At 54.6% G+C, this 51,037-nt stretch overlaps 4 protein-coding genes across 4 annotated transcripts; 3 read left to right on the top strand and 1 right to left on the bottom strand.

Moving 5' to 3' along the window:
- Nucleotides 1-4,033: 4,033 nt before the first annotated feature.
- ZNF511 (zinc finger protein 511) lies at nucleotides 4,034-7,172 on the bottom strand (the record flags this gene model as incomplete). The annotated part of the gene is made up of 6 exons (XM_080695114.1): nucleotides 4,034-4,112; nucleotides 4,727-4,858; nucleotides 6,107-6,231; nucleotides 6,308-6,509; nucleotides 6,825-6,898; nucleotides 7,020-7,172. 6 exons carry the CDS (start codon nucleotides 7,170-7,172, stop codon nucleotides 4,034-4,036), a joined length of 765 nt encoding a protein of 254 aa, XP_080551240.1.
- A 1,654-nt stretch (nucleotides 7,173-8,826) lies between these two features.
- Nucleotides 8,827-29,056, top strand: TUBGCP2 (tubulin gamma complex component 2; the record flags this gene model as incomplete). Its single annotated transcript, XM_080694702.1, has 17 exons — nucleotides 8,827-8,976; nucleotides 10,752-10,880; nucleotides 12,198-12,374; nucleotides 14,497-14,656; nucleotides 15,035-15,242; nucleotides 16,721-16,920; nucleotides 17,220-17,409; nucleotides 18,580-18,725; nucleotides 20,275-20,455; nucleotides 20,819-20,999; nucleotides 24,488-24,660; nucleotides 24,837-24,965; nucleotides 25,836-25,956; nucleotides 26,388-26,531; nucleotides 27,260-27,388; nucleotides 28,116-28,279; nucleotides 28,921-29,056. The coding sequence occupies 17 exons, from the start codon at nucleotides 8,827-8,829 to the stop codon at nucleotides 29,054-29,056; spliced, it is 2,718 nt and encodes a 905-aa protein (XP_080550828.1).
- A 2,569-nt stretch (nucleotides 29,057-31,625) lies between these two features.
- ADAM8 (ADAM metallopeptidase domain 8) lies at nucleotides 31,626-42,245 on the top strand (the record flags this gene model as incomplete). Its single annotated transcript, XM_080694892.1, has 24 exons — nucleotides 31,626-31,695; nucleotides 32,678-32,781; nucleotides 33,803-33,879; nucleotides 34,016-34,094; nucleotides 34,172-34,248; nucleotides 34,576-34,765; nucleotides 34,968-35,030; nucleotides 35,117-35,185; nucleotides 35,428-35,594; nucleotides 35,736-35,817; nucleotides 36,064-36,212; nucleotides 36,294-36,471; nucleotides 36,619-36,708; nucleotides 37,026-37,215; nucleotides 37,295-37,376; nucleotides 37,599-37,764; nucleotides 38,179-38,256; nucleotides 38,587-38,674; nucleotides 39,189-39,303; nucleotides 39,756-39,924; nucleotides 40,423-40,485; nucleotides 40,740-40,790; nucleotides 41,476-41,648; nucleotides 42,218-42,245. 24 exons carry the CDS (start codon nucleotides 31,626-31,628, stop codon nucleotides 42,243-42,245), a joined length of 2,598 nt encoding a protein of 865 aa, XP_080551018.1.
- A 1,175-nt stretch (nucleotides 42,246-43,420) lies between these two features.
- On the top strand, nucleotides 43,421-49,099 carry LOC308262481 (sperm flagellar protein 1-like; the record flags this gene model as incomplete). The annotated part of the gene is made up of 7 exons (XM_080694891.1): nucleotides 43,421-43,535; nucleotides 43,893-44,004; nucleotides 44,873-45,023; nucleotides 45,354-45,420; nucleotides 45,670-45,757; nucleotides 45,860-45,959; nucleotides 48,962-49,099. 7 exons carry the CDS (start codon nucleotides 43,421-43,423, stop codon nucleotides 49,097-49,099), a joined length of 771 nt encoding a protein of 256 aa, XP_080551017.1.
- Between the last annotated feature and the right edge of the window lie 1,938 nt (nucleotides 49,100-51,037).

The following is a 51,037-nucleotide window of genomic DNA, read 5'->3' as shown; positions in this document are numbered from 1 at the left end:
CTTCCTTCACCAGGCCCTATTCCTTGTGGTCTCATCTGGGGTGCCAGATGTGCAAAGTTTCTCCTCTTGTTGGGTCCTTGGCCTGTAAAATTAAAGAATAAAGTCGACAGACTATAGGATTGGTACAGGAATATAAAGATTTTAAGTCTTGGAAGACAGAAGACAAAAAGCTCTCCTCATACAGAAGGGAGGGGCCCCAAAAAGAGTAACTATTGATGGTCTTGGGAGATAAGCTCTTAGCCCTCCTCAAGGCTCCCTATTTGCTCTTTTGTGATTGGTCAGAATTGGATTTTGGAGATCCAATGTCTTTGCCCAGTTTCAGTCCTTAAATAGTTATCCCAAAGCCCTGTGGGCTCCTGTAATCTACTGGCGCCACCTGTCTGCTCCCTCCTCCTTTCCCCTTTGATCACTCTTGGGCTGAAGCTTTTTTTTTTTTTGGTATTGGGGATGGAACCCAGGGGCCATCTACCTCCAAGCTATCCCTCTAGCCCTATTTTATATTTTATTTGGAAACAGGGTCTCACTAAGTTGCTAAGAGCCTCACTAAGCTGCTGAGGCTAGCTTTGAACCTGCGACCCTCCCATCTCAGCCTCCCAAGTACTGGGATTACAAGTGTGCACCACCATGCCTGGCTGGAGCCGAAGTTTTGTATTAACTTGCACTGTCATTCCTGTATCTATCAACTCTCCTATCTCCATTCTTTATATAGATAACCTCTTCTAGCCCTTCTGTTCCTACATCTTCTGCTCTGCCTCAGTAGGAAGGTTTACAAAAGGGTCTCATTTTCTTTCCTCCCTCCTTCCCTTGCTCTCTTCCTGTACTGGGGATTGAACCCAGGGGTGTGCTACCTCTGAGCTACACACTCTCAGCTCCCTTTTATATTTCTATCTTGAAATACAGGTCTTATTTTAAAGTAATTAAAATCTCCACTGCCTTCATGGAAAAGAGCAAAATTAAACTCACACCCAGTATTTCACTGAAAAGCGTGGTGGCGCATGCTCATATCCCACTACTTGGGAGGCTGAGACAGGAGGACTGTGCAGAATTGAAACCAGCCTCAGGTACTTAGTGAGGCTCTCTGCAACTCAGTGAGATCCTCTTTATTCAAAATAAAGAATACAAATAGGGCAGGGGCTGTAGTTCGGAGGTTGAATGCCCCTGGGTTCCATCTCCAGAGCCCCCCCCCCAAAAAAAATAAAGAATGGCTACTGGTAGGCGCCCACAGGAGAGTTGCAATAGCTCACAAAAATTATCCTGCAATCCTACTTCCTACTGATGAACAAAATTACAAAAATCCAGCAATTTAGGTAGAAAACATGGAACTACATAACTGAGCCAGACATGGAAGCACATGCTTATAATCCCAATACTTGGGAGGTTGAGACAGGAAGATCACAGGTTCAAGACCAGCCTCAGCAACTAAGTTACACCCTCAACGACTGAGACCCTGTCTCAAAATAAAAAATAAAAAGGGCTTGGAGTTTACTTGGGGGTACAATTCCCCTGGATTCAATTCTCAGTACCAAACAAACAAATGAAGAAACTAAGGGCCTGAGAAGTAGGAAGAAATGTTCAACAAGGACAGACAACTCTGGGCTAGTCACAGAGCACAGCAGACAGGAGTCGGAAGAAGATCTGGAGCTGAGCACACCGCCATCATGGTATCCGAGATGTGACAGGCAAGGTTGAGTAGTCTACAGCCCCTGCCTTGTTGGGAGAAAGGATATGGGGATTGTTCTTAGATCTGAAAAAGTACTTATGTTAAGGTTTTAGAACAACTACCAGAATAATAGCCAGAAGGTGCCTAGCTCCCCCAAATAACAGGGTGAGGAAGGCCCACTCCATCCAAAGAAAGGCACAAAATGGGAGAAGAGAAAGGAGACTTGAGACACCCAGGGAGATGGCTGCGCAACAGATCCGAGAGGAGCCCTGGGGAGTGTTTCCCTGTAAGCAATGCTGCCACTGTGCCCTGTTAGCAGTTAGTGTGTCTGAGGACTGCATACACCAACCAGAAGGTCATCCAGTACAAAGGGGCTCCCAGACAAAAAAACAGGAGTATCAGCCAGGCGTGGTAATCCCAGTACTTGGGAAGGTGAAACAGGAGGATTGCAGGTTTGAGACCAACCCAAACAATTTAGCAAGACACTACTTTTTGTTTGTGGTACAAGGGATTGAGCCCAGGGGCATTCTATCTTTGAGCTACACCTCCAGGCCTTTTATTTTGTTTTGAAACAATCTTGCTAGGTTACTAAGAGTCTCCTTACATTGCTGAGGCTGTCCTTGAACCTGTGATCCTCCTGCCTCAGACTCAGTACTGGGATTACAGGCATGCACCACCATAACTGGCACAGACCCAGTTTTAAAGCAAAAAATGAAATAGGGCTGGGGGTATAGCTCAGAGTAGAATGCCCCTCCCTGGGTTCAATCCCTAGTACCAAAGCCAAAAATCACACAAATAGCTCATGTAAACGGAAGCATGGTGACCCTACTTTCCACCACAATGTAGGAATGCAATCTCTCCTGAAGTCTGGCATGCTTGCATCTGCATATGACCTGCAGCCCACACCAGATCCTGCCAGAGACGTGAGCATCTCCCGAGAGACTGAAGCAGCCCATCTAGAATTACTTACGCTGCTGGATTCCTTCTACTTCAGTAGCATGTGCAATATCAATTTTGCATTCCATCTGTCAGGAGAAAAATAGAGACAGAAAAAGTAAAGAGCTTTTTAGGGAGCAGTCTAGGACTGGATCCTAGGACAGACAGTTTGAGGACAGCCTCAGCTACTTAGTGAGTCCTTTTGAACTCAGTGAGACCTTGTTTCAAAATAAATAATAATAAAAAAAAATAGGGCTGAAAGTATAGCTCGTGGTAGAATGCCCCTTGGTTCCACCCCCAGTACTGCAAAAAAAGAAAAAAAAAGAAAAAAGAAAAGGGCTCGTCCAGCCACACTGAGAGCTTGCTGGGGCTGCACTATCTTGTGCAAGGAGGACAAGCAGGAATCAGAGGCAGGAGCTGCTAGGCCGAGGCCTGCGGGACAGAGGTGCCCTGTGCATCTCCTGGCGGTGCAGTTCTCGAGGCCACACCCATCCCCACCCCCAATCTTCGCCTACCCCAGGACTGTACTTGCGGCTATTTTCTCTTGATCGCTGGACATCCTGCTTTAGTTTTCAGCACAGCCAGGGGATGTTTCCTCTGAATCTGAGGTCATCTTGGAGGCCCCTCAGCAGGCTTCGAGGGTGGCCTCACCTGTGTCTGGAGTCACCAGCGATGCCACCTGTTTGGACCCAAAGTCCAGGAACACAACAAGTGGTGAGGTAATGCAGGAAGGGGTACACTGGAAACACCCAGACACCCGATGGTGGGGACAGGCCTCTGCCCAGCTAACCCAGAGCCCCGGTTTTACCAAAACAAAGCTGCACACACCTACCCCGACATCCTAACTTGCTTCTTGTGTGCTCTCCTAACAGGAGGCCTCAGACCTGCTGGCCAGGCCTGTGCCCTTCTGCCAGCCTGTCTTCCTGCAGCACCCCTTCCCCAGCACTGTACCCCAGTGGAAGTTGTAGGCTGGGGGCTTAAGGTCCATCCAAGGATGTTCTCAAAACCATGCAGGTCAAGGACTCAGCCTGGGCTATACCTGACCCATACTCTGCCTCTACGGCACTCTGAGACCTTTTACGTCTCCCTGAAAACTCATGGTTGGTCATTTCTCATCCACATTCAACAACACAGAAGCAAGACTAGAGACCTTTGGTGAAAAATGTTTATTTCAACTGTTTAAAAAGAGTGGGCCCTGCAAAAGAGGTGGGTATCTCCCCCCACGCCTCGCTGTGTGTCTGGGGTCCGCAGGTCACTAGCTGCTTCTGGTAACAGCTGCTGAGTTGCTCACAGAAGGACGGAGACACTGAGGGTAGCAAAGGCCTAGTGCAGGTAACGGCAACAGAAGCAGAAGGCCATGGACAGCGCCCCGTGGAGGCCCCGGCCCTCGCCGGGCTGCTCAGGTGACCGGCCCCTTCTCTCTCCCTGTCAGATCTGTCAGTGGTGTTTGTTCCTTTTCTTGGTGCTTTTAAAGCCTCGGGATGCACCCTGGCCAAAACAGATGGTAGCAGGTATTCTGGAATGGAAAGGTTCATATTAATGACAGGATTTTCTTTGCCAGCAAGAAACTCAACACATAATAGCAGCTTTGTGTGTTCCCTTCTTGTTCTGGAATGGTCTTTCTCTTTCACCCTGTGGAACATTCAGGAAGTACAGTCTGCCCTCCGGGGCCAGGGGCAGCACCCTGTGAGCGAGCCTACCAGGACCAGCACTTGCTCAGCCACAGGAGTGAGGTCAGCTCTGCCTGGCCTCCCGGGTGCTGATCCCGTTACCTCCTGGGTACCCAGCACAGTTCAGGCAGCCACCAAGAAGCAGCAGGGAACAGAGCTTCCTGGCAGTTCAGTTTCTTGGTGACTTTTTCTCATTATTCAACATTTTCCCCAAAACTAGATTTCAAGTCAACTTTACCTCAATACTAGAAAGTCTGCTGGGTAATGACCAAAGCAATCGCAAACAAAGGTGTCCCTGCTGGGTCTGGGCGCTCCTGGGCTTCAGGGTCCCAAACGCACTACCACAGCCAGGCCTCGGCTCCGTGAAGCCGATCTTCTCACCCAGTGTGGCCTTCTCAGAAGGATCACAGGCCCAGGTCAGCACATGCAGAAGTCGTCTCAGGACAATTCCCACACTCACCTGTGACTGTAGGTCCGCCTTTCACCCACAGGTTCTGCACGTGGCGTCATGGATTCTGAGCAGACTTCCATATCTCCCTCATCCCCCAGGGCTCCAGTCGACAGGTCTGCACCAGTCACACCAGCGCCTGGGCTGTGAAGGACAGAGCATGAGCAGCGACTGCAAGCCCCTGTGCCCGGGCTTCCTCTGGAAGTGAACTTTCGAGGACTCTCTTTTTTTCTTGCAAAGACATTTTCTTTTTGTTTTGTTTAGTTATTTTACATGGTACTGGAGGTGGAACCCAAGGGCATTCTACCTCCAAGCTATACCCCAGCCCTATTTTTTATTCTTTATTTGGAAAAAGAATCTCATTGAGTTGGAAAGGGCCTCACTAAATAGTTGAGGCTGGCTTCGAACCTGTGCGATCCTCCTGTCTCAGCCTAGGATTACAAGCATGTGCCACACGCCCAGCTTAGCATAGTCTAAATTTAGAACATAATTTTCAAGAAACCAGAGAAAGCTTTGGCAAGATCATTTTTTATGTAACAAACCTAGTATTTTGTAAACTCAAATATAATGATAACATGTGTTTTGGAAATCGTTGGCTTGGCGTGGGAGGCTGAGACAGGAAGATTGAGGCCAGCAAAGACCTTTTCAGCAACTTAGTGAGACCCTTTTAGCTGGGCTTGGTGGTGCACGCTTGCAATCCCCACGTAGGGAGGGGAGACAGGAGGATCGCGCAGATTCGAAGCCAGCCTCTCTGGCTTAAGAGACCCTGTTTCCAAATAAAAATATAAAAATGGGTCTGGGAGTGTAGCCCGGAGGTAGAAGGGTTTCCAGGAACCCCATTACCACCAATAAATAAATAAGAAAGAAAGAAAGAAAGAAAGAAAGAAAGAAAGACTCCAATAGAAATGAAACACACTTCAAGCATTACTGTTGGAGGTATTCCCCGCAGTACACCCTCAGCAGCCACATGTCAACATACAGCTTTGTAATCAAGTTCTTGAACATGGGCGATCAGAAAAGACAAAAAGCCAGAGGGCCCCCAGGATGGGAGAGGGAGGGGCTCAAGCCTGGGCTACACCTCAAAGGCCCTGCCAGCAGCTTCTGCTTCTGAAGACTTGATGAGCTGGGAAAGGTGGGGTGCGGCCAGGCCTGAGGCCGGGAAAGCGGTGCCTACTACTTCCACATGCTCCTCTGCTGTCCACCTGAAAGCCCTCACCTGTGTCTCTTCTGTGGGGAAGCCACCCCATACGCAAAGCCCCTGGGTACTGACCCCCATGGTCAGGGTCCAGCTACCTGCAAGTAAACATCACTTCAGGCTGATTATGGACCCTATGCATTCAGCTGCTCCAAGGCTTTTCCAAGATCAAGGGCACCAACAGCCACCTTACATACCCTCTGCTTGCCTTGGGCTTATCAAACCGGAAATCCGCAGGGTACAGGTGCAGCCTCACCATGTGATCCTTCCGGTCTTGGCTGGTCCTGAACTTCTCCGGGCAGCCTTCAACCAAGCACTGGTACTGAAAAGGATGAGGTGTCACCTCCCCGACCCCGTGCCCACAGCACATGTGCCGGGGCAGGCCAGCAGTCACCCACCATGTCCTGCCTCTCTGCCAGGACCTGAAAGAGCGAGTCATGCCACTCCAGGATGTGGGCATCCAGCAGGTGTCCAGAAGGGAAGGAGCGGCTGCAGAAGGAGCAGGCATTCCCGTGGAGCATGTGGTAGTGGTGCTGGTAGTCTTCCAGGGTAGCGAACTCCTGGCGGCAGCCAGCCACCTGACAGGTGAACTCGGGCACCCTGGGAACCAACGCCAGTCACACGGGGGACACTTCCACTGACGGCAGGAACCCAAGCGCCCAGAGTCCCATTAGGAAGCCTGATAAGGCTCCAAAAGCTTCCTTTGTAATCACAATTTAATCACAATTAAGTTCCCACAAACACGCTGGGTGGGCGCCAGCCAAATCATGCACGTGCGGGGCGTGGGCAGCAGGCTGGGCGGTGCCGAGCTTGCACCTGGGGGCCTCCACCCGTGGCCGAAGCCCTCGGCTGCACGCGGCAGGCGGGAGGGCAGAGGGGCAGCGCCAGGGACGAAGCGCGAGTGACGCCGCTCACCTGGACCTCTCTGGAGCTTCGGCCACTTGCGTGAGCACGTCCTGCAGGTAGAGGTGCCGCAGCACGTCCCCGTCCTGCGGGGACCAAGCGCCGCGGCCGGGGTGGAGCCTGGCCCCGCAGCTCCTTCCCCAGCAAGCCCCGCCCCCGGCTCGGCCCCGCCCCCGGCCACCACCCAGCTTGCCCACACGTACTCACCTCGAAGAATTCGTGCTCCCGCGGGAAGCGCACCGGGCGCGCCGCGAAGCGAAAGGGCGCCGCCCCGGCCGCGGGGTCCCGCTCCACGGGCAGCGCCTCGGCCGCCCGAGGCTCCCCGGCCAGGCGGGCGCGCAGCGCGGCGGGCAGCAACATCGCCCTAGACGTCGGCGCCGCAGCCTGCCGGCCACCGTCCGCGGAGGCAGGGCCGGACGTGACGTAGCAACTTCCGGTGGCGGGCGGCGTCCGAGGCCGGACGTGGCGTCGTGCACTTCCGGCGGCGGGCGCGGGGTAGCGGCGGCACGGTGAGCCCCGGCGCCTTCCTCGGTGGGGGACCCGGTGGGCCGGCGCAGGCGGGGCGGCGGGGTCGCTGCGCCCGCACCGCTGGATGCGGCCGCCTTCGGCCTGTCCTGTCCTGTCCCGACCGTAGTGCAGCAGGATCCAGCGGCTTGGGGAAGTTCGCGGGTCACAAGACTATTTCGGAAAGTCCGCATACACAGACGGCTGTGCTTGACCTCCGAGGGTTCTTCTGTTTCTTGTGGGCTCGATTAAGAACCCTCATGTAGAACTGGGCGTCGTGGCACACTCCTGTAATCCCAGCACTTAAGAGGCGGAAACAGGAAAAATCATAGATTTGAAGCCATTCTCAGCAATTTTGTGAAACCTTGTTTCACAATAAAAAATAGGATAGAACTGAGGATGTAGCTTGGAGGTAGAATGCCCCCGGGCTCGATCTCCAGTACCAAGAAATAATAGGAGGCCTGTATAGGGACAGTAAAATGTTTATGAGAGGCTCATATAGTTTGCTAGGGGATTTTAATCTACAGTTAGTATGTTTGTCTTAATGCTTCTTAAGCCCAATCATCCCTGGGAGAGTGGGAGACCCTGTGTGGTCAGCTACTGCCGATCAGGAATTTGGAATAGAAGTCCTCATGTCGTCAGCTGCTGTCCACTGGACAAAAGTATTCTAGTGCCTGTGCTATCTGCTGCTTTTCCCCAAGCACACTCTATGATTTTGATCTCAGGCTTTGTGTTCAGTGACAAGACCCCACTGCAGATGGCACACTGAGCTGTCGTGGAGCCTCCAGCTCAGTGCCTGGGAAATGCATAGAAGTCTTCCCCAAGTAGCTTTGTACATTGCCAGGCCTGGTCCAGAAAAGGAAATATGCAGGTTACCGAGTGCAGAAGGAATGCAAAGCCGGAGGTGTGGATGGAGCTGCTTCCAAACAGTTCAGGGATTAAGAACTGCATATAGTCTCATGAAAGGGCCTGGGTTTTAATATCTTTGCAGGACAGGGCAATGGCTTAGGCCTCTACAAGCTCCCTGCATACGTCCTGGACCTTCTAAAGGCAGGGGCATTGGGTCTGCCCAGCTGGGGAAAAGCTCCATCTCCTAGCAGGGAAGAGCAGCATGACTACTTCTGATTTGCCCAGGGCTGTATATGCAGTCACCTGGAAAGGAGAGCCAGGCTGGGGGACCCATTCTTATAGCCCAGGTGTGCCCCCTGGGTGGGGTGAGTCAGAAGCTGGAGGAGAAGCCAGCAGTTGTGAACCTGTAGAGGGATGTGGCACTGGTGCATGCAGTGAGGAGAGCTGGCTCTTTGCAGCAGCCCTGGAGGGCGGAGGTGGGCAGAGCAGACAGTACAGGACAGTGGGAAGGAAGATAAAGTATGGGTTAGGGGAGTAGTGTGGTTTGTCAAAGGCCTGAAACTGGCCCAGGTTGTCTTTTCTAGGGTTTTAAGTTCATAATCAGCTTTTCTCTTATTTTTAGGAGACTATCTTGAGACATTGATGTCTCAGAGCTGAAACCATGAGTGAATTTCGGATTCACCATGATGTCAACGAGCTGCTCAGCTTGCTGCGTGTCCACAGTGGGGATGGAGCTGAGATCTATATTGATCTGCTACAGAAAAACCGGACCCCATACGTCACAACCACTGTCTCTGCTCACAGTGCCAAGGTAGGCACCTGTCCCTGGAGGATGGTCTGCAGGGTGGGCACCTGGTCCTGGTGCAGGGACTCTGGGTGCAAGGGTACAGGGTGAGTGCCACAGCAGGGCACAGACGGCCGCTGGCACTTGCTGCACATTTCCTGTGGTGAGGTACAGACTCCGCTTGGTGATTTTCCTGACTACTAGTAGCCGCTCCTTTCACTCACCCCATTGTACAAATAAGTCATAGGTCAAGAGAGCTGGTTGGCCTGATTTATGCACTGCCTGCTGTGTCAGCAAGGAGGGGCACAAAGACACTCAGATATCCTCAGGGGTAGAAAGCTACTGGTGTTAAACACACTGAAGTCCTTTGAAGTGGTTTTTTTTCCACATAATTTAAAATGATAAGTCTTAATCCCAGTGCTTGGGAGGCTGAGACAGGAGGAGGATCGCAGATTTGAGGCCAGCCTCAGCTACTTAGTGAGGCTCTCAGCAACTTAGACCCTGTTTCCAAATAAAGTATAAAAATAGGTTTGGGAGTATACCCGGAAGGTAGAAAAGTCCCTGGGTTCTACCCCCCAGTACCACAAAAAAAAAAAAAAAAATTCTAGGTCTTCAATAAAAGGTTCAAATTTGGAATTATTTCTTTTTCTTTTTTCTTTTCGGTGGTACTGGGGTTTCTGGAAACCCTTCTACCTCCAGGCTACACTCCCAGACCTATTTTTATACTTTTTTTTTTTTTTTTTTGGAAACAGGGTCTCTTAAGCCAGTGCAGCTGGCTTCGAACCTGAGCGATCCTCCTGTCTCCGCCTCCCAAGCGCCGGGATTACAAGCGTGCGCCGCCACGCCCGGCTAAATTTGGAATTATTTCTGAAACACATCGTGAAGCTTCACTTATCTAATAGCAGATGATCGCACCAGGTCAGTTAGCCAAGTGAAATGAGTGGAGTAGAGTCCAGGACACACACACTTAGCCATTGTCGAGCTGCCGGAGAGACATTTCCCCAAGTTGGCGCACGCGATAGGCCCTGGAGCAGAGTTGAAGGTGTGAAGCGAGAACGCGAACCCCTAGAAGAGGTGACTGCGGACCCACTCCGGCCGGATCATAAAGAGAAGGGAAGCCTGGAAGTGTGGGTAGTCTATTTTAGAGCTGACATTACTTAGCCCCCTTAATTCAGCTTTTTTTTTTTTTTTTTATGGTACTGGGGTTCCTGGAAGCCCTTCTACCTCCGGGCTACACTCCCAGACCGATTTTATATTTTATTTGGAAACAGGGTTTCTTAAGCCAGCGCGACTGGCTTCGAACCTGCGCGATGCTCCTGTCTCCGCCTCCCAAGCATGGGGATTACAAGTGTGCACCACCATGCCCAGGTTATTTTTTATTTTGAAATAAGGTCTCATAGATTGATGAGACTCTCACTACTTTTTATTTTATTTTACTTTTTTCGCGGTACTTGGGGTGGAACCCAGGGGCATTCTACTTCCGAACTCTACCCCCAGCCCTATTTTTATTCTTTATTTTGAAACAGGGTCTTACTGAGTTGCAAAGGGCCTTAACTAAGTAGCTGAAGCTGTCCTCGAACCAGGATCCTCCTGTCTCAGCCTCCTGATTGCTGGGATTATAAGCGTGCGTCGCCACACTCTGCAGAGAGTCTCACTACTTTCTGAGGCTGTGCTGAACCTGCGATCCTCCTGGCTCAGCCTCCCAAGTACTGGGATTACAGGCACGTGCCACTGTGCCAGTGCAAGATCTGTTAAGTGCTGCTTAGTTATTGTTATTAAATCACTCATATTTGTGTTTTGAGGTAAAAATTGCAGAATTTTCTCGTACTCCCGAAGACTTTCTAAAGAAATACGATGAACTGAAGTCTAAGAATGCGAGGAACCTTGACCCACTGGTCTACCTGCTGTCAAAGCTCACAGAGGACAAGGAGGTAAGCGTCCTGGTCACACTGCACTGCACCCGCCGGCATGTCTGGAGCATCTCCCAGAGCCTTGGAAGAGTGGAATGTGCCGGGCCCTTGCACAGAGGGCTGGCTGCGGGTGTGGCTTCATACGTGTTCATGCCTCCTATGTACCCTGGTCCGGCTCATAGCTCCTCCCATCTTGTGCCAGTAGCACTCCAAGGGCATGTGGGTTTTATGTGGTGAGTCGGTGAGTAAGGACTCACGATGGGCGTAGGCCTGAGAGCCGCTGGCCCTAGAGGCCGTGGTGCTGTGCTCCTGTCATGGGCGCTCTTGCTTCCCACTGTGTCCATGCTGGGCCCTCCCGTCACCTGTCTCACTTTGGGTGTGAAGGAGCAGTGAGTGCCACGGTAGGTCCCTACTCCCCTCACAGGTGGTGTTGTGTCTAGGAATGGAGAGTGCCAGTGCCACAGTGGACAGAAGTGCCAGAGCCAGCCGGCAAGAGTACAGGTTCTGAAGAGAGGCTTGAGGATGAAAGAGTTCAATTCTAAGAATTTGATTCAAAGACTATTTAATTCTAGCATGGAAGGATCGCCAGTCCACTCCCGGGTCGATATCTCTACTGGCCGATCCCGGGTTTATCTCTCTCATCCTAGTTACACAGTTCCAGGTCAATCAATCCCTCGTGCCATCACCACCTGTGCACACAACGGTCAGGTCAATCAGTCCCTAGTGCCATCACCACCTGTGACACAACGGTCAGGTCAATCAATCCCTCGTGCCATCACCACCTGTGACACACGGTCAGGTCAATCAATCCCTCGTGCCATCACCACCTGTGCACACAACGGTCAGGTCAATCAATCCCTCGTGCCGTCACCACCTGTGACACACGGTCAGGTCAATCAATCCCTCGTGCCGTCACCACCTGAGCTTCTCTCAGACCTTTTACTTTGAACACTCCATGATCCCAAACCTTACTGACTCTGGGCAAAGGACAGTCAGAAGTATTCTTTTAGGGGAAAACCTTAATGGCTTCCCACACAAGTAGTCCCTGCAGCCCTGGAACCATAGGTGGAGTGTAGAGGGAACCTTGTCCTTGGTGATGAAGTGAGGGATCGACTTTAAAAGAGGCTGTAGGATTTTCTTTCCCTGGTGTGTTGGAGACATAGAAAGTTGTACCAAGCAGCAGGAGCCTCTGGAGACAAGACTAGCTGAATGTCCCGGGGGACCCTCACTTCCCATGAGTGAGTGTTTAAGTTAGAAAGGTGGAAGAAGGGTTTGCTTTGCCAGGGAAGGTATGCAGATGCTGGCCCAGTGTGAATGCATAGTTTTGTATGTTTTCAGACTCTGCAGTTTTTGCAACAGAATGCGAAAGAAAGAGCTGAGCTTGCAGCCACTGCTGCCACCAGCAGCAGCACCAGCTTTGGCGTCTCTGCCACAGCATCCAAGATGTCCATGCAGGAGCTCGAGGAGCTGAGGAAGCAGCTTGGCAGTGTGACCACGGGCTCCACGCTGCAGCAGGTACTGTGTCCACCCCAGTCTACAGGTGCTGTGATCTCAGCACTGCTGGGTTCTAGCTGGGCAGGTGTGTGTTGTCTATTAGAAATGAGTCTGCCTTTACAGAGGCTGAGGCTGGTCATGTCCTTTCGTCGGGAATTCTGGACCACAAAGTAAACAACAGTTGTGCGGTTTTGGTGAGGGCCACTTCTGGCAGGTGGTTCTGTGAGCCTGAGTCATGACTCTCCATTGCCCTGCTGCAGTTGCAGTTGGTGATGATTTCTGACACTATAGCACTCTAGAGTTCATCAGTGTGTCCTCCCCCCCCTTTGTGTGTGTGTGTGTGTGTGTGTGTGTGTGTGTGTGCGCGCGCTACTGGGGATTGAACCCAGGACATTCTACCTCTGAGCTACACCCCCAACCCAATTTTATTTTCTATTTGTTTTTGAGGATTGAACCCACAGGCATTCTACCTCCAAGCTATACCCCCAGAACTATTTTTTATTCTTATTCTTTATTTTTGAAACAGGGTCTCATGAAGTTGTGGAGGGCCTCACTAAGTAGTTGAGGCTGGCTGCAAACCTGCAATCTCCTCTCTCAGCCTCCCAAGTACTGGGATTACAAATATGTGCCACCACACCTGACCTATTTATTTATTTATTTTATTTTTATTTTTATTTTTTTGGTGGTACTGGGGGTGGAACCCAGAGGCTTTCTACCTCTGGGTTATACTCCCAGACCCATTTTATATTTTATTTGGAAACGGTCTCACTGAGTTGCTGAGAGCCTCAGTAAGTAGCTGAGGCTGGCTTCGAACCTGTGCGATCTTCCTGTCTCAGCCTCCCAAGCACAGGGATTACAAGCGTGCGCCACCACGCCCGGCTCATATTTTTTACTTTGAAACAGAGTTTCACTAGGTTGCAGGCTTGGTGGCACATGCTCTAATCCCAGTACTTGGGAGAATGAGACAGGAGGATTGCAGGTTTGAGGACACCCTCAGCAAGTACTGAGACTCCCAGCAACCTAGTGAAATTCTATTTTCAAATAAAACTAAAATAGGGTGAGGGTGTAGCCTGGAGGTAGAATGCCCCTGGGTTCAATCCCCAGGGACGCACACACGTACACACACACGCGCGCGTGTACACACACAATCTCATCACTAGGTTGATGAAAATCTCACTCCTTGCTGGGGTCATCCTCGAACCTGGGATTTTCCTGTTTCCGCCTCCCAGGTGCGGGGATTACAGCATGTGCCACTGCACCAGCTCTCCCTGGTTTTCGGTGTGAGTCTTCAGTGTCTTCCTGCTGCAGGCCTGCCACAGGGGCCCTCAGATGCTGCATCAGAGCCATTCTCTGCCACGTACCGTTGCCTAGCACACGTACCGAGGCAGCAAATCTCGCAGGGTACAGCTGAGCTGGGCTCTGCCAGCTGAGTGCTGAGGCTGTCCACCTCTCATGTGATCCTTACCCCGCTGAGCCTGTGTGGCATGTGAGGACTCAGGCCTCCTGTCATGAAGAGAGTCTGCACCTGCCCCTTGAACACTTGAGTCGGTGCTTCTGAAAGCTGGCTGGCCCAACCAGACCTGGTCAGGCTCTGGCAGCCCATTCCCAAGGAGGGCCAGTGCTCACACGTGCCAGAGGCCAGCCTTCTTGGCATGCCTTCTTGATCCATCCCAAGGCCTCGGTACATGGGGTGTAGTGCACGTACGCTCTAGAACTCTTACAGAGTGTAGGTGTGCGTCAGTTGTTGAGGACTCCCTGTCCAGCAAGTAATGTTGGACTCACTCACTCACCACCAGGAAAAGGCAGTTGAGGTTCTTCCTGTGAAGAGCCTGGTCTGAAACCTGAGCTCTGCTGAGGCGCACTCTGTCCTCTGTGCCTCCATTGCTGGTGCTCCTGACTTCCTGCGGGCCCTGCTGGGCAGACCCTGAGAAGAGGGACTGAGCTCTCCACCTCTCTTGCTCTCCAGTCCCTTGCATTGTGACGGGCAGGTGGAAATATGTCTCCTTGTGATGCAGTTGAGACTCAGGTTGTTAAGTGATGAACTTTTTCTTGTCGGAGATGTGTTAATTTCTGTAGATATCTTTGTTTTAATTGCACTAATGTATGTCTTTTCTGTTTTTGTCTTCACAAATGTGCTGGCTAGTCTTTGGAACTTACAAGAAAGATGCTTCGAGACAAGCAGAACAAAAAGAATTCAGGCCAGCACCTCCCTGTCTTCCCAGCATGGGTATACGAGAGACCTACGCTGGTCGGGGATTTTCTGATTGGCTCAGGTTTAGGCTCAGATGTGGCTTTACCTATAGGTATGTGATGGGTTTATTTCTAATACCTGGAAATTTCGTGACGTTTGCTCGCATGATGACGTGGGCAGGCAGGGCAGGAGACTTGGGTGAGGCCTGCTCAGTGCCAAGTATTTCTCTGTGCATAGGAGGTTTTCCTTTGCATGGCTCCAGAAGGTTGTGGTGTGCAGAACCGCCTGCTGGAGTCCAGCCGCATGTCCTGCCACCTCTGACCTTAGATTTTCTGCCTGTGGTTCTGCAGTTTGACCCATCAGAGCTGAGGATGTCGGTTTCCTTCTTCTGTCCATCAGTATTTGAGAAGTTAGAGCAAGAGTATGACTGTGGTGAGAGGGGAGGCCCGGATGTGGGGAGCCTGAGCCCATCCTCGTCTGTTCCCTGTAGGCACACTGCCGCTGGCCTCCCAGGAGCTGGCGATGGTAGAGGACCTGCTCTATGTGCTGGTAGGTGTGGATGGCAGGTATATCACTGCCCAGCCCCTGGCCGGGAGACAGAGCCGCACCTTCCTTGTGGACCCTAACCTGGACTTGTCCATCCGAGAGCTGGTGAACAGAATTCTTCCTGTGGCAGCCAGCTACTCCACTGTGACCAGGTGGGCCCAGGCTCAACTGACTTCCTGATACCCAATGCCAGAGCTCACACTGGAGGGAGCTCAGGCCTCATCCCTTTCTGAAGCCAGCCCTTCCTTGGCTTGCCACTCTGCCTTTGCTCCTGATGTGTTTTGAAAGGCATGTGAAGCCGGGCATTGTGCTGCGTGCCTGTAATCCCAGTACTGGGGAGGCTGAAACATGAGGATCTTAATTCAGGGACAGCCTCAGCAACCTAGCAAAACTATGTTTCAAAAGAAAAATGGAAAGGGCCAAAGGTATAGAGAACTAGTGAACTTGAAGATAATGAAAGCTTTCTAAAATAAAATACAGAATAAAAAGAAAAAAAATTGTAATGAGAAGAAACCAGATGTAGTGACACATTCCTATAATCCTAGTACTTGGGAGACTGAGACAGGAGCTCACAGATTTGAGACCAGCCTCAGAAGCTAAGTGAGCAACCTAGCAAGACCTTGTTTCAAAAAAAAGGTTGGGAGGGAAACTGGACGTAGTTGGAGGTAGAACGCCCTGGGCTCCATTCCCAGTACCACACACAAAAGAATGAGGTATAGTGGCACATCTGTAATTCCAGTACTTGGGAGGCTGAGACAGGAGCATCATAGGTTAGAGACCAGTCTCAGCAACTTAGACCCTGCTTTAAAATAAAAGGGTTTTGGGGGGGCATGTGGCTTGGAGGTAGAAAGCCTAGGGATCAATCCTCAGTACCACACACAAAAGGAAGGCTTGTGAGCCACTAACCCTTTCCTGACACCACCCTCCTGGCAGCACCTCTCCCTCAAGGGCTCAAGTGAATCACGTGTTCCCCGAGTGAGGAGGGATCAGGAGTGCCTGAGCTTTTATCTGAAAATGTAGTTATTGCCTCTTTAAAGTTTTTTTTTTCCTTGCAGTTCTGATGATGGACTCTAGGGGCATTCTACCTCCGAGCTACACCACCCTCAGCCCTATTTTTCATTCTGTGTGTGTGTGTGTGTGTGTGTGTGTGTGTGTGTGTGTGTGTGTGTGTTTTACTGGGGATGGAACCCTTCTACCTCTGGGCTATACTCCCAAGCCCATTTTTTTTTATATTTTATTTAGAAACAGGGTATCTTTTTTTTTTTTTTTTTTTTTTTTGGTACTGGGAATGGAACCCATGGGCCTTCTACCTCCGGGCTATACTCCCAGACCTATTTTATATTTTATTTAGAAACAGGGTCTCTTAAGCCATCTGAGGCTGGCTTCAAACCTGCGCGATCCTCCTGTCTCAGCCTTCCAAGCGCAGGGATTACAAGCATGCACCACCATGTCTGGCTTTCATTCTTTATTTTGAAAGAGTGTCTCACTGAGTTGCAAAGGGCCTCACTAAGTAGCTGAGGCTGTCCATGAACCGCGATCCTCCTGTCTCAGCTTCCCAAATGCTGGGATTACAAGCGTGGGCCACCACACCCAGCTCTCTTTAAAGATATTTGATCCATCTCTCCTATAGGTTTATTGAAGAGAAATCCTCCTTCGAGTATGGGCAGGTAAACCATGCTTTGGCTGCTGCCATGAGAACCCTAGTAAAGGAGTATCTGATCCTGGTCACACAGCTGGAGCAGCTGCACAAGCAAGGCCTCCTGTCACTGCAGAAGCTCTGGTTCTACATCCAGCCTGCCATGCGCACCATGGACATTCTGGCCTCCCTTGGTATGCACCTGCCTGGAGGAGGGCGACAGGTGGCAGGGTTCCAGACAGCAGGGCATGGCGGGACAGCCAGGTGGGGCTGGCCAACTGGTGTTGGACTTTCTAGAACAGGGTGGTGGGAAATGCCCATCACTCCCTGTGTTAGTGGTCTGCAGGGGGAGGCTGTGCAAGCCCGCTTGGTGAGCTTTAGCTAGCAGCTACAACTTTGCAGTCTGCTTCCCCAGAAGAAGCATCTGTCCAGTGAGAAGGCCGGGGGAGCCGCGGGCACATCCTGTGTGGTGAGCCTTCCTCTCCTCCCACAGCCACCTCAGTGGATAGAGGCGAGTGTGTGGGCGGGTCAACGCTGAGCCTTCTCCATGACAGGAGCGTCAACTACACGGGGGACAGCCAGGCACAAGAGCTGTGCCTCTACCTGACCAAGGCAGCCAGCGCCCCCTACTTTGAGGTCCTGGAGAAGTGGATCTACAGGGGCATCATACATGACCCGTACAGGTAGGCTCCATGCGGTGCCTGTATGCCGGTGCCCACTCTCCTAAAGAATGCTGGCCGTAGGCTGGGCGGGTGGCGCACGCTTGTAATCCCAGTACTTGGGAGGCTGAGACAGGGTTGTGGTTTGCAGCTAACCTCAGCTACTTGGGCCCCTGCAACTCAGTGAGACCCTGTTTCAAAATAAAGAATAAAAAATGGCGCTGGGGGTGTGGTTCGGAGGTGGAGTGCCCTGGGTTCCACCCCTAATACCACAAGAAAAAAGAAAAAATGGACCGGCTTCAAGCTACACTCCTAGTCCTTATTATTTTTGGTTTTGACACAAGGCCTTGGGTTGCTGAGAGTCTCACTAAGTTACAGAGGCTGGCCTCAAACTTGTGATACTCCTTTCTCAGCCTCCAACTACTGGGATTACAGACATGTATCACTGTGCCTTGCTGGAATTCTATTATGATATTTGATACCATATTTTTAAAAATATATTGGTGGTATAGAAATGTGCATTTTTTTCTTTTGGTGCTGGAGATGAAACCCAGGGTTTCAAATATATTAAGCACATATTTGACCACAGAACTGTACCCCCAGCCTCTGTATTTCTTTTCTTTTTTTTTTTTTTTTTTGCGGGTCTGGGGATGGAACCCAGGGGCATTTGACCTCCAAGCTACACCCCAGCCCTAATTTTTATTCTTTATTTTAAACCGGGTCTTACGGAGTTGCAGAGGGCCTCACTAAGTAGCTGAGGCTGTCCGCGAACCGCGATCCTCCAGTCTCAGCCTCCCGAACGCTGGGATGACAAGCGTGGGCCACCACGCCCGGCTGTATTTCTTTTCTAATGGGCCACATAACAGGGTTGGGTGTGGGTCTAGCAGGGAATACCAGAGCTGCTAGCTCACTGTGTGTAAATGACAGTCGACACTCCATGGGAAGGAGCCTGGCTCCTGTTGGTGACATCACAGCTCCTGGGGTGAGTCGTTTCATGACGTGTTAACTGAAGGCAGGGATTCGTTAGCGTGCCATAACACCTCTAAAGTGCGGATTCGTAAGTCACAGCTAGGAAGTGATGATAGCAGGCGGGGGAGGCTGTTTGTGGGAGCAGGTGTCCTGGAAAAGCACCCTGCTGCCTTACTGGCAGCCGAGCTGGCATCCCAGTGCCCTGAGCAGCTGTCTGACTTCCAGTGAGTTCATGGTTGAGGAGCATGAGCTACGGAAGGAGAAGATCCAGGAGGACTACAACGACAAGTATTGGGACCAGCGCTACACTGTGGTGCAGCAGCAGATCCCCTCCTTCCTGCAGAAGATGGCCGGCAAGATCCTGAGCACAGGTGCTCCTTGGTGCCATGCTCGTCCAGGGTCCTCCGCCAGCACCGTGGTGCGGCCCCTGCCTGTGGGAGGGCTAGCCCAGGCAGTCCCCAGGTGTCCACGGGTCCCTTGTGTCTGCTGACCAGGAACCTGCCTCCCAGATGCCATCTTTCCATCTTCCCTTTTGAGCTTCCCAAAGTGTTAGCATGACAGGAAAACTGTTGGGAATGCCTGCTGGGCTGGCTGCGGGTTTGTTGTCCTTTTTTTTTTTATGGTACTGAGGATTGAATTCAGGAGTATTCTCTGAGCCACACCCCCCAATGCTATTTTTTTTTTTTTTTTGCTTGTTTGCTTATTTATTTATTTATTTATTAGTGGTACTGGGGGTTGGGCCTAGGGGCATTCTACCTCTGAGTTAGCCCTATTTTTTTATTTTTTATTTATGAAAACGGGGTCTCATTAAGTTATGGAGTGCCTCAGTGAGTAGCTGAGGCTGAACTTGTAACCTTCCCATCTTGGCCTCCCAAGTACTGGGATTGTAAGCATGCTTCACCATGCCCTGTCTTTTTTAATTTTTTAAATTTTATTTATTTGTTTGTTTGTTTGTTTTGTGGGTCTGGAGATGGAACCCAGGGGCATTCAGCCTTCTAGCTATACCCCCTGCCCTATTTTTTTATTCTTTATTTTGAAACAGGGTCTTACTAAGTTGCAGAGGGTTTCCGTGAACTGCAATCCTATGGTCTCAGCCTCCCAAATACTGGAATTACGAGCATGTGCCACCATGCCCAGCTGTTAAATTTAATTAATTAATTTATTTATTTTAGTGTATTGGGGATTAAACCCATTCTGCCTCCGAGCTATGCCCCCAGCTCTTTTTTTTTTTATTTTATTTTTTTGAAGAGATACTTGAGATGATTCTTACCTTTTAATACTATTAAGGTTAATATGATGTACTAATTTTTTAAATACATTTAAAAGGATTAGTTATTAAATTGATTTTATTTTTGTGGTACTGAGGATGGAACCCAGGGGCATTCTACCTCCAAGCTGTAACCCCAGCCCTATTTTTCATTCTTTATTTTGAAACAGGGTCTTGCTGAGTTGCAGAGGGCCTCATTAAGTAACTGAAGCTGGCCTGAACCTGCGATCCTCCTGTCTCATCCTCCCAAATGCTGGAATTACAAGCGTGCGCCCCCACGCCCGGCAAGTTATTAATTTTAATGCAGAGGAAAAGAACACTTGGCTTGACTCTAGCACAGTCAAGCCAAGGGAGCCAGGAAGCACACTTGGGTGTTCTCTGTGCATTTGGCTGCATTTTTAATGGACTTGAATTAGGGTCTGATTTAGTCACTATACAAGTACCTGGGGCCACTTATTTCTATGCTCTTGGTTAGAAAATTTCCGATATAAAGAGCCATCACAGATCCCGGCAGTTGATCTTCCCCTTGGGATAGAGCGTAGGCTGGCATGCACAGTGTGTCCGACCCTGTGTTCAGTGGGGATGGCGAGGCTCCATACCTGAGACTCATGTGCAGTGACACCTCAAATCCACCTTCCTCTTCCTCTTTCCAGGAAAATACCTAAATGTGGTCAGAGAGTGTGGGCATGATGTTACCTGTCCAGTGGCCAAGGAGATCATCTATACGCTCAAAGAGCGGGCATACGTGGAGCAAATCGAGAAGGCGTTCAAGTATGCAAGCAAGGTGCTGCTGGACTTCCTGCTGGAGGAGAAGGAGCTGGTGGCCCACCTGAGGTTGTCCTTGGCTCTGCACCTGTGGACGCTGCTCGCCCCTTAGTAGAGCGCATGAGGCTCGCAGGATGTGGGACTGAGATTGGAGTGTTCCTTTTAACAGTCTTCATTGGTCTTGATGAGAGTGGGCAGGCTGTCAGGCTGTCTGCAGCTGTGCCATCCCACTGGGATGTGGGTGGCAGTGTCTGGTGTGTGTCTGTGTGTCCCAGGGGCCCTGGCTTCCCCTGCCCAGCCACCTGGCCCCTCAGCTCCTTGGTAGCAGCGCCTCCTTTGCCCAGCCTGTGTGGCCCCGCGCCCACTTGTCTTGGGTGTTATTGAAGTGCTGGCAGGCATGGACAGTGTGCTCAGCACCTCCTCCCTACACAGGTCCATCAAACGCTACTTCCTGATGGACCAGGGGGACTTCTTCGTGCACTTCATGGACCTCACTGAGGAGGAGCTCAGGAAGCCGGTGGAGGACATCACGCCCCCGCGCCTGGAGGCGCTGCTGGAGCTGGCCCTGCGCATGAGCACCGCGAACACCGACCCCTTCAAAGACGACCTCAAGGTGAGTGTGGGGCTCCTGCGGTGACTCCCCACCTCCGTGGCCCTGGGATGAGGGCATCGCAGGTCCGGGGTTTTCTGTGTCAGCCAAGGTGGCCGTGGGTGTCTTCTTCCTCTGTTGCACACTGGCTTGTGGTGTCTTTGGGGGTTTCTGCATCTGCACTCACAGGGGGAAGGGGGCTCCTCGTTTTTTTGGGTACCCTGTTCTGTTTCTTTTCAGATTATAATGGCCTCACAGCATGTGTGTGGACATGTCCCTCTTTGTGTTCTTGGAAGAGTTCAGGGAGTGGTGTAGATTCTTGGAGGGTTAGTGGGTTGGGCGGATGCTGGTTTCTTTGTCAGGAGGCTCTGATCCCAACCCAGTCCCTGGTAGTTAGGGTCTATTCACACCTCCTACCTCTGGAGTCAGTATTGGCTGCCTGTGTTAGGGATTGAACTCGGGAGCATTCTGCCCTGAGCTACAACCCCAGCCCTATTTCATTTCTTAATTTGAAGAGTTGCCGAGGGCCTCACTGAGTTTCTGAAGCTGGTCTAGAATCTGATTTTCCTGCCGCAGCCTCCCAGGTGTTGGGCTCACACACTTATCAGCGTTGCAGCTCTGCCTGTGTGTCTCTGTTGCCGACTTGCCTGGGCATAGGTGCAGAGGGCTCTTCCAGTCTGTGAGGACTGGGACTGACTCCACTTTCCTTTCTAGGTTCAGGATTTGAATCCTCATTCTTTTCTTCTTCAGTGTAGTTAAAAAAGTTTGCAGCCCAGCGTGGTGGCACACACTTGTAATTCCAGCATTTGAGAGGCTGAGATAGGAGAATTGCAGTTCACGGCTAGCCTCAGCTAGTGAGACCCTGTTTCAAAGTAAAGAATAAAAAATAGGAGTGGGGGCATAGCTCGGAGGTAGAATGCCCCTGGGTTCCATCCCCCGTACTGGGGGGAAAAAAAAAGCTTGCCATTTCCTTGATATTTTTAGAAAACCCATTGTAGGTTTCTGGTCTTCTCTGTTTCTTCTCTGTTTCCTTTAGCTCTTTGTTACTTTCTTCTGCTAGCTTTGGGTTAGGCATGGTGGTGCATGCTTGTAATCCTAGTAATTGGGAGGCTAAGACAGGAGGATAGCCTCAGCAGTGGACAGGTAGTGAGACTGTCATCAACCTAGTGAGACCCTGTTTCAAAGTAAAACTAAAAAATAGGGCAGGGGCATAGCTTAGAGGTAGACGGCCCATGGGTTCAATCCCAGTACCACCACCAAAGAAAAGAAAAGGAAAAAAACTTGAAACAAAGACACACAGCATATAGCATACCAAACTCAGAGGAGGCAGTGGAAACAGTGCTCAGAGGACTTCCACAGCTGTGCACAACATGGCCACCCAAGAAAGAAGCGAAGAAGACCAAGGAGCCTGAAGCGCTGCTGCCCTGCCAGGGCCAGCGCGCCACCCATGCCCGTCCTCCATCCCGCACTGAGGGGCTCCTGGGCTCCCCCTCTGAACTTCTCCCCTCTTCTTGTGATTTAGGTTTCTTTTTAAGTTCAGAGTGACCTTATGAGGTAAATTCCTCGTCGTGAATTACTGGATCCAAGCATATGGTCCTGTACACTTAGGCCAGCCTCCTGGGCTGTGTCTCAGGCCCAAGGAAGCTGAGCCAGCCTGCCTGCCTGCCTGCCTCACGTCACCACCTGTGCTCCTGATGGCAGGATGTGTCCTGAACTTTTCTCTGTCAGGCAGTAGTGAACATTTCATCTGCTCCGCAGCTGTTCTGCTTCTTCCCTTGCTCGTGTTGTCCTGTGTATTTTCTTGTCTCATTCTTTTTTTTTTTTTTTTTTGTGTGTGTGTGTGTGTGTGTGTGTGTGTGTGTGTGTGTGTGGTACTGGGGATGGAACCCAGGGCATTCTACCTCTGAGCCACACCCTCAACCCTATTTTTTATTCTTTATTTTGAAACAGGGTCTTACTGAGTTGCAAAGGGCCTCACTAAATAGTTGAGGCTAGCCATGAACTGTGATCCTCCTATCTCAGCCTCCCAGTTAATGTTGTAAGCAGTACTATTTGTTTGCAATTACTATTTTAAAAAATCTTTTGAGCCAGGCGTGGTGGCGCACACTTGTAATCTCAGCATTTGGGAGGCTGAGACCAGAGGATCACGGTTTGTGGACAGCCTCAGCTACTTAGTGAGGCCTTTTGCAACTCAGTGAGACCCTGTTTCAAAATAAAGAATAAAAAAATAGGGCTGGGGCTTTAGCTCAGAGGTAGAATGACCCTGGGTTCCATCTCCAGTACTGGGGGAAAATTTTTTTGATTTGGGAAGCTGAGATGGGAGGATCATGGTTCACAGACAGCCTCGGCTGCTTAGTGAGGTTCTTTGCAACTCAGTGAGACCCTGTTTCAAAAGTAAAAGAATAAAAAATAGGGCAGGGGTGTGTAGCTCGGATGAAGAATACCCCTGGGTTCCATCCCTAGTGCCACCAAAAAAAAAAAACTTGGGAGGCTGAGACAGGAGGATCTGGGTTCTTGGAGCTACATCCCCAGCCTCAGCTACTTAGTGAGGCTCTCCCCAACTTAGTGAGACCTTGTTTCACAAAGAATAAGGGCCGGGTGTGGTGGCAAACACTTGTAATCCCAGCATTTGGGAGGCTGAAACCAGAGGATTATGGTTCACAGACAGTCTCAGCTACTTAGGCCCTCCGCAACATAGTGAGACCCTCTTTTAAAGTAAAGAATAAAAAATAGGGCAAGGGTGCAGCTCAGAGGTTGAATGCCCCTGGGTTCCATCCCCAGACCCACAAAAAAAAAAAAAAAAAAAATCTTTTGAGGGTTTCTTGGCAGTGCTGGGAATAGAGCTAAGGGCCTTTTATATGCTAGGACGCCATTGCCGATCTACACCCCAGTCTAAATTACTGTCACGTCTCTCACCAATTGTGCTTTATCCTTCAACCTTAGGCTTTGTACTTCTTGTGGAAAAGAGGTTTCAGTCTTAATGGATTCAGTTCCTCTGATTTTCCTAGTGGTTTATCTCTCTATCTCTCTCTCTCTCTCTCTCTCTCTCTCTCTCTCTCTCTCTCTCTCTCTCGGTGGTACTGGGGTTCCTGGAAACCCTTCTACCTCTTTTATATTTAATTTGGAAACAGAGTCTCTTAAGCCAGCCCGGCTGGCTTCAAACCTGCGCAACCCTTCTGTCTCCACCTCCCAGTCATGGGGATTACAAGTATGCGCCACCACGCCCAGCTGTATGGTTTCTCATTTAACAAGTAATTAATCTACTTTAATGGAAGGTGGCTCCCACCCCCCACCCCTTGGGCCTCACACTTAACTTGGCTCTTTTACTAAGCTCTACCCCAGACCAGCTTTTGACTTAGCATTATCAGTAGGTGACTAGCATTTTAAGCCATCCTCCAGCATTTAGAATCAGTATTTAGGAAGCTCAGTCATGATACAGGGAGGGTTGGTCAGGAATGACTGGCCTTTTTCTCTAAAAATTGTATGCTTCATTTTATTGCTTCTCTTCCAAGATCGACCTGATGCCCCATGACCTCATCACTCAGCTCTTGCGGGTTCTGGCCATCGAAACCAAGCAGGAGAAGGCGATGACCCATGCTGACCCCACTGAGCTCACGCTGAGTGGGCTGGAAGCCTTCTCCTTTGACTATATTGTAAAGTGGCCTCTCTCGCTGATCATCAACAGGTGAGGATCTGGCAGCTCCAAGGTAGAATCTGGATCTGTGCTCAGTTTTGCAGGACGAGAGCTGCCCCAGGGGCCACCTCAGCCTGCAGGGTAGCAGGCAGCAGCTGCTGGCCAGCTTCCTGTAGGTCTGTGGGCCAGGCTGCTGTGCCGTCAGGGCATCTGCACCCTTCTTACAGGAAGGCGCTTACCCGCTACCAGATGCTCTTCCGGCACATGTTCTACTGCAAGCACGTGGAGCGGCAGCTTTGCAACGTCTGGATCAGCAACAAGACTGCCAAGCAGTGTGCGTTGCACTCTGCCAAGTGGTAAGTCCTGGTGTAGCCTTCCAAGAAGGCTGGCTCTGCTCCTCAGACCTTTAGGAAAGCACGGAGTCATGTTTGTAGCTTTTCCGTGATGCACCAGCTTCCACGACTCAGACGGCCACTGGTTGGCTCACTGCCCTCCTCAGCCATGGTACTGGCATGGTGCCAGCGGTCTGGATCTAGCTGCAGAGCACTAGCCCTTCCTATGGGTGGTCCTGTTCCTCCTCAGAGCCTATTCTCCCAGGCTGGGGTACCAGGTGGTATTTAAAGAGATGGTTGATGGGTTGGCATGGTGACAGACACCTGTAATCCCAGTTCTAGGGAGGCTGAGACAGGAGAATTGCAAGTTCAAGGATACCTCAGCAACTTAGCAAGACTCTGTTTCAAAATAAAAAATAAAGAGGGCTGGGACTGTAGCTTGGAGGTAGAATGTCCCTGGCTTCAGTCTCCAGTACAAATAAATAAGAATTTGCCTCGGTAAGCACAGGACATGGAGTCAGCATGGCGGCTCTTCCAGTGTTGGCCATTTATCAGCTCTGGTAGCTGAGTTAGCCAGGAGCCTGTTCTGTGTCTCTGTGGAACATGTTCTGCTGCAAGCTCGAGGAGCAGCAGCTTTGCATCTAGATGGACAAGACTGCCGTTACAAGACCACTGTTAGCGCCATCCCTGCAGAGTGCAGAGATGAGCATGCGCTGAGCAGGATACCTGCTGCCAGCCTGACTCAGCAGAGGTGGGAGCGGGTCTCTCCAGGCCCCAGTGCTGTGGCAGCCTTGTTGGGTGGTTCAGTCTTGGCACACAGGTGAGGGCTGCTGTGCCAGGAGGCGTGTGCGCTGCAGTCTGCATCAGTCCTGTGAGTGTCCTTTGCACACGCAGGTTTGCTGGCGCCTTTACTCTGCGGCAGCGGATGCACAACTTTGTTCAGAACATTCAGTACTACATGATGTTTGAAGTGATGGAACCAACCTGGCACATCCTTGAGAAAAACCTGAAGTCTGTGAGTTTCTTCTCTATTGACAGCAGCATTTGAAAGGCTCTTTCCTAGCCACAGTGTGTTTCGTAGCATGGTCTCCAGAGCCATGTGCTGGCCAGGTTTTGGGGGCTACCATGAACATGTCCACAGCCTAGTGTCCCCTCCTCCTGTTCCCAAGTGCAGGCAGCAGCTTCCCTTGAACATGATGAATGTGAGGGAGACAGCAAGAGGGGATGGAGACTGTTTTTCCCCAAGAGACCACAGGCCCACAAAGGTGGGAACATACGGCACGGAAGTGAAGGCCACAAGCCTGTGCCGGGCCTCCTGCAGCATGTGGTGTGTTTCCACTTCAGGTCCTCTGAGCCTCTGAGCTGCCATCTTGTCTCAGCACCTTCTCAATCTGAGACATGGGGCTCGGTGCTGCTCTCAATACTGTGTCCCCTTCTTTCTTCCAGGCCTCCAACATCGACGATGTCCTCAGCCACCACACCAGCTTCCTGGACACCTGCCTGAAGGACTGTATGCTGACCAACCCTGAGCTGCTGAAGGTCTTCTCCAAGCTCATGTCCGTGTGCGTCATGTTCACCAACTGCATGCAGGTGAGGCGGCCTGGGCGGGTCTAGATGTCCCAGCCATCACTTCACTCGGCCCTGCCCATACCGCCTTCTGCCCTCAAGGAGCCCTGGGTCTCCGCCAGCGTGCCCTCTCCTGAAAGCGGGCTTCCTGGGAGCGCTGTCCCACAGGACCTGTGTGCCGCGGCTGTGCCCCCCACTCTCCCCCAGACTTAGGTCTCTGGGATGTCTATGCATTCTTCAGTTAGACCTTGAGTTACTCTATTTAAATGACCATTTGGACATTTGACTCAAATGGTTGCCTAAAAATGATGGTGCAGAAAAGTGTAGCAGAAGGGCGGGCTGGAGGGGTGCTGGGCAGAAGGGCGGGCTGGAGGGTGCTGGGCAGAAGGGCGGCCTGGAGGGGTGCTGGACTTGGGTTTGGGGCTGAGGAGTGCTCTACAGGCAGTGCCTCATGCAGTCAAGACCTGGGAGGTGAGAGACCTCACACGGGGCAGGCTACAAGAGGACGAATGTTGACCCCATTTCTTAAATGCTTGGTAGGCACTGAGTCCCCAAACAGGGAAGCACTGCGAAGAATATATTCTTAGGAAGCTCAGCTGGCGATCACTGGGAGTCGTGGCACATCTAACCTCCCACTCGCAGCTTTCCCCAGAGTTTCTGTAGCACAGGGTCTGCACCTGCAGGGACTTGATGTTTTCTGCAGAGTATTGTGTTTGGAGCTAACAGAAGCATTTTCTCCTAACTGGTGCTAGAAGTTTACACAGAGCATGAAAATGGACGGTGAGCTGGGCCGGCTGGCACTGGAGCAGGGCACTGTGCTGGGGCTGCCCTCAGAGGCCGAGCAAGCAGAGGAGCGCCACCGAAAGGAGCCCCCTAAAAAGGTGCACACCCTCAAGGTTCATACGGAAAGACTTCTGGTCAGCTTGACGCAGCGCTAGCACAGCAGCACTTGGGGAAACCGACCTCCTACCACCCTTTCCTCCTTTCCTCGTCCCTTTAAGGTGGACACTTGAAGTTTGGCTCCTAATGCAGCCACAAAAATCTCCTCCTCCCTTCTCAAGTATCTGGTCTCTACCTGAGCTTACTGGGCCCCAGGGTGTGGCCAGTCACATCCTGTGGGTGAGCTGGACAGCAGCACTGATGAGAGCCCGTTCCTCGTTATAATTCAGGTGGCTGTGCAGGTGCTGACTAGCTGAGAGGGGGCACGATGTCCCAGAGACGAGGCAGGGGCCAGGTTCTCATGCTGGAGCTGGAAGGAGGAGACAGGGCAGTATATGGGGGCCTGAAGCCAGAAACCGTAGGAGACACAGTCCCCCTTGCCAAGAAGTGGCCAGGAGAAAATGGCTGGGCATGAATATCCGACCTAGAGAGAAACCCTTAGGTGAATCACATTTGGGTCTTAGTCTCCCCAAGCTGCAGAAGCCCTAGTATGGTGAGTGCTGGTTGTTGCAGGGGCCCTTGACTTCCTGTTTCATACTGCATGAAAGTGTCCTAGAAGTCATCCCCTGATTTAAGAAAGAGGCCAGGAAAAGGGGCAGGCGCCTGTGGGCACAGCAGGGCTGAGGCACCCCCAGCAGCTGGCCTTGCTCACCCTGGCCTTGTTTCCAGTACCCGGCTGAGCGTGTGGATGCCTCTCAGCTGGTCTCTGGCTTTGAGGCCACCATCAACAACTTCGATAAGAACTTCTCGACCCATCTGCTTGACCTGCTGGCTCGCCTGAGCGTCTACAGCACCAGTGACTGTGAGCACGGCATGGCCAGCGTCATTTCCAGGTGTGTGAGTGCCCGCCTCCTGAGGCCACCCTGGTCCTTCCCAGCTGTGAGGCCTGCCTACCCACCACCCTTCAGCACCCTTGCTCCCTCAGCACTGGTGGTCAGGTTTTCCATGCTGTTGGCAGGTAGGAGGCAGAGGGTCTGACTGGTGGCTCCTCGAGTGAGGCAGTGGGTTTGCTTCCGTGAAGAAGGGGTGCTCATTTGTACACTGGGAGCACTGGGGTGGTGCCTGCGCCTCCACCAGTGTCCTGGCTTCCTGAGTCGGGGCTTCTGAGGTCCCTGCCCTGAGAACTGCTGCCAGGTCTTCCAGGCCCAAGCTACCCTCCAGCCCTATTGCCAGCCAGCAGTCCCAGTGTCTCTGGCTAGGAGAGGACCTCAAATCGACATCTGCCCCAGCAGCCATGTCTCCTGGAGATGGTCCTGCTGGGACACTCCTGGGCAGTGCCATTGGCACTTGGTTCATATGTCCTGGTCTCCAGGCAGGGAATGCTGTGTGGGCTGAGTCTGCTTGCACAGGAAGGTGGAAAGCGGCCCCCTCACCCTTACCCTGGAGGAGGCTGTGGGAGAAGCGGGCGGCCAGCACAGGGGCTGTGCTGCCCTCTCCAGGTGGACCCTCAGCCCTGCTTTCCCTACCCATCCAGGTTGGACTTCAACGGCTTCTACACAGAGCGGCTGGAGCGCCTGTCTGCAGAGAGAAGCCAGAAGGTGGCGCCCCAGGTTCCTGTCCCTCGAGGGCTCCCAGCGCCAGCGCCCAGGGTGGCAGTTGCTGCACAGTGAGCCCTGGCCACGGCTTGGAGGAAGGGCTGGAGCCAGCTAGTGCTCCCATCAAACGAGCTCAGAATATTCAATCAGATCTTCCTGGAGCATGTGTGTTGTGTGTGTTATTACTGCTTATGTATAATCTGGGTTGTATTGCCATCTTGACTCAGCACTTCTTTCTCAAGGTATTGGGTTTTACTTTGTGAAAGCTGCGCAGACCAGGGTCAGGTCTTCCCAAACTTGTCTGTTAGCTTTTAAACCCAACTGTCATCTTCTTGGGTGCTCATGGCATCAAAGAAGTGGCTTGAGACCAGGGCTGGATTCCCTGTAGGGGGCAGCATCATACTTTACTGTGAGGGCCTGCTCCAGGCAGCCATAGGCTCAGTCCTCTGCTCCGCCAGACCTCCTCCTGAGGTACACCACTGGGGAGTGGCCTCCAGGCCAGGGACAAGCTTCTCTGGCAGCTGGGATACCCCGCTCCTGTACCCCCAGGCTGGACTCCGGATTCCATCAGGCCCTGGCCTTATATAGAAATCATTCAGCAGACTAGCTGGCAGGTTGTTCTGCGCCAACTAGGTCTCCCTCAATGTCTGTCCGCCCCAGTCCTGCAGTGGACAGAACAGCCAGCCCTAGTGTGCTACTGCATGGCCAGAGTGGCTAGCTAGCTCTGGTCTTACTCCAGGAAGCTGCCCCCTTCCTGCTGAATTTCACGTGTACCATTTGAAAAATTCATTTCTAAACACCTGTTCCAGATGGACTCAGGTAGTGAGGAAGGATCTGAGAGGAGTGGGAGCTGGAGGAGGGGGCTGGCCCGGACAGAGGTGGTCTTTCAAGGGGGTACCCGAGTGGCCAGCTCAGCCACTGGCTGCCTTGCAGAGGCACACCATGGAGCTGGGGTTGCTGGGTTCTCTAGCCACAAACTGCTGCTTCTAATCTGCACTGTGCACAGACTTGACTGATAAGCAGGCCCCACCAACCCACTTGCCCTAGTATAAATGCCAGGCTTTGAGCAGAGGAGCTAAGCCACAGGGGCTCAAACCCTGTGTCCTGGGCCTTCCCGCTGGACCTCTAGGCTCCCAGGTGGCTGTGGGGGCGGGTGGGGAGGGGAGAGCCCCAGGAGGGTGGCATTGGATTCCCAGCCCCTCCTGGTGGTGAGAGGAGTCAGGTCTAGCCTATGAAATGGGTGGGCATCCATCGCTGAGGGAGGGTGCTGCTGCATGGAGCCAGGCTGGCTCCCGAGTATGAATCCCTGTTGGATTAGCTTCAGCTGCGCTGCTGTGGGTGTTTGGGCGTACCGCGTGATGATGCACTCTGGCAGTGCGTTTGCTTTTCTTCCGATGTGACTGGTGATGCTGTGCCTTCAACTCCCACTGTCATGTTGCATACAGCACAGCAGCATGGAGGAGAAGGAAACTGCAGAGGTGGGTTAGAGTGGGGATCACAAGCAGGTGCCAGCCCTGACCAGGGGCTGCTGGCCCTCCCTGTGTCTGGTCTCAGGGCGCTACCAGCATTGGCAGCTGGGCTGACTCCTCAGTCCATCTCCTGAGTCCAGGCAGCGGAACGAAGGTGCTGCCACTACTGCATTTCCAACCTTGCCTCAGGTTGGGGGCAATGGTGGCACACTTCCCCATTTTAGACCCTGCAGTGCATCCCCAGGACGGAGTCCAAGGCCAAAAACCCCTGCAGGTCCCTGGCCCAGGGGGTCAGCTCTGCCACTCCTCCCTCCCAGACTCCCTCCAGTGGCTCCCTTGCCCCATAGCTTGCTTCTATCCTGAGTGGGTCTGGAGAGGCTGAGGTTGGACCGAGCCTGCGCCCCAGCAGGGGTGTGGCCATGAAGGTCAAGCAGGCCCCAATAATCTTGGGCTCCCTGGTTGACAGGTTCCCACCTGAAGAAGCTGGGAGCCATGCCACAGTGTTGGTGCCACAGGCTCTGGGTTTGGGGCAGCCCCACCCTGCAGGGCAAGGAGGGCCGGAACCAGAGGCACAGGGGAACTTGGCCATTCAGCACCCCACAGCGGGGTTGAGGACAGCTCCATAGAGGCAGTCCAGGCAGCTTCACACCTGGGCCATGAGCCCACCTGTCTGGCTTTCCTCACTCTGAGCAAGGCCTCAAAGGCTGGTGGAGCAAGGCATAGGGTTTGGTGGGTGTTGTCTCCCCAGGGCCAGTCCTGTGCCCACTTCTTGTCCCTTTGTGAGCTTTCCCCCCAGGAAGTCAGAGAGTCTCCCCACACAAGTCACTTCCCCTCCAGTCGTCATCCCTGTAGCTGCACTAGCATCACAGCTCTGTCTGATGGGAAGGCAGGGCCTTGGTTTCCTCACTAATATGGGAGGAAACAGAGTTGTCTGGAGCTATCCAGGTTCCCTCCAGCTCCCCCGTCCCATTAGTTTGGTCTACAGTTACAGGGAACCAGAGAGTATCCGGAAAAGATAACAGGAAGCCACAGGGGAGGGACACTGGGGCCAGGCTGCCCTGGGGGCCATCCCCAGGTGCGTGTGTCCCGCCCCTCCTCTGTGTGATTGGCCAGGCTGGTCCCTGGGCGGGGCATAAGGCAAGAACCCAGAAGACCCGCCTGGGAGGAGACTCCAGATGCCTTCAGACCTGACACCCACCATGCTCAGCCTCAGGCTCTGGCTGCTCAGCGTGCTGTGGCCACAGGGTGAGTAGGGTGCCACCGGTCCCGGGGAGCCCCATCAGGGACATGGGGTGGGGGCCCTCAGGCTGGTCCACAGAGAGGCCAGGCTACCACAAAGGCCAGGTGGAGGAACTTAAAGGGGGAACCGTTAAGAGAAGTTGGTAGCCGGGTGTGGTAGCACACATTTGTAATCCCAGTACTTGGGAGGCTGAGATAGGAGGATTGCATGTTCGTGGCCAGCCTCAGCTACTTAGTGAGGCCTTCCACAACTCCATGAGACTTGTGAGACCTGTGAGACCTGTTTTAAAAATAGAGTAAAAAATAGTGCTGGGAGTGTAGCTTGGAGGTATAATGCCCCTGGGTTCAATACCTAGTACAACAACAACAACAAAAAGAGAAGTTGGTGCCTGGGGCGTTGCCCCGAGCTCCTGGTCAGTGCATCAGGTGGTTCCTGGCTGCTGGAGGGGCCTGGAGTCCCTGGCTGGGGGTGGGGTGCGGCTCCCTGAGGCTCCGGAGGGCCCAACAGCCAGCGCTGGGAAGCCAGCCTTGTTACCTCTCACACCTGGAGGTTTGCAACTGGTTTTCAAAGGGGGCAAAGTTCTTTCAAGTATGTAGTCTTCCAAACTGTGCCTCCCGGCTGAGGGCCAGGTCCTTGGTCCCTTGAGATACCGGGGAGTTCCCAGTTCTGGGGAACAGAGCAGCTTGGGGTGGGAGTGGTTGCTTTGTTCCTTAATAAGATACAGTTGATTGTGAGAGTAGGGAGATGAAGACACCAACCCTGATCACTGGCCTGTGTGCCTCCTCCTTTGGGGAAGGGACGTCCAGGCGGGCGCTGACCAGGCCAGTCTCCAGGCCTGTGCAGTGTGGCAGGGTGGGCTCAGCTGGCCATGGGGTCTAGGTCCTCTAGTTGCTGGTCCCTGAGCCATCTGGGATTCCCTCAGAGGGATGGACCTGGGGAGCTGCCCAGAGCAGGAAGGCTGACCCCTGCTGGCCCTCTGTCCTGCAGCACTTGTGCTGGGCACACACTTACCCCCCACGGAGCAGTACGAGGTGGTGTGGCCCCGGCGCCTGCCTGGACCCCGCACCCGCCGAGCCCTACCCTCCCACTGGGTAAGTCTCTGCTGCCCACTAGGCCAGTCCTCTTCTGTGACGGGGCAGGTGGACCTGTGGGGCTTGTGGGCGGACCCTGAGGGGCTTACGGCTCATTGGGCCTGTCCGTGCTGCTGCTTGACCCAGGTTTCTTTCCTCCTGCCCCACGCTGGGTCAGAGCTTGGGGTCTCCAAGTGGGCACTGGGGCTCATGGCCCCTCCTTCAGCAGCCGGGCCTGGAGGGCCCCTCAGACCCCAGGAAAGGGGTGGGACAGTTTGTGCTGGCCCAGGCCACGCCCGGTTTCACTAGGCAGCGGCTAATCAGCCAAATTCCTCCTGAGTAGCAGAAGGGCTCCCTGCCTCTGCAGGCTGACGCATGTGCATGACATACTTTCTAAGCCTCTGGGCTGGGCTGGGAACTGAGAGTGGCTCTGTGGGCTGCCTGAAGTTTTCTGAAGCTCTGTGGAGAGTGTGCTTGGGGTGCACATGGATGTGTGTTTCCAGGAAGGGGCCCTGCCTGCCCTGCCCTTGTCTCTATGCCCAGGGAATCTGCTGTGGAGCCCCCGAGCCTGGCTGCTGCCCCAGGCTCTCACCCCCATGGACACACATGGACTGTCCAGAGGCTGTCAGGCTTGAGCATGCCAGTGTGGGGCAGAGTGATGAAGTGACAGGAGGTGTCCCCAGGCACCACCAGGCACCAGGGCCAGTGGGAGGAGTCTGTGTACCCACCCTGCCCTCACCTTTACTGTCCTGGCAGTAGGCGCTGCCTGGGGCCTGCCACCTCCTCTCTGCCACCCTTGCTTTCTCTAAGAAAGAGTGTCCTTGTCCTTTATCTTTGTGTGGAAAGATGGAGAAACAGAGGCCTGAAGGTCTGAGGAGCCCTGTCTTTCTGGCCTCCATCTGCCCCTCCAGAATAGCCCATCCATCCGACCACCTTCTGACCTGCCCGAGGCTGTTGGGCTGAGGGTCCCTTGGAGGCTCTCAGTCTACTCAGAGGCCTAGCCTGGGGCTGGAGTCCACTCACCCAGGCCATATCCATCCAGGACCTGTACCCAGAGAGTGTGAGCTACATCCTTGGGGCTAGAGGACATACCTTCACCTTGCATCTGCGGAAGAACAGGTGACAGGGTTTGGTTCCAGTTTGGTGTCCCTGGCTGAGCTGGCAGTATAGGCTCTGGCTTCTGCACCCTGGGTTCCTGGTTCCTGGCTCTGCCCCCACAAGGGAGGCCCAGGGGACTCCAACAGTTCTCTTTCAGGGACCTGCTGGGTGCTGGATACACTGAGACCTATTTAGCTGCCAATGGCTCCAAGGTGACAGAGCAGCACACTGGACAGGTATGGGCTGGGCAGCCCACCTGGGGCCAGTGAGGTCACAGGAACTGGACCTGTGACCCCTCTCGTGTCTTCTACAGGACCACTGCCTCTACCAGGGCCACGTGGAGGGCCACCAGGGCTCTGCTGCCAGCCTCAGCACCTGCGCTGGCCTCAGGTGAGTCCTCAGACCCTGGCAGGATGTCTCATTCCACAGAAGGGCAAACTAAAGCAGAAAGAAGTAGGCTTGGAAGTACTCTTGAAGAAGGGCTCCCTTACACATGTGTCTAGACTGTGCGAAGGAATTTGCTCAGGCCCTGCTGGAAGTCACCAGTCTCTTCAGTCCCACAGGGCAGGCCCACCCAGCATGCCCTCCTGCCTCCTGTAGCCTGGTTTGGCCATGGGGTGGGTGTCACTGGCCTTAGTGCAGGTTGGAGTCCTGCATCCATGATGGGAAGGAGGGCTGGGCAGGCAAAGCCTGCTTGCTTACCCGGCCCCCCTTCAGGGGCTTCTTCCGGGTGGGCTCTGCTGTCCACCTGATTGAGCCTCTGGATGGGGCTGGTGAGGAGGGGCGGCACGCTGTGTACCAGGCAGAGCACCTGCCGCATAAGGCCGGGACCTGTGGCGTCAGTGACACCAGCCTGGACGATCTCTTGGGGCCTCGGGCTTTATCAGCCTTCAGACCTCAACCCTGGGTGAGCAGCCTCATCCCTTGCCTGGCCATGAGCAGGCACATACCCTGGGTTGGGCCTAGGCACAGCCCTGGAGCTCCGGGGCTGCTGGTGCCCTGGTGGGTGGACTCGGCCCTCTGCCTGATGGTGCCTCCCAACACTGGGTGGTGGTGACTGGGCGCTGGGGCAGGCTGTGACTGGGAAGACTGACTGGCTCCTTCCCCAGAATGGGCCACTATCCCGAAAGACCCGCTACGTGGAGCTGTACGTGGTCACTGACAGCAGAGAGGTCTGTGCTGGCTGTGTGGGTGAAGGGGTATGTTGGGGTGAGGCGGGGTGGAGTGCCGGGCCCAGCCTGAAGGTCTTGTGTTCTAGCTCCAGCAGCAGGGGAGCAGGGAGGCTGTGCATCATCGAGTGCTAGAGGTGGTGAACCACGTGGACAAGGTGAGCTACGTGCCGGCATCCAGGCCTCCCAGCAGCAGAGGCAGCACACTGGCTGCTGAGGTGCTCGGGCACCTGGACAGAGAGGCAGCGAGTGGGGTGGAAGGGGCAGGGCAGGCAGGAGAGGGGCTGGCTGAGAGCTCAGCGTGCTGCACTGCCGAGCTCCAATCCAGCAGATAGAGTAGGGCCTTCCCTGGCTGGCCGCCACCACCCTGGCCCCGCCTGAGGATACCCATCCTCTGCAGCTGTATCAGGAACTCAACTTCCGGGTGGTCCTGGTGGGCTTGGAGATCTGGAGCAGGGACGAGGTCCTCATCAGCCCCCATGCCAACATCACACTGGACAACTTCCTGTCCTGGCGGGCACAGGACCTGGTGAAGCGGCATGCCCACGACAACGTGCAGCTCATCACGTGAGTGCAGGCCTGTGCCCGCAGGGCAGGACAGAGCCATGCCCCGGCCTCCAGGGCGGGGTGCCGGGTGCTGGGTAGAGCCATGGCATGAGGAGGGTTTGGGGGCCATGTTCAGGCCATCCATGTCCTGCTTATTTCTAGGGGGGTCGACTTCACAGGGACCACTGTGGGACTGGCTCGGGTATCTGCTATGTGCTCCCAGGCCTCAGGGGCTGTGAACCAGGTAAAGGAACCCCTGCCCAGGCTTGCCCGAGCCACCTGGTGCATCCACAGTGGGCAGGGCCTGAGTTGGGCATGTGAGGGGCTTCAGCCCAGGTCCTGGCACACACCTGAGCAGCCACCTGCCTGGAGGACAGGCTTGCTGCTTGTTTTCAAGTTGGCAGAAAGCAATGCCAGCCCCGGGGCTGAGGGCAGTAGGAGCAGGTGGACGGGCCAGGGACTGCCCCGGTGAGCACTGCCCCCTCCACAGGATCACAGCCAGAACCCCGTTGGCGTGGCATCCACCATGGCCCATGAGATGGGGCACAACCTGGGCATGAACCATGACGAGAACATCCAGGGCTGCTACTGCCCTGTGCCACGGGAGGGTGGCGGCTGCATCATGGCTGCCAGCTTCGGGTGAGGCCAGTGGGACAAAGCGATGGGAGGGACAGGGAGACACGTGGCCCCTGTGTCATCCCGTGACACCCCTGCCCTCAGCTCCAAGTTCCCCAGGAAGTTCAGTGGGTGCAGCCGGGCTGACCTGGAGACGTTTGTGGAGAGGCCCCAGAAAGACTGCCTGGCCAACGCCCCCAACCCCGACCGGCTGTTTGGGGGTCCTGTGTGTGGGAACCTGTTTGTGGAGCGTGGGGAGCAGTGTGACTGCGGTGCCCCCCAGGTATGTCCGCCCCTCTCCTGCCCGCAGTCCCTGCGCCTAAGCATGACTGGCTTTGAGTACAGAAGCTGCTTTGTTCTCCGCCTGTACGGGAGCCTGAGGTAGAGTGGTGTGCCCTGCACCCACTGGAGTTGTCCGTCTGTCACCCAGGACTGCCAGGATCGCTGCTGCAATGCCACGACCTGCCAGCTGGCCAAGGGGGCGAAGTGCGCCCAAGGCACCTGCTGCCACCAGTGCAGGGTAAGTGGTGCTGGCCCCCCGCTGGCTGGGGGAGCGGGGTGCTGGGGAGTGGGGTGCTGGGGGAGCAGGGTGCTGGGGAGCAGGGTGCTGGCCCGCTGCTGGCTGGGGGAGCAGGGTGCTGGGGGAGTGGGGTGCTGAGGGAGCGGGGTGCTGGGGGAGCAGGGTACTAGCCCGCCACTGAATGGGGGAGTGAGGTGTTGGGGGAGCCGGGTGCTGGGGGAGCAGGGTGTTGGGGAGCGGGGTGCTGGGGGAGTGGGGTGCTGGGGAACCAGGGAGGCTGGGCCTGTCCCGTGCAAGTGAGCTTTTCTGGGGGCCAGGTGAAGCCAGCTGGCGAGCTGTGCCGACCCCGGAAGGATGAGTGTGATCTGGAGGAATTCTGTGATGGTCAGCAGCCAGAGTGCCCCGAGGATGCCTTCCAGGAGAACGGCTCGCCCTGCACAGGGGGCTACTGCTTCAATGGAAACTGCCCCACACTGGCTGGGCGGTGCCGGGAGCTGTGGGGGCCAGGTGAGCTGGCGTGCGTGTGGGAGAGGAGCTGGCCTGTGCTGCCATGGCCTTGGCCAGACTAACCTCTCCTGACCCCCAGGTGCACAGGCTGCTGCAGACACCTGCTTCACCTTCAGCATCTCCTCAGGCTGCAGGGGCAGGATCAACCCTAACACTGGCAGGTCATCATCAGGCCGGGCTGCCCTGGGCCCAGGATGTGGGGCTGGCCGGGGGTCCTCGTCCAGCTTTGTGAGGCTGGTGGCTCTCCAGGGGCCTGCCCTGCCCAACTTGAGCACATCATCTTCATGGAAGGGAAGGAGGGTCCTGGGCCTCCAACCTGTTCCACCTGGAGCCCAAGCATGTGCTCAGTATAGCTGGGACAGTGTCCTATTCTCTGTCCACAGGAGCAACAGATGTGGCATCCTGTACTGCACAGGGGGACAGAAGCTCCAGGAGCGTTTGTCCTGCAGGCTCAGCTCCTATGCGGGCACTTGCAACGCCCTCAGCATTGATGGCAACGACGCTGTGTATGAGCCAGTGCCTGAGGGCACCATGTGTGAGCCGGGGAAGGTGAGCTGGGCAGCTGCTGCAGGGTCATCCAGGCCTGAGCCCAGGCCTGCCCAGAAGGGCATCCCTAACAGGTCTCCCATAGGCCTCCACAGACACATTTCCAAGATGGTGTCTGCTGGTGGAGGTGCGTAGACAGAGAAGCTGAGAGGGTGGACAGGGGAGGCAGAGAGGCCTATTCCTCATCAACAGCCTGGAGACCACTGCAAGGCGGCAACCAGGGCCTCTGCGGATGGGCCTCCAGGTGTGGTCGGTAGCCCAGGGCCTCCCTTGTGGCTGAGGCCTGCCAGAAGATGGCTCCTGGCATTTTGGGTGTGGCAACCACATCTGGCCTCCTCTAGGCTTACCTTGGGGCTTTGAGAAAAGGGGAGGGGGACCAGACTAGCTGCCTAGGAGATGCCTTCTTCTGCCCTCCAGATTTGCTGGGAAGGGCGCTGCCAGGACCTCCAAGTCTACAGATCCAAGAACTGCTCTGCCCAGTGTAACAACCATGGGGTATGTGTGGCTTTGAGGGACGGCATGCCCCTGCCTGGTGCCCAGAGCTGAGGCTACTGCCACCAGCTGTGTGCCTGATGGTGTGGTGGCAGAGGCAGCTCTGGGGATGGGAGTGGGGGCTCAGACAGTCCATGCCCAGCAGCGGGTGTCTCAGTGCCACGGCTGGGATGGGGAGCTCTGAAGTGAGGCCTCTGGTCACTGGGGAGCCCCTGGGGAGCCCAGGGTTGGTGTGTGGCCCCATGTGTCGGGCTGGCCCAGGCCTTGTGCTACAGGCAAGCCCACTCCCCACAAGGTGTTCTCCCTGAGGTCTTGCCCTCTGTGCCTCCACAGGTGTGCAACCACAAGCAGGAGTGCCACTGCCACGTGGGCTGGTCCCCACCCCGCTGCGCCACGAAGCTGCTGACGGATATGCACACAGGTGGGCTGCTCTGCTGGAGCACTGGGCCACGGCAGGGCCAGGTCCAAGCCCAGAGCTGCAGCCAGGCCCCAGGAGGGGACGTTCTGCAGCCCCACACCCAACCCTAGAGTGACTAGAAGGAGCCTGTGTCCCCTCTCCTAGAGGTGACCAAGGGCAGTGCCCAGCTCAGGGTGAGGCTGCTGTCACCAGCCCAGAAGCCAGGCCACCCCCTCCACACACACATACAGTACAGTTCCTGCCTCTCTAGTGGCCACTGAGCATGCGGCTGTCCACAGCACCAGCCAGGCATGCACAGAGCACCATGGGCAAGGGCCCCCATTGCTGTGCCTCCTGGCCTGTTGCCAAGAGCCAGCATTGCTGGCATAACATACAGGATCCTCAGCCAGCTCCTCAGCCTTGAGCATGTCAGGTGTGACTGGAACCTGGGCACAGGCCAAAGGGCGCTAAGAAGACCCCAAGGGCCGCCCACCCCGGCTCACAAGTGTCCAGCTGATGTGCAATCATGTACCCACAGCATCCGGGAGCTTCCCAGTCGGTGTGATGGAGGCGCTGGTGCCCCTGGCAGTCGTGGTGGTCACCTTGGCTGGTGTCCTCATCTCCTGCAAGGCCCGGAGCCATGTCCAGAAGAGGTGAGGACGTGCTGTGTGCCATGCCTGCAATGTAGGGCACGCACTTCCCTGACTGCTGTTGAGGTTGAGTCCACTGCCTCACACCAAGGCTAGAGAGGAGGGGATGCGGAGGAGGCGGCCAGGGCTGGAAGCCCAGGAGGCTTGGGACTGCTCCGGGCTTGTCTTCTCACAGAGGCTCAGCAGGGACAGTGTGGATGACAGCTAGGGTGTGGTAAATCCAGAGGTGAGAATGAGTCCCAGCCTCTGAGCGCCTCCCTATTGTCTAGGACACCCCAACACTGCAGGCTCAGAGGCCTGTGCCTGCACATCTTGCAGCTGTGAGCACACACTGTACAGACTGTGGGGTCTGCCAGCAGACGGACCCCAGCCAGACTGTGTGGGCTCGCTCAGGAGTCCCCAGGGCCCTGGCTAGGACACTGACTGTGCCATTGTCTCCTCTTCTTCCTCCCTAGGAGTGTGGCACCGCAGACCACCATGGGGCTCTCCAACCCTCTGTTCCGTGAGGGAGGCAACAGTGTCCCCACCAAGGGCAGGGCTCTGGACACTCCAGACCTAGCCTCCACCACCCAGCCCAGCCAGTCCCCTAGACCCACAATGACCCCGAAGATGCTGCCCCCTGCTGTAAGCACCATGCCTGGATACAGGGCTGAAACAAGGTGGCCCCAGCCTTCCATCCCAGGATGTGCCCCACAGGATGGCAAAGCCCTTTTGCATCACAAGTTAACTTGTGATCCTGCAGTGCCCTGGGGCCAGGAGCTGTGCTGGGGTCACCCTGGGGTGCAGGGACTGGGAGTTAAAGGCTGCCTTCAAAGCTGCTTGCATTTGGAGTTTGAATGTGAGCCTGTGGCTCTCAGGGATCTCAGCCTCAGGTTCTGAGAGAAGATGCCCTTGCTGGCCCCAACCCAGAACATGTGCCATGCAGGTAAGGGAAAGGGCAGCCATGGAGCTGGCTCAGGCCCTGCCAAGATGGAGTCTGGGGAGACTTCCCAGCCACACAAAGATGGGCTTCCTTTGCCTTCTGTATGTGGGAGCTGCAGTGAACTCAGGTCCCGGAGCAGGGGCTCGACAGGCACTAGGTGGGGTTCAGCCCCAAGCCCAGGCTCATCTCTGTCCCTGCAGCCTCCGGCCATGTCCAGTCCACTCGTCCGGGTCCCTGTCTATACCCAGCAGGCACCAGACCAGGTAAGCAGCATTGGTTGTGGCAGCCAAATGTTCTGCAGATGTCTAAGCCACCTAGGAGGTGGGGCCCTGGTGGCTGGATCTGTGGGCGAAAGCACAGAGAAGAGCTTGCTGCACAGGGGTGTGGGTTGGCCTATGCTCTCGAGGCCCTTAGCTGACTGTAGGCTCAGGGGGCGGTGGAGGCCAAGGCATAGTCTAGCCCTTAAGATTTTGGTCAGGGCTGCTCAATGAGGTCCTGACTTCTCCTTCCCCACCAGCTCAGACCTGCTCCACCCACCAAGCCTCTCCCAAAGCTGAAACCGAAGCAGGTAAGACTCAGACTCTGAGGGGACCCTCCCCTCCTGCAGGCTATAGCCCCTCACTCAGGCACTCAGCCTTGTCATGACACTTTCCTTGGGGATGAGGCTTTGGGGTTTTGAAAAGATCTCTCATGATGTGATTCACTGGAGCCTTGAGGCAGAATGGGGACAAGGTGGGCGAACAATTTCTCACTGTGGACAAGGAAAAACCAGGTGAAGAGGAAGGCCCCGCAGTTTGTAGCCAAATTGTGTCTGGCAGGAAATGCTCTGCAGTCTTCCAGTGTTGCTGAAATCTACCAATGCTTGGCCCACCCAGGAGCCCCTTCCCAAGACATGTGCAGCCCGTGAGCCCCCAGCTCTGTCTGCTCGCCTTCCTCAGCCTCCCTGCCCTGGGAAAACCACATTCAAAGAAATGCATTTAGTAGTTAATCATTGGCTTTTGAGCTTCCAAAGATGACCTACAGTCTGGCAATGAAAAGCCTTCCAGGGTAATGGGAGGACAATGGGCTAGGACAGAGTGCTGCCTGGTTTTATCCTTCAGTGGGGTGGCCCTGGCAGGGTTTTCTGCAGAGAGCTCAGGGAAGACAGAAGGCTGCAGCTGGGCAGGAGCAGAGTAGAGGCCTTGGGGAGTAGAAGCGGGGACAGGGCCTGGCACACGTGGGTGGAAACTCCATTGCCATCTGCTCCCTCCCAGACTGTCAAGCCAACCTCCGCACCCCCCATGCCACCAGTCAAGCCCAGGGCTGGAGGAGCCATGCCTGGAACGACTCAGGTGAGCCCCCTCCCCGCACAGGGTGGACCCACTTGTGCCAAGGCAGCAGAGCTGTCCTGTGTGCACCATTGTGCTGACTGCACTGCCTGGGGAGGGTGCGTGGGGATCTCTTTAAATAGTTGACTCTTATACTTTAGTGATTAACTGGGGAAAAAAGGGACTGACTCATCAGCTCTAGACTCAATGTCTGCTTATAACCTGAGGACTTTTCAGCGATTGCTGCTTCTACTGCTGGTCAATTTTTGTGTGTATGTGGGTGGGTCTGGGGATGGAACCCACAGGCATTCGACCTCCAAGCTACACCCCCAGCCCTATTTTATATTCTTTATTTTGAAACAGGGTCTCTCTAAGTTGCAAAGGGCCTCACTAAGTAGCTGAGGCTGTCCACGAACCGCGATCCTCCTGTCTCAGCCTCCGAAATGCTGGTATTACAAAAGTGCACCACCATGCGGGGCTCTGGTGGTCAATTTTGCCTTTTATCTCTACTAAAATAAGAAAATCCTCTAGAATTGTGGCCGTCATAGCTGTCATCATCGTGTGGACAGGGACATCGTTCTGTTGGATGAACTAAGCATCTAAACTTTAACCAATGTAAAGGGGAATATTCCGGCACGCCTTTGTAGTAAATGGTTTTTTAACATCGGTTCTCTTTCCCTCTTTCAAGGGGGCTGATGGCCCAAAGCTTGCGCTGAAGCCCCCCATCCTGAGGAGGTGACAGGCAGGCACACAGAGCCATCTTTGTGCCTGTGGACATTTGGAGCCTCCACGGGGGACAGCTGGGCCCTGTAGCTACCTCCTGCGCATCCCAGGGTCATTCTGAACTTTTGGTTCTGGCTGGCTGGGCCCTGGGCCACAATCTGACCTGGAAGCGCATCCTGAGAGACGCTGCTACTCAGGGCCAGTCTGAGCCCTGCAGCCCCTCCTCACCATCAGTGGCTCCAGCACTGAGTCCTGCAGCTGCCTCCCTGGGGCATCCGCCCGCCCATCTGACTGCCTTCCCAAGCCCAAACCCTGGGGGCCCTGAGCGGGGGTGTCCCAGGGAGGGCATTCACAGCTGAAGACCACTTCTTAAGGGAAGAGTGTGTGCATTACCAATAAATTATTGCCCGAGTTCTAAAAGGTGGGAAGTTTTAATTACCTCAGGTTGAGTGTGTGTGTGTGTGTGTGTGTGTGTGTGTGTGTGTGTGTGTGTGTTTACTGGGGATTGAACCCAGGGGCAGCCTACCTCTGAGCTACACCCCAGCCCTATTTTATTATTTTTTTTTATTTTTGTGTTACTGAGGATGGAACCCAGGGACATTCTACCTTCGAGCTACACCCCAGCCCTATTTTATTTTTATTTTGAAACGGATCTTTTTTGGTTGTTGAAAGTCTTACTACTTACTAAGGCTGTCCTTGAACCTGAGATCCTGTCTCTGCCTCTCAAGTACTGGGATTACAGGTGTTCGCTGACACCACACCTGGCTTTTTCTCCCCGGATTTTTTTTTTTTTTTTTTTCCCGGTACTGGGGATTGAATCCAGGAGCATTCTACCTTTGAGCTACACCCCCGCCCCAATTTTTTTTTTTTTTTTCGAAACAGGGTCTAAGTTGCGGAAATCCTTACTAAGCAGCTGAGGCTGTCGGTAAACCGCGATCCTCCTGTTTCAGCCTATCAAATACTGGGGTTACAAGCATACGCCACCACGCCGGCTTTCTTCTTGGATTTTAATCATAAGCCCTGCCCACCAGTCCACTGACAATCAGGACGACCAATCTTACCCTAGAACACACCAGAAATGCGTTGTCACCTGGTAACTACCCCAAACACGGCCCGGGCTCCGCCCCTTCCTGCCCCGTCTCCTGGCAACGGTCCCACGCCTTCCGCCATGCCTGGCGCCCACAGGCCGAGCCCCGCTGCCCTCCGCAGCCTCTGCGCCTGGCTGGACCAACTCCCGCTCAGCCGCCCCAAGCGTCACTTGGCCCGGGACTTCAGCGACGGCGGTGCGGGCAGACCGCCGGGCAGGGCTCGCTGGAAGGGGAGGTCCCGTGGCTTGAGACGCTGTGGGGTGGCAGCGAAAGGGGTTTGGGTGTCCCTGCGTCCAGTCCCGCGCGCCCTGCTGTGTGGTGTGTGTGTGTGTGTGTGTGCATGTGCGTGGATGCGGGCTTCCGGCGGGTCTTCTAGCCTTCTCTGGGCGTGTGCTGTGCAAGCTCCCCTCAAGTCGCCCAGGGTCCGGCAGAGCCTGTGTCTGGAGAACAGACCAGTGCCTGCACACACCTCAGGAGGACAGGAGGAGGGTGGACAGAGGCAGCCAGGGCCTTAGCTGCCCGAAGGCTCACCCTCCCCCCCCACCCCCCCAGTGCTGGTGGCTGAGATCGTGAAGCACTTCCACCCCAGGCTCGTGGACCTACACAGCTACGTCCCTGCCTGCAGTACAGACCAGAAGCTCAGCAACTGGAGCCTCCTCAACAGGCAAGGGCTGGCCCGGGCTGGGGCAACTCACCCCAGGACAGGGTCCCAGCCGCAGCCTCCCTGCCCTCTCAAGGACCAATCCTGTCCACAGAGAGCCAGTCAGTGTGGGCGGTCCACATCCCCTACTCATTAACAGAGGGATTCAGGCTCTGCTGCAGCACCACAGACTCCCACGCCAGGGCCCTGCCTTCCTGGAGCATGGGTCTCACGGCTAGCAGGTGAATAACAGACTTAATCGAGTGTCAGGTGTGATAGCAAGAGGGGCAGCCAGGGTGGGGCAGACGTGTCCGAGATGAGGGAACCAGGGGCCCTGCAGTGGTGGGGGACATGTGAGCTCGCAGGGAAGGCACAGAGCCCTCAGGGCTGGCTTCAGGATCCTGGAGGCCGCTATAAGACCTGGGCCTTCAGCTGAGGTTTGAAGGCCCGGGCACATTCTGATGGCACTTGCATGGCGGAGAGCTAGGGGAGATGAGGGCAGCTGTGTGACCAGAGTGGAGAAGGTGGCTGTAGTCAGCTTGGGTTTGACTGTAGTGAGAAATATCAAGTTCTGGGTACTTTGGGGGTGGAAGACTTCTCACCCAGCAAAGGGCGGGTGTCAGGCAGGAAGATGAGGACTATCAGGGAGAATCCCCGAGACTCCTGGCCTGGTGGGATGGGGCATTGAACGTTCTGTGATCCCCGGGTGGGAAGCAGATCCATTAATGCCAGGAAAGAGATGGCCAGGGCCTTGGGGATGCAGGACAAGACACAGCCGGTCAGCCTACCTCTCCCGGGAAAGCAGGCCCGTCCTGTGGCCCCAGGATGGGGCCCAGTGCTGGAGGAGTGGATGGGAGAGCTGCTCTGAAGAAGCAGCCTACTTCCTTTGCAGGAAAGTCTTTCACAAGCTGCACTTCTGCGTCTTGGAGGAGGATATCCGCAAGGTGGTAGCCAACTCCCCTGGGGCCATCGAGCCCATCCTGTGTGCTCTGAGGGAGAGGATGCAAGCCAGTGTGGTCCACACAGGCTCACCGGGCACAGCTGTACGTGTCTACTAGTCGGTTCGCCCACCAACCTGCTGCAAGTGTTTCCACTAGCATGTGATAGGATAATGTACGAGAGAATAAAACCCATAAACAAGGGGTGCTGAAGCCCCTGCGCCCTGCATCCCTGTGGAGATGGAGCCCAGCCCCTGTGAGGCTGCAGTCCCCATCTGGCTCGCTTCCCCTGAGGCCACAGCCCTGCCTGCACCAGCCCAGGCCCTCTCCCCTCCCTCCCTTCAGTTTGTTTGCTGAACCCCACCAAGAGGGGTGACTGGAACCACAGGCAGGTATGTGTCCTACATTCCACTTCTCAACCTTTCAAATCTGCAGGATCGGGCATTCTCCAGCACGGATGCTGTCCAGCCTTGGGCGGGGCTCACCACCCAGTCACAGGCCGGTAGGATCAAACCCCTGGTGCGGGCAAGTTCAGCCTGTCAGAACCCCTCTGGGTCTCCTGTGAGGTGTCCTACCACATTCCCATACACTGCAAAAGAGGGCAGGTATTCACAGGGGCCTCGCCAGGCTCTGAGCTCAGCCCCTCCTGGTGATCCCTGAGTCCACTCATCCCCGTGGCCAAACCACGAGTGCTGCTGCCCGGGGTGCTTCGGCAGCGGGGTCCTAGCTGATGGTATCTTCTGCCCTTCAGTCCCGTCGAGTCCCCCAGCTCCCTCCAGCATGAAGACCTTTCAGAATCAGAGGGCTCTGGAGAAGACCGGCTGCTGTGCTTGTGGATGGTGGGCCATGTCTCTCAAGCCTTCTCCCTGCCCGCCGTTTCCCTCCTCCCCTGTGTTCCCCAACCTCGCCAGCTGGATTACAGATCAGTGTCTGTCTTTCAGTCGGGACCCAGCAGAAGGGGCCTGGGAGCACCTGGCCAGAGTCCAGCAGCTGCTGGAGGACAAGGAGCAGGCACTGGCTATCCTACGGGAGGCAGTCCAGGTACCGCCTGTCCAGCCGCCCTGGGCCTGGGGGCCTTGGGGCCTAAGTTTAAGACTGGGAGACAGAGAGAAAACTGCCTTTGCTTTCAGCAACTGCAGACCACTCCTTGGCTGAGTTCTTGCCACTGGCTTTGAGCCAGTTTGAGGTTTGGTGATGGTTAGGGCAGACAGGACCCTGACCAGAAACAGCCCACATTTAATTGATTATTAAAAGAACAGTCTTTGAGCCAGGTGTGGTGGTACATGCTTGTAATTCCAGTACTTGGGAGGCTGAGACAGAAGGAATACAGGTCTGCAGCCAGACTCAGCTAATTAGTGAGGCCCTGTTTCAAAATAAAAAGTAAAATAAGTCTGGGGGGAGTAGCTCAGAGGTAGAATGCCCAGGATTCAACCCCCAGCACCAAAAAGAGAAAAAAAGAAAACAGTTTTTGGAATATTCTAGCCATACCCCAAAGCAGAGGAAAAAGTATGGTAACACCCTTCCCACCAGCTTCACTGGCTTATCCGCCCTGGCCCTGCAGGTTAGTTACAGGTAGATACCATCTCAAATACTTGGTGCTGAGCTGGGTGAGCACCTGGCAGTGCAGAGTGCTGGCCAAAGTCTCCTGCCTGCTCCCACACCGGGGCCTGGCCTTGTCCTCCCCATCTCTGCAGGCAGGGGGCCTCAAGTCTCAGGGCCCCAACAATCCTGGGATCCTGTTTTTGGGGTGACGGGTCCATATCTAAACTCAGAAACTTAAAATCCTTGGCTAAAGTGATGGAAAAGAATTTCAGCATGTGCCAGTCAGAGACATATTATTTAGGAAAGTAGAAATTTCAAGGAAGAATGTAAGCTATTGAGAGAGACAGACAGAGACAGAGAGAGAAACAGAGAAACAGAAAGAGATTGATTTGGGGCAGTACAGGGTTCTTTTTTATAGGGAATATTATGAGGGGTGAGCTAAAGGACTAGGTGAGGATGATCTCACCCTCTGTCTCCTCTACCTCCTATCTGTCTCCTCTCTACCTACTCATTTCTTCTGTCCTCCATTGCTGTCCCTGAGGCAATTGATGGTGGTCAGGTACTCTGGTCGGTTTTAGGGAGGAGGATCTCAGTCCGGTAATCCGGAGGCAGTTTATAGTTGTCTGGTGGTCTGGTCAACTTCAGGGTCCTCAGGCTAATTGAGATCTTCATTATCTGATTAACTGGGTAGTGTCCTAAAATTATAGGATTCTCAAGATAGTGTACCTGTCTTATTAACAATGCATAGGAAAATTATAGTCTTTTCCAGTAAACTCTAGAATCTACAGATTTCCCAGAAATTTGGGAGAAGCAGGACTGGTCTGGGGAGCAAAGGCTGAAGCACTTCAGCCGCCCTAAGCGCCACCTCGCCTGGGGCTTTTTATTTTTTTTGTGTGTGGTACTGGGGATGAAACCCAGGGGGCATTCTACCTCTGAGCTACACCCCCAGCCCTATTTTTTTATTATTCTTTATTTTGAAACTGAGTCTCACTGAGTTGCAAAGGGCCTCACTAAGTAGTAGCTGAGGCTGTTTGCAAACTGCGATCCTCCTATCTCAGCCTCCCAAATGCCGGGATTATAAGCATGTGCCACCACACCCTGCAGGACTTCTTATGTTAAAGTTATATTTTGCTTTTCCTTCCTATCTGTCTCCTCTCTACCTACTTATTTCTTCTGTCCTCCATTGCTGTGAGCACTTAGATCTGTGGTGCTCCCGGGGCTCTGCAGTGTCCATCTGTCTCCTTGGAACACACCCAGTTCTGCAGGCACACACCTGTTTCCCCTCACTCGCCAGGCCCTCCAGTGTTCCTGCTCCCAACCTTGACAGCACAAGGCCCATGACAGGGCAGGGGCAGGCTACCCGATAGTCCTCAGGGTCAGAGGTTGTTGGAAGTTGCGATGGCATGACACTTCCCAACTGGGTACCCGAATTTTGATGAGTTGTTTTCTTGAGAAAACAGGAAAGTGATGTCATCCTGTGGATTTGGATTTGCCACATGACAGCAGAGAGGAAGCAGTAGGGGACACAAAGTGGCCGCCCCTGATGGTCACCCGCAGCCCTGCGGTCCACTGTGCCTCTGGCCCCTGTGGTGACCAAGTGAATTGGAGCCATTTCACTTTATAAGACCCGGAGAGGAAACAGCTCAGCCTTCCATTTTTGGGTTGATTCAGCTGAGTGCTATTTGCAAAATGGTTGCTGAGTGAGCTACACATTTGGGGTCAAAGGGATGTCCATAGGATTCCTGGGCAGTTTTGTGGCCTGGGCCAGAGCCCTGGCTGCACAGCCCTTGCTCAGGTGCTAGCTGGCCACCCTGCCCTTGCACACTGTCACTGAGCCGGGTGGCCAGGACAGGGCCCAGGTGGATGGCCACGTATGCAGGGGACTTGCTGCCTTGGGCTCAGAAAGGACCTTGCTTCACTTGGCCCACAGAGGGCTGACCCCTGCCTTACCTGGTGACCTTGGTGTGGACACATGGCTGGGGCAGGCCAGCTCCCCTAATCCTGCTCTTCCCACTCCTGGCTGCCAGCCAGGGTGGGGGCTGTGCTTCCAGGAGGGAGGTTTGGGAGGTGGTTACCCTTGAAGCAGACTTCTGCGCTCTGCTGTGCCGGGGCAGGATGTGGCGGGTGCCGGCCGAGGAGTCTCAGGAAGGCCTTTCTGGGCCTGCGTTCTTCCCACATGGTTTTCTTGGGTTGCCAGCATTTAGAAGTAAACATTGGATAGACTGCTGTCAGCAGTGCGTTCATTCAGCCGACAGTCCATCCAGCCCTGTGCCCTGACCCTCCTGCAGGAGCAGGGGGCAGACTAGGGTGGGAGGAGAGGAGGGAACCCTGGGCTCGTGGCTGACAGGATTCCCTATGGGGTGGGGTCCCTGTGAGAGGGCCTTTGCAGCAAGGTGTCTGATTGCCACCCTAGAGGCTGCAGCTGCCCCCTGGCCTGACTCTGGCAATGTAGGGGCCTCAGAATGTGCTTCAGCTGCTTCAGACCCGTGTGTTTTCTGAAGATTTTGCAGATGAAGGTGATGAGGCTGGAGCATCTGGTACAGCTGAAGGACCGGCGGATCAGGGAGCTGCTGAGACCTGGACCTGAGGAGTGCCATCGGTCCCTGGGGGCCAACCGTCCCGAGTCGGCCAGACCCTGACCTGGAGGCCCTGGTGACAGCTTCTTCCCTGCCCTGAACTGTCAGATAGACCCTAGCAGGATGTCTGAGTGAGGCTCAGGTGGAGGCCAGGTGCCCTGGGCTGCTCATCCCAGGGGCTCCAGGGGTCACCTGGGGCTGGGCACACAAGGCAGGTGTGGACATAGGCTTGGGTCTGGTTTCCTCGAGCCTGAAACATCTCATCACGCCGTGTTTGTGAACATGTGCAGTGTCTGTGCCTTACTGACCGCTATGCCCTCATAGTCAGCCTCAGGGTTCTGGCAACAGACAGACCAGGGCCTGCGGGAGAGCCCTGCCAAAGCCTGGAAAGAGTGAACCCTCTGCCTGCTGGACAGCCTGTGGAGAGGGTGGTGGCGAGGCCTCTCAGAGTCCTCCGACCTGGGCCCCACTGCAGCAGGCCTATACTTGGCAGACCTGGCTGCTGCCCTCTGACTTCTGGGGCAGCTCCTGGGTCAGGAGTTGGCATGGTCAAGGTGCCAGACCCCGAGGAGGGCTGGGCTCAGCCACCCTGTGCCTGCATCCACAGTGGAACCAGTCTGGGGTGGATGGGCACTCCATTGCCACAGGCCAGTTTCCCGGTGCCCCTGGGTTGCGGCCCATGGGTGACCTCAGGAAGTAGCTTCCGAAGCTATAGACTTGCCAGGCATAGTGGATTATGCCTGTAACCCCAGTACTTGGGAGACTGAGACAGGAGAGTGCAGATTCAAGGCCAGCCTTGGCAACTTAGTGAGACCCTGTCTAAAAATAAAAAATTAAAAGGGGCCAGGGATGTAGCTTGGTGGTAGAATGCCCCTGGGTCCAATCTCCAACACGACACACACACATACACGCGAAGAAGCCACAGACTTGGCTTGGGATGGGGTTCCAGAGCTGGCTCCAGAGGTCCAGAAAGCCCATTTCCTGCCTGAGTCAGAAAGAGTGTCCTGCCCTGCCACCTACCACACCCTGAGTCACTGTGCACATCAGTCAGGGAGGTGCTTCTTTTTTGTGTGTGGTGCTGGGGATGGAACCCAGGGGCATTCTACCTCCGAGCTACACCCTCTGCCCTAATTTTATTGGGTCGCACTGAGTTGCAGAGGACCTCACTAAGTAGCTGAGGCTGTCCGCAAACCAAGATCCTCTAGGTCTCAGCCTCCCAAATGCTGGGATTACAAGTGTGCACCACCACGCCCGGCTCCGATTTTTTATTCTTTATTTTGAAACAGGTTCTCACTGAGTTGCGGAGGCCTCACTAAGTACTGAGGCTGCCCATGAACTGCGATCCTCAGCCTTCCAAGCACCGGGATTAAGCCCGGCCGGAAGGTAGCTGCTTGATGAGCTGCCCTGTGAGCCCTGGGCACCTGGCTGGGCCGATGGTGCCCGAGTAGGCACTGCCTCCAGAACAGCAGCCAGGAGGACAGGGACGGCTGGCTGATGTGGCACCAGGAGCTCCTGGTGTCAGGAGCTGGGAAGTCTTTTCCTGAATACTGCAGAGACCGCCCCGTGGAAACAGGAGCTCCCAGAGTGCCAGGCGTACGCTGTCCTTGCCACTGGGGGCAGGGCAGGAACTACCTGAGCAAGGCCTGGCTAAGCCTCCACACAGGCTCAGGTGGCCTGGACCAACCCCTGCCCACCCTGGACGGGGACAGCACTGGACCAGCTGCTGGATTCCAGGTGCCCCAACATGCCCGCGCAGTGCCCATGCATGCACAGCACGTGTACAAAGAGCAGTTGGGAATGCATGTGTGTGAGGCTGGCTCCTTGTCAAGGGAGGGCAGCTGGCCTAGAGGGAAGCAGAGATTGCTGTGTGTGTGTCCACATAGAGCATGGTGTATGTGGATAATGTGCATGGTTGTGCATGTGTGACCTGCCATGTGTGACTGTGGTGCTGTGTGTGTGCACATGTGTGGCTCCTGGTGCTAAAGGACATGTGGGCGTACC

Source organism: Muscardinus avellanarius (assembly GCF_963383645.1).
Source record: "Muscardinus avellanarius genome assembly, chromosome: 4".
NCBI classification, from domain to species: domain Eukaryota; kingdom Metazoa; phylum Chordata; class Mammalia; order Rodentia; family Gliridae; genus Muscardinus; species Muscardinus avellanarius.
The sequence above is the reverse complement of the archived record's forward strand: the minus strand, read 5'-3'. Positions and strand labels throughout refer to the sequence as shown.